Consider the following 72,089-nt stretch of genomic DNA (forward strand, 5'->3'; position numbering starts at 1 on the left):
TATTTTATAAATGTCTTAAACTCTTAAGCCAGCGTGCCTATCAAACCCAGCAATATAATGGTTCAAAATTTATCGCATATATGCCCAACAATCACGTATATTCATTACAAATTGTTAAAAAAATGTTTTGATGACGTATACGGGTTTGAAACTTATATGTAAGTAACTGAATTATAGGTAACATATTAGGGAAATATGTTGGGATATCAGAGTAAACTATTCAAATTACTGTAACTTGTGATTCCTCTAACAAAATGTTGTCAAATTTGCAGAAACTATGCTTGGATATCATACATGTTGATAAGTATTTGAAAAACTAATGTACATATATTTGTTGAAATCACAAATAGCCGTAGAACCACGATATGTTCATATTTACTCATATATGAAAATTGTATAGAAATAACGCAATATGCTTATATGGCGAAAACTTCAATTTCCCTCGATGAAAGATTTTCAAATTTTTAGAGTAGATACTAGGATAGTATATCTTTCGAATGACGGGTGCCAAATTGGTGGACATTTTTATTTGATAATAACGGTTTTTGGCACACCGTGGTGTTGTTATAGAAATCATATGCATTTCAGCCACTAACATTTACATAGGGAATTTTTCCTTTTTTTGTTCATAGACTGTTCTTTCAAATTGTGTTGATGTAGTATTCACTGACAATTTAGTTTGATCTTGTTGTTCAGGAACATAACCTTCTTAAATTTATAGGCTGTTCTTTTAAGATTTGTTGCTGAAATAATTATTGACTCACTAGGTACCTATATTTTAATCAGAAATTTTGCCATCTTTTTTCAAAAGATGTTTTTTTCTAACTCTACTGCAGAAATATTCTTTGATTATTTGTGTTCAACCACTCTTGGATTGATAGGTAGTGTGTATCAATGACCCTGTATAGGTTAACCCTCTAATACCCAAATTTTTGATTTTGATCTAAATATCATTTTTCGTCATCTAAAATCGAATTAAACATGTTTTGGCAGATGATTCTTTTTAATTCTCGATTTCGTGAATTTCAGTTTTTGATTTTTCTAATTTTTATATTTGAACATCCCCACACTTTCATATTTTTCCTGGAAGCCAATTTGGGAAACGGATTTTTTGAGATGAAAACATTTTGAGATTTTATGATTATTGTTGAAATATTATTATTTTAATTTTTTTCACAGAAAATTTTAATTTCCGTGTAATTTTAAGGAAAATAATTTTAGAGTGTATTCGATTCCCTTAAACTATTAAACAAGGATAGAATGATTTGGGAAAAATTTAAAATATGTTAATTGTAGCGATTCAATACAAAATAAACAACGACTTCTAAAAGATGACTAAAACATCAATTTTTCAATGATTTTCAAAAAATGTAAATACGCTTTATAATACACCAAAAACCATTTTGAGATATACAAAACAGTCCAAAATATCAGCCAAAAATATAAAAAATTTGATTTTCCACGAAACAAAAATTACAAAAATGATCAAACTATACCCCGTCTAAAGGCGGGATTGGGTATTAGAGGGTTAATAATTTCGTTTTGTTTGCTCATATAACTCCCAGAGGTTTGTCCTTCGCTGATTCATAGACCGTTTGGTTCAATCAAATCACTCTAATAATTGAAGTTTCAAATGACAATATTTCCATCTATGATTCATCCTTCTTCTACCCTTTCAAGGAATATTGTATTCCACATTTAACTTTAACATTGCCTTCTATCATTTATGGGCATCTATTTTAAATTGCAATGCGGTAATAAATTGGTGCATATGAGCTATTGCATGTTTTAGTAGACACTTTCCTATCTTTCAATGATGTTTTTATGAAGATGTTGATTTTTTTCCAATTCAGTGGTGCTATTATTTTTATCGAAATTTTAATTATCGTTTTTATGTCGAATTCTGATCACTTTTTCATGTCTTCCAATTTGTCTTTTGTCTATTTAACACCCAGACAACCAGAACTCGCATAAAAATGCATAGATTTCATCATATTAATACTAATATACCTCACAATCGCATAACTGTCAACCCTATGTGCAACCAAAGTGCGAAATTCATCGCAATACACGGTATTTTGATGTTTTCAAGCGATAAACGAAACATTATCGCATAATTACACCAGCAAATTCGCAAAATAACATTCAAAATCTCATTTTGCGATTTCATCTTGTTATGACATCTCTACTTGCATTAGTATGTCTATTAACTCGTACAAATGCATTAGCGAATTTGTTTACGTATACATTCAAACTCATACTAGAGAGAACCTGTTATGCGTACATGATGCGATGTGAAATGTGATAACAAGGAAAAATTTGCTCTCTGCTTGTGATTGTCGTGTGAATTCGTTGCGGAAGGGAAAAATCATTCGGTAGTGAACTATTTTTCAACATAAAATCATCATCAGTGGTCTTAGTGATTCAATTTTTGACTCGGTTCTGGTAGAAAAAAAATGCCGAACTTTACGTTTAGCTTCGAGTTGCTTGCCGAATAGACCCATATTTGAACAACACAGGTAAGTTGGTTTGGTTTAGGAAAACATTGAGATGAGTTAGAGTATCATCACAATTTATCAGCTTATTTCTTAAGAAAGATGTGGTGTTAAGTGTAAGGTATCAGTTGTTAATCCAAAAGTGATAAGTTTGACACTGGGAGCGGCATGAGTTGCCCTTTTTTGTTTTAATAATAAACAAGTCGCATAATACGATTCATAACATCGCAATATAGTACACGTCGTTAATCGCAGATGATATCGCTTCAACTCACACAGCGCTATTCTTGTTCCGTCAATGCACGCATATCACCTCCACTTTTGCACGCATAGAACATATTCGCCGCATTTTATGCGATGAAACTTTTACGGTTAGTTGCACGCACAACACGATCGTAAACTTCATTAAACGTGTAAATTGGTTGTCTGGGCATTTTCTCCTATTTGACCTTTTGTCCATTCGACCTTTTGTCCCTTCGACCTTTTGTCCATTTGACCTTATGTCTTTCGACCTTTTGTCATAGATTCCCTAAAAGAGTAATCGGAGATAGTTGTGCAAGAGTTCCTGGATGATTTCTTGAAGAATTTCCTGACTCCTGTGTCTCTCTAAAATTATTTTAAAGTATACCATTACAAATCGCTGGTCGAATTCCTCAAGAAATTTTTCAAGTATTTCGAATCATCTTAAGGTAATTCTGGAAAAAAAAATCATGGGTGAATCCCTGGAAAAGATGATGAACAGATTTCTGAAATTTTTGACAGAGCCCCTGAATAAATTTTTGAAAAGATCCAGAAAGTAATTTCAGTAGAAATCACTTCTGGAATTCCAGAGAGAATTCCTGGAGGTATCCCTGAAGAAATTTTTGGAGAAATCCCTAGAGGAGTTCTTGTAAATATGCCTGGAGTAAACCCTGGAGGAATCCCAGAATGAATTTGTGGAGAAATCCTGAGAGCAAATATGGGACGAATCCTGGGAGAAATTTCTGAAGAAATCGCGTGAAGAATCGTGGGAGGTATTCCTAGAAAATTTTGGAGGAAATTTTAGACAAATTCCTGGATAAATTTCTGGAGGAAATCTTGGATCCCTGAAGGAATTCCTAGGAAATTTCTTGTAGCAATTCCTAGAGGAATCTCTGGAGGAAATCTTGCAGGCGGATTCCCTGCAGGAATTCCAGGAGGAATTTTTGAAAGTATATCTGGAGGAATTTCTGGAGAAACTGCTAGAGAAATTCCTGGCGAAATCCATGAAAGAATTTCTTAAGGAACAATTGAAGGAATACCTGGAGGCATCCTTAGAGAAATTCCTGGACGAATGCCTGAAGTATTCCCTGGATAAATTTCTAGAGAAATCCCGGGATAAATCCGTAGAGAAATTCCTCAAGGCATTCTTGCAAGAATGCCTGAAGGAAACCCTGAAGGAATTACATGAGAAATTCTTGAGACTTACTACCGAAATTCCTGGATAATTTCCTGGAGCAAACCCCAAAGGAATCCCTAGATTAATTCCTGGAGGGTTCCTTAGAGGAATTCTGGGAGGCATCCCTGGAGAAATATCAACAGAAACCTCTTGAAAGGGGAATTCTTGAAAATATCCCTGGGCGAATTCCTGAAGCAATTTCTGGAGGAATGCCTGGAATAACTCCTCGACAAATTCCTGGCGGTATTCCTGGAGGAATTTCGGGAGAAATTCCTAAAGAAATTCTTGTGGTACTTCCGAGTAACTATCTCTGGAAGAATCCCTGAATGAAATTCTTGAGAAATCGCTGGAGGAATTTCTGAAGAAATCCCTTGAGGAATTTCTGAAGGTAGGGTATTGGTTCCCTTATTAAGCATGTGGCTCCCATTTTCATCCCACGAAAAACAAAGGATTGAAGCGCTGTTTGTTTTGTTTCTTATTTTTGTATTTTTTTGTTAGAAGTGAGCACCCAACAAAAAGAATCAATCGGTCAATCGGTGCCGTAATCGCTTGTATTCGAATAGGATGAAAATGGGAGCATGAGATTACTGATGGCACACATACCCTATTCCAGGAAGAATTATTGGACGAGTATCTGGATAAAATACTGGAGAAATCATCGGAGGAATTCCTGGAGGAATTTCTTGAAGGATTTTTAGAGGAGTCCTCAAAAGAAATCCTGGTAAATTTCTGGAGGAACTCCTGGTGGAGTTACTGGAGGAACCCGTGAAATAATTCCTGGAGGAATCTCTAGACTAGAGGAATGCTTGGAGGAATCCCTGGATAAATTCATGGAGAAAACCCTGCAAGAATCCCTGGAAAAATTTATTGAAGAAATTATTGAAGAAATTTCTGAAGGTATCCCTGATAGAATTTCCAGGAGAAATTGCTGTAACATTTTTCGAAGGAATTCCGAATTCCTGGATCAATATCTGGAGAAATTCTTGGAGTAATTCCTGTATGTATTCTTAGTGGAATTTCTGTAGTAGTCCCTGGGGAAAAGCCTGGATGAAATCCTATACAAATGCCTGGAGGAATACTTGGAATAATTCCTAGATAAATTCCGGGAGCAATTCCTGGGGGAATTTCTGAAGGATTTCCTGGTGGATTCCCGAAAAAATGCTTGAAGGAATTCCTAGAGGAATCTCAGGAAGAATTCATGCAGGAATTCCTGGACGAATTTCTGCAGGAATTTCTGGGGTAATAACTGCAAGAGTTCCTGGGGTGTTTTCTAGTGAAATTCTTAAAGGTTTTCGTAGAGGAGTCCCTGAAAGAAATCCTGAAGGAATGTCTGGAGGAATCCCTATAGATATCCCTGGAAAAACACCTGGAGGAATGTCTGAAATTCTTGGAGGAACTCCTAGAGCAATCCCTAGAGGATTCCTTACAGGAACTCCTGTAGGAATGTCAGGAGGAACCTCTGGAGAAATCCAGGAGACAGGCTTGTAAGAGTTCCAGGAGGAATCTCTAGTGAAATTCCTTGAGAAATCTACAGATGAACTCCTGGAGGAACCCCTGCGTAAATTCCATGAGAAATCCTTGGAAGAATCCTTGGAGAAATCGCTGGAGCAGTTTCTGGAGTTTTTTTTTTTTCTTGAAGAATCACTAAAGAACTTTCGTGAAGAATCCCTGGAGGAATACCTGGAGAAATTTCCGGAGGAATTCCTGGTGGAATCTCTAGAGGAATTCTTCGAGATACACCCGATTCTTCTTTTGCACGGGTCTGATTTTTGCTATAACTCTGTCATTTTCTAACAGATTCTTATGAAAGTTTGTACACTGGTAGTACTAACCGTGCCTACATGTGTACAAAATTTCATGAAAATCGGTTAAAAATTGACTGAGTTATAGCGAAAACTAGACCCATGCAAAAAAGAATCGGGTGTATCTCTAGTGGAATTTTTAGCGGAACCCGTGGACAAATCTTTTGATGAATCCCAGGAAGAAAGAAATTCCAGAAGGAGGTTCTGAAAAAAATACCAGAAGAAAGTATTGAAGAAATCGCTGAAATTCTTGAGGAATTCCTGAAGGAATCCTTAAAAGAGTACGTAGTGGAACTCTTGGTAGCAGTTCCTGAAGAAACCCCAGGAGGAATCACGGAAGTAATGCCAAGAGGAATTCCTAAGGGAATCCCTAAACTGTTCCTGGAGGAGTTTTTGTAAGCGTTCCAGTATGAATTCCTGAAGGAATCCCAAGAAGAGTGCTTGAAGGCATTTTTAAAATAACCCCGGAAGTTGTTCCTGGAAGAATCACAGAAGGAACTCCCGGGTGAATCCCTGGAGGAATTATTGGAGGAATTTCTGAAGAAACATCATGAGGAATCCCGGTAACCATCCCATGAGTAATTCCTTATGGAAATCACAGGAGAGTTACCTTGGCGAATTCCTGGAAACTATTCTGCAGGAACCACTGGATAAAAAAAACTGAAGAAATCCATGTCTGTCTTGATATAGTAATTTCTAAACGAAAAAAATTGTTTAAGCAATTCCTGGAGATTTGTGGGATTATAATGGCAGTTCGGATGTTGCTCGCGTAATGAATGTGATTGTGTTGTGTGTTTCGTTGCTTAAGGGCTGTTTGCAGTTCAGAAGGAATTTCTCAGCCTATCTTGATGCATGGGAAATTCCTTGCCTGAAACGCTCAAGAAACCGTTTTTTCTTTGATCGCAGTACGCAGTTACGAAGGAATGACAGTTCAAATGGCAGTCACCGTTGAAAGTTTCTGCCAGGAATTGCTCAAGAAGTTTCTTGAGCAATTCCTTTCGAACACGAAACTGGGCTTTATTCTGTAATCATTTGGTGGGCTGGAGATTTCAATTTGGAGGGCATCCGAAGTTGGTTGTTAAGTATTGACTTTTGTGTTATAATGTGATCATGTGGAATTGTGATAAAATCAATCCTTTTTCCAAAGATTTTAAAGAACAAGATGCCCCACTTCTCGGAATCCCATATAAGCATCTGGCGAACGGAATTATTTGACTGGAACGCCAACGGTGGTGAGAAATCGAAACTTTTTATTGAAAATAATCGCAGTAGCTCTGGTTTTGTTCTGCCGCACAAATGTCACATCTGCGTAAAAGTTTATGGGTGAAAATTGTTATGACTGATTTGATTGAGTTAAAAAGCAGGATATCGACGAGAACCAAATATCGAAATATTCTATGTAAGTAAGCAATAAACTATATCTTTTACCATTTATTTTTTTACATAGCATAGCATAGCATAGCATAGCATAGCATAGCATGAATACTTGCACAAATCTTGGATGGAGTTGCAAAGTTGAATATTTCCATTGACATTGCTGATGTCGCTACTATCTACAATGTCATGGATTCACTCAGCTCCACACACCTGGCCAAGTCCTTGCAAGCATTTATAAATCCCTTCATCAACTTAGAAAGAGCAAAGAACTGAAGCATCTTCCAATAGATGAAAGGACGTTGAAAATAGCGAATTTTCAACTTATATGCAGTTATAAAGTAAATATACTGAAGTAGAATTAAATAATACTGGAAAGATCTCACCAATTGTTGTGGGGTTTTTGTGGTTCAATGCCGATCATCTAATTGTCTTGATTAATGTTCTTCTCTGTATAGAACAACACAATACTCAGCAAAGAACAACACAATACTGAACACTAAACACCCGCGGATCTATTGTTTTGATTTTCACTCGAGACAATAGCGAACACGATCGATTATGCTGCCATACTCACCCCTTACAGGAGTGATGCATGCACAGCAAAGAACAACACAATACTCTTTACCATTTATTTGTTTTACATTTATATATATTTAGATTCCAGATTACTTCCACTTCCTAATGAAACATAGTAGTGTCCGTATACGGAACTACTTCTTATGTGATGCAAGGCACGTTAATACAGAAAACGATTCCCTCGCGTGAGATTGTGATCCAATTCGGGAGCTATCATCAGAACTCCTGGAGAAGAAGTAATTTCTGATCCGGATCCGATAGTTTTTTCCCGGTGGATTGTTAGAGAAGACTGGACATCCTGATGCTTTGTCCAAACCTAGCATAAAATTGTGCAATATTTATGTAGAAGAATTCATACCAACACAATAATAAATGTATTATTTTCTAAAGATTTCATTATTATCTATCGATCACGCTGTGAAAGCCAGTCATAGCGGAGATTTTCCGCAATGGATGGCTTCTACAGCTGGATCTTAAGCAACTACGGGGACGGAGTAAAAATTCCATTTCATTGGCTAATCGTTGAACTGGGTTGATGTTTAGGACCAGTCTTGGCCGTGGTTCGATCTGATGCACTGATGAGCCCTCCAAACCTTTCCTTAGATGGTGTGGCTTGTAGTAACCTTCTCAAAAATGTTCAAGTTTATGAGATCATATATGTATGTGGGTTCCACTGCTCTGAAGTTGCCTAACAGTAACGAAATAAAGCTGGTTTTCGACTGAAAACTTTGACTGGATAGCCGAATGATTTTCTGCAACGCCAGGAAAACTGCCGAAAATGACGTTTTACGCTATTTTATGTTTACCCCAGAATTTGATATCAAAGTCGCCCCTGTTTCTGTCTGGGCAAATCAGTTCGACCATTAGAATAACCAGCCACAGAAATCCAATGTCGCGACTGTTCGTGTGACTAACATCTAGTTTGCCTCGTCCTTACAGCGTCAGTAGCGGTACTATAAGTGTCAAATAAATTTTGTTTACCAAAACAAATGGTCCTCTGCAAGAAGGGCACTTAAAAATAATCAATTATTACAAATAAGGTTACCACAATAATTAAATAGGAAAACTAAGCACAGCGCCATTGGCGTTCTAGTGTATTTCTATTGTTCGACCGCGAGTCGTAGTGTGGCGCACCAATCCGTAAAAAGTGTTCGCCTGCTTATCGCCAGAGTTGGTTATATTGTACTCTATAATATTTGCTTTTTCGGTCGTTGCTGCACCGCTGGGGAAATGACCGTACAACTTTATCTCGGCAGAATTTGGTGAGATTTTTCTAATTTAAAACATTGTATATTTATCATACAAAATACGTGTCAGAAACAAAAATGCAAATTTTTGATTCAGGAAGTGTTAATGCATTTCAGATACCCAATTGATATCCGGATGCATCAATGCGGGGCTTACTGTTAAAGAAAACGACCTCAAGATGTACATGGAAGTCCTGTCATACTTGAAATGGGTCGTTGGATGTGCAGTAGAGCTATAACCTTCCATCTCCAGGACTAAAACTGTTTGCGTCTATGGATAAAAGCTAATGTCTGAAAATAGACGCAGACATTTTTTCTTCTATAAAAGCATTGCCGGCCAGTGGGTGATGGATTGTACATACATACACAATTTTTAAGCAATTCCTGGATTAATTTTTGGGTAACTTCAAGTAAAATTTTCTGAAAGAAAATGGACACCCCTGTTTTCGCCGAAATCGTTGACTTTTATGTTAAACTTTTAATGCATAAGTGAAAAGGAACAATTCATGGCTCTATTTTTCAAAAGTATCATTTATATTGCTCCAAAATAACCAAAATATCATTGAAATTGAAATAAGTTTTTCATATGGTGAAGTTCTTATTATTTCGAGGCAGCAGCAAATAAGGTAGTTTGAGTGTGTCCACCATAAAAACAAGTGGATTATTACCTTATCTACATGTATACGGAGATTTATCAATGGATAAAGTAACTTATTTTTGATCAGAATCTATATATATAAAAATGCAGTGGCATACGTGGGACCGCGCATAACTTGCGAACGGAAGGTCCGATTTGTGTCGTCTAAGTTTTGTTCTGTTAGTTTTCACCCAAGGAAGGTTTATGAAGCAAAAAAAACATGGAGAAATAGCGATTTTTGAAAATCGGGTTTTCATACATTTTGAATGGGGACTTGGGCTTGGCTAGGGACTTGAAACTTCGAAAAACGCAGTAGGCAAGACAAAGTTTGCCGGGGACAGCTAGTTTACTTCAAAAAAGCGATTTTAATGCTGTAGTCGATTCGGGGCGAAATGAACACTGGCAATTATGAATGGATGTACGTGTAGTGCATACTGTTAGGCGTATTAGAGAGTTTGAAAAAAAAACAATCCGATTATTTTAGCCAAAAGTTTATTTAATTAACTTTGATGTTATGTAAACTCGTCTAAGATGGAGTATTATATCTGTGGTATTGATCTCCGTAGGCAAATTATTTAACTGGTCGATGTAATTAATGTTATAGCTTAAAATATACAGGGGTGCCCATTATGCCCCGATGGGTGTCCATCTCGCCCCGTACCTTTCCTGCCAACCCTTAAACACACGGTTTACAACTCATTATTTCTTCACAATAAATACATTCTACCTACAGTAAATGTTTGGAATACGTAGGAAACATGCTAAATTTGTAAACCAACTAATAACATGTTAAGTTTTTCTCTGTTATACAGGCCTAATGTACTCATTTGCTTAGGGTGTCCATTAGGCCCCTAATCCCCCTACTTCGAATAATTCCAGATGGATTTGTTGGAGCCAATCTCTAGCGCAATTCTGGAAAAAATGGAGAAATCCCTGAAGAAATCTCTGTAGGAATACCTGCAGAAATACCTTAAAGGATCTGTGAAGAAATTCCCGAAGGAAACCGCAAAAACAGCACAGGAACAATCACTGGAGGAACCCCTTAAGGTATCCCAGGATAAATCCCCAAAGAAATGTCTGGTGGAATCCCTAGATGCATTCTTGAAGGAATCTCTGGAGGAATATATCATGGAATCACTGCAGCAAACTTTGGCAAAAAAAACCTGGAGGAATTGTTCATACTAATATAGTTTACGGAACTAGGAACAAATCTAAAACAGTTATTTCGATTCCTCAAAACTACAATTGCCGAAAACAATCAAGGAACTACCAGCACACAAATGCCGATTTGCATATTCACATATCGGGCGACCATGTCGCTTTAAAGTCATCTCTATTCAGGCCCCCCGGGCCCCCTCCAGAAAAAAAACCTAGCTACGCGAATGGGTAGAATGTTATTGGAAAAATACTTATTTTACTGTTAATTGGTGGCATGATTATTGAAATTTCAAACCGATTTTAAAAAACTAGTGATTATTTCTTCTGATGTATAGAGTAGAATTCATCATCACACTCTCCAACACTACTGGCTTGAATTTAAATCAAAATGTTTAATTACCACACGTCAGTGACCACTTGAAATCCATCCGAGTTCTCGAAACCTTTTGGTTCGGTAGCTCCAATTGATGTAACTGATGCGTGCAGAGGCTTCCAGTGAAAGACCGTAATTAGCCTAATGGAGCACTCATTTAATCTGTATCAATTCAGTTTGCCGCAGCACGGTAACCGAGTGCTCACGTGGTGATTGCACACAGCATTCAATATTCATGATTTAATTTTCACCCTAGATGCTGGGTTTTGGTGTGAGAATAAGGGAAATTTATTCTTCTTCGTCAAAGAATCAATCATTCACTTTGAATACAATGGATTTCGGATTCCTTCAAAACCAGAATCAAATCAGCTTAGCTATGCCCCTTCACCGTGTTGCAACTTTTTGCCAGGCCTAAAAAACAGCTCCGAGCTGTCGGTTAGTGTTGATATTTTTGATTTCTTATCAAAAACAGTCGATCTCATGAGAAGAGCAAACGTCCCTCAACGCGCCTTGCCCAGAGATGAAGAAAGCATCATATTTCAGCACCAGCCCAGCAATGAAACCGAGACCTACTATAGCTGGGGAAAACAGAAGGATATTTGATCCACCGATACCTATCCAAAAGAAACGAAGTGAAAGTGAGAGGTTCATCCGCCGCTCCCCCAGTCATCCAGTCAGTCAGTCAGTCAGTCAGTCAGTCAAAAGTCAAAGAGCGGTACACGTTCCAGCGACTTATCTTCGGCGGAAAATCTTCTCATTTAGCTAATGAGCCAATGGTTCCTCACACTTTTTCGTTGCTGTTCTCCCGACCCTCTGGGTTGATCCGTTTCTGGATAGAAGGTTCTATAGAATTCCGTCAGAGTCAAAGTCACGATGACGACGGAGCTGAGCTGTGGATGACATCACACGAAGAATTCTGAGAGCTCGGTATGATGGAATCCAAGATAAGAAAACGTGTGAGGTTGATGCTATGAAGGTGCTACCGGTGTGTTTTGTGGAACTGGCGAATCATTGACGATGGATGGGACCAACCAGCTAATCTGGATGGTTTTGCAATTTTCTTTGTTGCTTTACTGAAAGCCCTAAAATAGATGAGAAGATTTTTTTGCTCGAAATCTAGCACCACTAACAGAAGTCACAACAACATATGTAGATTATAACTTCCTGGAATAAAATAATTTCTAAATGTATCAAACAACGTAGACTAAGAAAACTACTACAGCCCAAACAATTGAACCAGTTGCCTAGAATCTAAATGATGAACATCTCAAGTAACAATTCAGAATCATTAAGGACAGACTTGTTAGAATCCCAATATGGCCGCCACAGTGGCCGACTTTGGCACCTACTCACGATTTTGAGGGCACAAATCTCTTCGTAAACAAAACCAGCGCACCTGAGCTTCTTATTTTAAGCTTATTACAAGTGAGCAAGAACAGAATAATAAAATGCATTGTTGTTTGAAACTTGCTTCTTGAGATTTGTGCGTCTGAAGTTTTGATGCATTGTTGAACCGGGATTTCAAGACGTTTGTCCTTAATGCATGCCAGTTTAACAAATAGTCTACAGAAGCACCGAGAGTTGAACAAGAGCATGTGTTGATCAAAGTGGCGAACAAGCATTGCAAACGGTTAAATTAAAACTTTTGTTCATCATATTTTAGTTAATTTAATAATTTATGTACTATCCAGCTCACCATGGTAGCAAGGACTGTTTTGATTTTGTATGGGATTTTGACGTTTCTTGGCCTTGTTGTTTACAAAATTTCTGGAAGAGTGAAAAAAAGGAGAGAACTTCGTGCAGAGCCCTATGAGGAACAAAGAGCAATAACAGGCCATCCCCAATAATGTGGGCCGAAACTGAGAAAAGCGTTTGCAATGCAGACTGATTTTGTAAACATATGTTTGAACATGATCAAATTTCATTTTCACGGGTAAGGGTACATTCAAACATTACGTAACGCAAAGAGAGAGGCAGGGGGTCTAGCGCTTCGTTACGCTTCATACAAAATATCAAAATTTCTCATACAAAAGTTGTTACGTTGGGGAGGAAAGGGGTCTAAAATTGTCAAATAATTTTGCTATACGTAATATTTGAATGAACCCTAAACTGTTCGTTTGCTTTGTTCTAGGTTTTCCTGAATATATGGTCGATTTGAATCTGAACAGAGTCATGAACTTAAATTTTCTTTTTGTATGCAGGATTATAATTTCAGCAGTAATTTGTGAAAATCAAACGCATTGTAATGCACTTGTCCTTAAATAAGGGTGACTTTGACCTTTCTGTTCGTAAGTTACAGTGCTGATTCACTCATTGGGAGCTCGTTAGATGAGCTGATGATTGGGTGTTTACTGGTTGGGGCAAAATTAAACTAAAATAAAACTGTCAAAGTCAAAATCGATGTCGAAACGAATTCGACATCTGCGCGGCGAGGAATCTGAAATTCTTTCAGGATTTCCTTCTGGGATTTCTCCAGAAGTTCTTTCTGAAGTTACTTCAAGACTTCTGGGGTTCATTTAGGAGTTCTTTTTGTGATTCCTCCGGAAACCTTCATTTGAAATTACAACAACAACTCCTTGGAATTTGTAACTGAGCAAAGTCCGTGTTACTCCCAGCAAGGATGAAACCCCCGTCTTCAAGCCTCAGGGTCGGCAAGACGCTCGTGACACTCCGCGAAAGAAAACACTTATAGATTCGGTAAAGAAAACTCCCTATATTCTCGGTCTGGTGTACACTTTTATTCACTTCCTGGCGTCCTACTTTCTTTCCTCCTAGCTTCTCCCTTCCTAGCTTTCTGGCGTCCGCCCTCAATACCGGACGACGCCTCCCACGTTCTTAAGGACTAGTCCTACCTTATACACGCTACTTTTCTTCACTGCTTCTGGGGCCCCGCGCACTGCACGCCTACGCTGCCGCTCCTTTCGCCTGTCCACTAGCTCCTTCTCTCCTTCCTGGGCCAGGGGGCGGGCAATTCTTCTCCTTCCTTCTCTCTCGTTGGCTGCAGCCTCTCGCAGACCTTCCTCCTGTCCCGTGCGCCCCTCGAGTGTGTTGACGGACTCGAGGCTTCAGTGATCCGTAGAGTCACTGGAAAAAGCCTGGGTTCGTCGGCGCGCTTGGTGGTTGTATCGGGTACAGGGGTGATGCGGACGCACTACAAAAAGGTGAGTAGGGTCTACGCTGCGGTGTGGCTCCAAAAGATACCGCAAAGTTCGGTTTTGAAATAAAAACCGCGAGGTCCTGTGGGCACAATGGGAGAATCGCAATGGCGGGTTAGGCACTGTACGGATGGCTAGGTTCGGGGTTATTGTTACGGGATTTACCTGGATGTCCAGATTACTCCAATTTCTCCACTTTCCTTTTCTCCTTCTTTCCACTTTTACGTGCTTTCCAAAACTTATTTTCACTTCTCCAACTATACTATTCTCCAACTAACTTTTGCTTCTACTAACTTTTCAAAACTTCGACTGTTGGCTTTGAAGATCACCAGGCTTATGAGTCTCCGTTCTGCAGGTCGTCGACCCCGAACCTTTGGCCATTGACCCGTCGTAAGTGTCGAAGTTCCTCCTCATCATGGCCACCCAGTTCGCCTTCCATGGCCGCCCATTTCGCCACCCCCATGGCCGCCCATTCGTGCAGTCCTGTGCAGCCTGGTGGTGGCTAGCGGAACTACTGTCGTCCTTACATGGGGCAGTGTAGTGATGGCTGCGTTCGTGGGGTTTTTGGGACGTTACACTTAACCTAACTACAAACGTTTTCTTTTATATATACAAAATACGACGAATACTATACGCGACATATCTCATCAATACTGGACGTTACACTGACACTTGTTACAAATTCTAGGAACCTTCTTGTTTTTTTTGGCAAAAAAATGAATAGTTAATAGAGCTGTGATCATCAGGTCTGACCTCTTTTCCCTCCCCTACGACCACGTGACTTAGTGAAAGCCTCTTACCAGAATAAGAATTAAAATAAATTGTCAGTAATTTGATGATAATTCGAACTATGTTCAGATAAAATGTAAACTTCAAACAGTTTCACTTCCTCTACAACCAAAGGGCTCCATGGTAGAAAAAAATGTTTTTCGTGATTAACGCAAAACTACGTAAACAGTGGTCTATACAGCCAAAGACTAGAAATAAAAATAAGTTAGGTCCGGGATACGCCGTTTATGCGATTACGTTTTCGTGACGATGTTTTTAAATCAAATTTGTTCTAAGCGTTATGTCTGTTTTTTTTTATCTGTATTATGTGAGTTTGTCGGGAGTGGGATTCGATCTTAAGTCCTCGGCGTGATAGTCAAGTGTTCTAACCATCACACCAGGTCCACTCCACTTCGTCTGTTTTTCTGTGCTTTTACAGTTGACTATAGATAGGTATAGTTGAGATAGAGAGAGATCGAAAGATGAACCATTTCGAAATGCAATTTAGTACAATGAAGCCCCTTTCTTGGCAAAAAAAATCCATGAAGCAGTCAAGCCTTCCATAAAAATGAACTAATCGACATATGGAGAGAAAATCAAGAACAAAATCGAACGAGATCGCATCGAAATAGAAAGATATCGACAGACAGAGAGAAAACATATATGCAGATTAAAGGAACCGACCGAACTATCGAGATAGGAGATATCGACATGAAGAACATCGACATGCGGATAGTCCAGGGGGAATGACACTTCCTTTGCCATCCGAAAAAATCCGCATTTATCCGTTGCTAACCGTCGTTAACCGTGTTTAACTGCTGCTCAGTTAGCGACGGTGAGGAACGGAAAAATGCGGATTCCCCGGTTAGGAAAGGATATGTCATTCCCCTTGGGATAGTCGACTTTATAGTATAACAATTATAACATTGAATTGAAAAATGGCCCCATAAACTCTTAAATATGTATTCAATGGATGATTTCAAAAATACTACATCGTTTATCACAGAAGGATTTCAACACAGTTACTAAAAATGTACCATGCATTAATTGGGTTTTTAAATTATGAAAAATGTTCTGATTTTTTGATTTTATACGAAAGAGCACCTTTTTCTGAGCCACTATGATTTTTTTCAGATTTTTAGAACCTTATTTTGGTGCCAAAATTCAATTTCAAAGAGATTTTTTGAAATCACCTTTTGACAGCTCTGCAACTATTTGACAGCTCCGCCCAGTACAAACTGCGACGAGGGGTGATTCGACAAATCGCTCCCATACAAACTTCAAATTGATTTTTAAATAGGTTCCCGGGCTCCAAAATTCATGAAAATTTGGATTTCGGCTCAGTTTGACATGCAGATTCAGAATATCGAATTATCTCAACACCACTAAAGAAGCCAATTCATTCAACAGATAAAAAATCACGAATTTCGCATTAAGAATAATTGACTGTGACCAACGGACATTTCAAAACATTTATACCGGTTCACACGATCAAAATTTAATGCGCAAGAACGAAAAAAATATTAAGGAGACCTCAAAAGGATGAAATTTGCCACTTTTTGAATGTGCGATTTGCACTAAGTTGCTCTTCCGTTCCGTGATGGTAGCTTTCGGTACTTACATAGTGCCGTGTCCCAAGCCGGACCGCCATACCTTAGTATGGACGAGGCGACACTAGCCAGAAGCTTGCTCGCATACGCCGGAGAGCTATTGGATATCATTCAAAATAGTGCCACTATAGGCCACTGCACTGTTTTGATTTTGTATGGGATTTAGACGTTGTTTACAAAACTTCTATAAGTATGAAAGAGAAGGAGAGAATTTCGTGCAGTGCCCTACACGGAAAAACGAAAGTACTCAAAGGTGAGTTCATTCCACCCAACTTCGAGGTTGCGTGTGGGAAGCCAATTTTGAGTTGCTGGAGTCGATGTTTAGGTAGGTAATTTGCATTTAGGCGTATACGGCCAAATTTAGGTACTTTGGCTCGATCTGACGGGTGGTGTTCGCCGCTGCAAAAGCCGCGCTGAAGACCGATCTAAGGGCAAGTAAAAAGGCCTGCTTTGAGAGCCTTTTGTCAGAGTGCCAATACGAATCCGTGGAATGATGCCTACAGGATCGTGATGGCCAAGACGAGATGTGTATAATGGCTTCAACAGAGCAATATCCAGAGATGTTGGAGGAAATCATCGAGGGGCTTTTTTCGCGCGTGCATTCGCCGCCTAGCCCGTAGGCAGGCGCGTCACAGGTCCGCAATCGCGTCGGTCCACCAGTAAGCCGGTGACCTCCCATTTCTAGGGTGGACTCGCCTAGGCGTGGTCGCATCACACGCACGTGAGAGCACCGCTACCAGCTCGTCGCCGTCTAAACCGATTAAGTTTCGCTCACGGCGGAGCGCCTCCCTAAATACCCCTTCGTCGAAGTATGATGTCTTCCACCTGCGAGGGCTTGACCTTGGCTTAGCCGCCTCTTCTTCTATCCGCTGCCGGCTGTTGTTGTAGTCGATACTGTAGCGATCCGCCAGGTGGTCGCTGTGAGTGTAGCCATCATCTACTCTCCAGTTCGAACTATTTCTTAAGCCAGGACTACAAAAGGTCACGTCAATAATTGACTCCGCTCCGTTTCGACTATAGGTACTCTTGGTACCGACATTAGCCAAGTCGCATTCTAAGATGGCCAGTGTTTCTAGCAGGATCTGACCCCGCTGGTTCGTGAAACGGCTTCCCATTCCACAGCCCAGGCATTAAAGTCACCCGCTATTACCACCGGCCTTCGCCCTGTTAGCACGGTCGTTAAGCGGTCCAGCATTTGCGTGAACCACTCGATCGGCCACCGCGGAGGCGCATAACAGCTACATAAGAAGACCCCGTTTACTTTGGCGACCACGAAGCCCTCATAGGTACCCAGACAACCAGAACTCGCATAAAAATGCATAGATTTCATCATATTAATACTAATATACCTCACAATCGCATAACTGTCAACCCTATGTGCAACCAAAGTGCGAAATTCATCGCAATACACGGTATTTTGATGTTTTCAAGCGATAAACGAAACATTATCGCATAATTACACCAGCAAATTCGCAAAATAACATTCAAAATCTCATTTTGCGATTTCATCTTGTTATGACATCTCTACTTGCATTAGTATGTCTATTAACTCGTACAAATGCATTAGCGAATTTGTTTACGTATACATTCAAACTCATACTAGAGAGAACCTGTTATGCGTACATGATGCGATGTGAAATGTGATAACAAGGAAAAATTTGCTCTCTGCTTGTGATTGTCGTGTGAATTCGTTGCGGAAGGGAAAAATCATTCGGTAGTGAACTATTTTTCAACATAAAATCATCATCAGTGGTCTTAGTGATTCAATTTTTGACTCGGTTCTGGTAGAAAAAAAATGCCGAACTTTACGTTTAGCTTCGAGTTGCTTGCCGAATAGACCCATATTTGAACAACACAGGTAAGTTGGTTTGGTTTAGGAAAACATTGAGATGAGTTAGAGTATCATCACAATTTATCAGCTTATTTCTTAAGAAAGATGTGGTGTTAAGTGTAAGGTATCAGTTGTTAATCCAAAAGTGATAAGTTTGACACTGGGAGCGGCATGAGTTGCCCTTTTTTGTTTTAATATTAAACAAGTCGCATAATACGATTCATAACATCGCAATATAGTACACGTCGTTAATCGCAGATGATATCGCTTCAACTCACACAGCGCTATTCTTGTTCCGTCAATGCACGCATATCACCTCCACTTTTGCACGCATAGAACATATTCGCCGCATTTTATGCGATGAAACTTTTACGGTTAGTTGCACGCACAACACGATCGTAAACTTCATTAAACGTGTAAATTGGTTGTCTGGGTAGTAGACACCAACTCCTGAACGGGGTATTTACCCGTCGTCCATATCCCCGCCATTTTTCTGGTCCCATCCGCGACCCAGTTGCCGTTGCCGGCGGGTACTTGGTATGGGTCCGCGTCCGCCATGATGGCGATATCCGTCTCCCACTCAGAAACCGCCTAACAAAGCAGTTGCTGAGCCGCATCACAGTGGTTCATGTTCAACTGCGTTACCTGCGCTGTGGTTTGTTGTTCACTGCGGCTTTCTTGAAGACCGGACACCTTGGACCACCCATCGGATGTCTGTTGCTCGAGGATTTACCGGTACAGATCATGCAGATGGGCGAAATCATGCAGCTTTGGGCCTTATGACCTTTAGCGCTGCATCGCCTGTACAGTTTGCGCCTGTCGGGGCCTTTGCAGTCCCACGACTTGTGTCCTGGTTCCAAATACCTGAAGCAAACCTCTGGTGGCTCGTGAAATGTCAGGTGACATACACACCAACCCACCTTTATGCTCCCTACTTTAACGGACTTTTTGACGTCCGCCACAGGTAGCTGAACCAAAGCTATCTGTGTCCCTGCTGGCTCTTTACGTAGCTTAACGGCTGCGGCGGCCACCTGCACATCGCACTGTTGCCGCAGTGCCGTGACGAGCTCTTCCACTTCGGTGATCTCGTCAATGTCCTTGACCTTCAGAGTCGCCTCATGTGTCAGAGCCCTCACCTGCACACCCTCACCAAGGACCTCTTCTGCCAGCCTCTTTTAGGCGGTGCCCTTGTGTTCCTTCTGGCGCTTCAGCTCCAGGATCATCTCGCCCGTACGAGTACGTCTAATACTGCGTACGTCGGCTCCCAGACCCTCAAGCTTGGCGTCGCTTCGCATCGTCTTCAAGACGTCCGAGTACTTGGACTGTTCCGTCTTGATGACGATCGCGTCGCCTTTCTCGCGCCTGGCACCTGCCCTCCTACGCCTTGGCTTGGCGTCCTGCGCTACTACCTGCGGATCTACCTTCTTCTTCTTCTTCCGCTCTACCTTCGTCCAAGGGGGGTCCTTCCCTTGGATCGGCATGCTCTGTGGCTGTTGAGGGCCCACCAGCGGTCGCAACCCCTTGTTCCCATCGTTCCGGGACGGGCCCGCCTTTTCAGGCCCACCCTTCCCAGCTTTCCAGGAACCCTGGCTGGGGTCCGACCTTCCGGCATAATTACCGACTTTCGGGGTAATGATTCGCCTGGCCTTGCGGGCACCGCCAGACAGCTCCTCGCCTGACGGCTGCCTCGCCCGCTTCTGCGATTGCTTGCCCCGTTTGTCGCGAGCAGTCGCTTCCGCCTGTTTCGGACTTCCTGCGAAGGAGAAGGCCTCCGTTTGGGTAAACTTCGGCACTTTCTCATTTGCAGGCTCCGCTGCTGCAGCAGTCAGCAACGCGAGTGCCGCGTGATCCTGCTTGGCATCGTCGATCGACACCCTAAGTCGAAGCAAGGCCGTTTTCAGGTCCTTGCTTATGTTCGACTTAGTGGACGCAAAGTCGATGATTTTGCCAAGCTGCTGCTCAGCCACCTCTATTGCAGACCGTCCTTTGGATTCTCGGTTGACGGCCCTCAACAACCACGCTCCGTCCATAACCTCCACCAGCTGGCTTGCTGGGAAGTGGACTGGAGCACCCACGCTTGAGGTGCGTACGCAACTCCCAGCGCCTATCTCCTCACTTCTTCTTGTCGGAGACCTCATTAACCCGCTTCTTGCGAAGGGGTTGATCCCACCACTACTTCCACCTGAGTTTTGATTATTTTTGTTCGATTTCATGTTTAAATCCCACGAGTAGCACGGGAAAGAATGTCCACCACGCCAGAGCCCTGCATTAACGCGGTAAGGGACAGCTTACTGTGGGGGGTGCCCAGGTACCCCACAGGCTCCGTTAAAGATCGAGCATCTTTTTCACCCCCTCGGTCACTCATTCCTCAGCAAGGGTCGCTTGACACCTTGATTTGGGGTTAGTAGTCCTATTCTTAGCCGGCGACTACGCGGCTGACTCGCAAGCGGGGGGGTGCGTCAGGCCCCAGGACTTTCGCCCCTGCTGCCCAAAAGCTAACATTGTGTAATGTATGAAATATGTACAGCAGACTTAAATGGGCTGATTACGTTATACGACTGTCGAAAGAAAGAAGATCCGGAATCGTACCGGGAATCGAACACAGGCTGTTCGGGCCCGTAGAAGTTGATCATCAATATTAACTTCTTTTCTCGATCAGTCTAGATAGCTGTGTAGTGTCGGTAGCGATTGTCTCAATTGGCTAAGAATAACACTACGGACCGCCTGTTCCGGTGGTAAGAATCCACCAACAGGTGACCCCTAATTCATGGTGTCATGCGGCTTCATGCTTACCGTGCCTAGGAATGAATGGCCAGGGCGCCCTCCACAGTATGTTGCCCTTACTGCGCTAACCGGAGCAATGGTGCAGTGGACCTTGTGTTTCTCCGAGACAATCAGCTGCCCTTCTTTAGTCTCACTAGAGGCTAAATAAGGGCGGGATTATGAAGATGTTGTTAATTAGTTTAAATTTTCACCCATATGGTTTCGCATTATGCGATTTACACAGTGTATTCTGTGTATCCTCGCCTTTGGCGTTTTCCAATCGATACCGATTTGCTTTTGTTGTTGCTGTTCTTTGTTGTGCTGTTGTTGCGAAGAGTTTAATCTTGCCTAGTTTGGGTAGAAGCTACGGTTAGGATAGCTCAGATCAATCTTCAGCATAAAATAACAGCAACAATCAATCTTTACAGACTTATGCAAAATGGTTCAGCCCAAATGGCCTTGGTCCAAGAACCTTACTTCCGTAAGGGGAATTTCTATCTGGGAAATCTTGTGAACCCGGTGTTTGCTACTTTCAGTAAACATGAAATGGCAAACTCGCGTGTCATGCCTCGAGCCTGTGTGCTTGTCAACAACGCAATAGTTGCTACAATCATCTCTGAACTAAACACCAGAGATGTATGTGCTATCACAATTGATGTATATGTTGGAAACCTCAACAGGGAATACGTCTATTGTTCGGTTTATTTACCGCATGATGAACCATCCCCTACGGATGCTTTCAAACAAGTCATCGCATACTGCACTTCAAAAGGCCTTTCGCTAATTGTTGGCAGTGATGCTAATGCTCACCATATCATCTGGGGCAGCTCAGACATTAACATGAGAGGCTCCAGTTTGATTAAGTACTTAATTGGTACAGATCTTGCATTACTTAACATAGGCAACCGCCCAACCTTCATGGTATCTGGTAAAGAGGAAGTGTTAGACATATCGCTTTGCTCTAGTAGAATCAGTCACGACCTGACCAATTGGCATGTGTCAGATGAAGAATCTTTATCTGACCATCGCTACATCTTTTCTGAACATTTAAATGTTACTTCGCAAACATTGAGTTTCAGGAATCCCCGGTCAACAAACTGGGATCTTTTTTACTGATTTTCATCATGGAAGCTTTTGAAGAAGCATGTCCTCTACGGTCTGTGAAGATCACAAGAGGAACCCCTTGGTGGAACTCTGATCTGGCGAAACTCAGGAAACAATGTAGAAAGAGTTGGAACAGACGATATTCGGCTGGTTCCCCGATCAGAAAGGCATAACAAAAATGTAACAAAATTATATCAACGGTTGATATATATATCAACGTTTGTTATATTTAGATATATTTGACAGATTTGATCTGAAAACCTGATATAATCATATCAGAATTATAACAAGATCAGTTATAATCAAAATAAATTCATGTTGATCATCTTTATATCAACATTATAACAAACTCAGTTATAGTTTTGGAAATGAAGTGTATGTCAAATGAATATGTTACAGGTGGTGTTTGGTGCGCAATTTCGCCGCTCTGTGGTGTACAGCCATACTCTTCACTCCCATACTAATTCTTCGTCTTGACGTAACGTCCCCACTGGGTCAAATCCAGCTTCTCAGCTTAAGTTATTAACTGAGAGCTGCCGCTGCCAATGACCATTTTGCATGTGTGCATCGTGCAGCAGGCACGAAGATACTCTATGCCCAAGGAAGGCAAGAAAATTTCCTTTATGCAAAGTTCCTGGACCCACCGGAAATCGAACTCTTCACACCCAGCGTGGTCTTGCTGGATACCCTACCCACGCCCTTACAGCTGTGGCTATATGGGCCAGCCACTACTCCTCACGGAGAACCAATGTTTACACTTTTGCATGGCATTCATTGAACGATTAACATTTACACAAATTTCAAAATTACTCGTACGCTCCCATTTGACGACAAACATGCCTATAGGGGTTATCTGCAGATGAGAGACTCTCTTTAAGTCTCCTCTATTTTGATTACAACGTACTTGTATTTATGAATTTGGATTTTTCTCATGTCAGAAGGTAGATAAAGCAACCCTTTTTTGATCTACACATAACAAATTGTAAAAATGTGACATCGTGATAATTTAATGAGAATCAGAACAAAGAGAGCCTCTCTTTTGCAGATTGGACCTTTAGGCATGTTTGTCGTCAATTTTTGTCAAATACCAACATGTTTTGGTATTCCAAGGTGATTTGTAAACCAAACGTGGTTCCCATGCCGAAATTATTGCAAAATATTCGCGTAAGTGGTTGCACGAGCTGATTTTCGATCTATGTAAGTCTTAGTCACTCGTTGAGCGCCACGGATTTGGTCTATTAGGGTTACACATATATTAGTGCTAAAAAAATTAAGCGTGCTCCACTGATATTGGCTACCTTTATTCAGGACACGAGTGCTACTAGTAGTACTAGAGTATCTAGACACATCTCAAACAATTATATGCAGCTACAGCAGCGTTTAATATTAATTCCAATCTATATGATAAGTGAGGCATCAAAAGGGATTTGAAAAGGATGATTTTCATCGAAACTGTCAACATTCCTGTAATAAGTTTTAAGTGTCACAATCCTCCACTGATCATGTTTGAATGATTTCGTTTAACATCCACTTACAATTTGAGAGCGGTATTCAAATAGGATTAAAGCAATGATACAAAATCTCTACTGAAATCAAACTGATGTAATAATTTTTGCAATCGTTTACCATTAGAAACTTTGATAGAGTAGTGTGCGGTGGTTCGGCAGCAGCAAAGCCATATTCGCATAAATGGGTGAGCTGGTTTCATGCTATTATTTTATCGTGAATGTTCGTTGTAAAATAACATGACTTAAATATATGCCATACAATTAACGTTCATAATAATTCAGTAGAAATACAGCTGCTGATCATCTGCAAACATGTAGATTAGCGTGGTTCAAAAAATCGTTTTTGCTCCACACCGCTTATTCGATTTGTAACCAGAATCTATGTCTCCTCCCAAAATTTGAGCTAATTTGGTTGAAAATTGAGACTGCACAAGCCCTTCAAAGTTTATATGGGAATTACTACGGGAAAACGACGTTTTTCATTCAATCGACCGTAACATTTTCCCAACTGTCTAAGATGATTAATTGAACCCTGATACTCATAGGCAACTTTATTAGCTACAACTTTGCCGAAGACCGCTTTGAAATCGGACGGCTAATTAATTAGTTATCGATTTTCATCGAACTGGAGAAACTTTAACAGTGATCCTCCAGCTTCCCAGCAGGCAACATTGCTGCTGTATATGGGTCCAAAGATAGAACACAGAAATCATGGCTACTATGTTTCACTGCTAATTGCAGTGATGCCCATCAAATAGTTCAATCAGGGCGTCGCAACTGGTGATTTTTACGTGACTCCAATTTCATCATATTTCAACGACCCTGTTCCCCCAGTAAGCGGTGTGGAGCAAAAACGATTTTTGAGCTAATATAGATATTACATACTTTCAAAGATGATGGAAGGCCGTTGGCACATAAGGCTAACAGCAATGGTTCTGAAACCGATCCTTGTAGCACTCCCGATGGAATACCGATCGGGCTAGAATGATTTGCTTTAACTTCCTCTATTTGAAAGCGGTTATTCAAATAGGATTTACTCAGTGACACAGAATCTCAACGGAAATCAAATAGATGTGATAATCTCTGCAGCAGTTCAAAATGAGAAACCCTGTTAAAAGCTTTTGAAAAACCAATCAATAGCAGAATATTATCGATATCGATGGACATCGTCATGCATATTGAGCAAATGCCAAGGCAAATACCGAAGTTCGAAGTTGGAATACTTAGTATTTAGTGAAGTACCTAGTAGCTTGGAATACTTGAGGAAATTGCTTGTTGTGAGTATTTTTGCTGAAAATAAAAACATTATATGAGATCACGAGGCAAAGGAAAACTCACAAAGTTGCTTTAGTATGTCAATTCTTGTACCATATAATGTTTAAATTGGGCTTTAAACACTTATTTTTTTATTTCACAAGCCACCTAAATCTGACAATCTCCAGGAATGCATACTAACGCCACGAAGTGATGTAATTTCCAATCACAAGACTACTGCATAACTTTGCTAGGCAGGAACTTCCTTTATGGTGAGAAACATTAGATAATTATCTCGCTAGCGCCAAGAAAAGGTGAAATTGTATACAGTTATGTTCCGACTTTATCACCCCCTCCACGCGTCAGACCTTCATTTTTTATTAATGCCCTGTTACATTTTAGGGAAAATCTCCTCCCTCTTCTTCAGGATGAAGTTTGTATGCGTGCTTTCCAACGTTCAAAATATTGAAAACGCATATAGATTTTTACAGTGTTTGAAAACATTTATGGAAAGGGGGTGATAAAATCGGAACATTACTGTACCACTCTTTTCAATGTCTGAGAGCCATTGACTATCTTTACCACTTTAAAGAAGATACGACATTTATTTCTGGTCTGAATCACGAGACAAAACATGCTAAAATGCAGAGCACATTCTTGAGTTACAATTGTAACTAAATTATATCCACTTTTGTTATTATATCCTAAGATGACGTAATTGCGATCAATTGTATCAAGAATAGTTTTATGTGACGTCATAGTTTCCCTCGCCTGTGCGTTGGACAAACGAGTCTATTTATAGACCAGCCACCAAAACGAAGAACCACTTGATCTTAAACCTCCCCACACTTCAAGTGCTGCAATGGCCTCATGGATAAAGGCGCCGGATTGTAGTTGAAGGCTGGCGTCCTTGGTTCGATTCCCGTCTGGGTGTGGGTTTTTTACATACTAAGTGGGGCAAGTTTTTTATACAAAAAACTTTTCGCTAAAAATAAATAACACTCTTAATAAAAATTAACCAAAAAATGAGTTAAAATTTACCCAACTCAATTTTTACCCAATATATTTATATCTAATTTATAACAACATGTGTTATAATTTTTCGATCATTCCAAGATTTATTATATCTCACGTTGTTATAAAGGGGCTGTCCATAAACCACGTGGTCATTTTTTTGGGACTTTTCAACCACCCCCCCCCCCCCGCGTGGTCATTAGTCCATACAAAAAATTTTATTTGTCCATACAAAATGGTCATTGGCCGAACCAAACCCCCCCCCCCCCCCCAAAAAATTGTATCAAGACCTGTTATAATTATGTTATGGCTAGAGCAATTTTTGTTATAATTTTTGTTATTTTAACACCTAACCGGCGAATTTTATAACTCATTCTGTTATGAAAATTTTTTGAAATAAATAACTCAATCGGTTATAATTTTGTTATGCCTTTCTGATCGGGTCGGAGGCTTTCAGGTCGGCTCGCAAGGCCTACAGGAAAGCTCTCCGGTCTGCTGAACGATCCGGCTAGAAAAGTCGGTTAAATAAAATCCTTGCAAAATCTATGGATGTCCGAGTGAACGAACTTCGTTTAACAAATGGCGATCTGACTTATTCAGCACACACTTCCCTGGATGTGTGGATATTACATCTTCGGATGGTGGAGCGGACCTGGTGTGATGGTTAGAATACTTGACTATCACGCCGAGGACCTGGGATCGAATCCCACTCCTGACACACTCGCAAAATGTGTGAGTTCTTCCTTCGGCAGGGAAGTAAAGCGTGGGTCCCGAGATGAACTAGCCTAGGGCTAAAAATCTCGTTAATACAGATAAAAAAAAGAAAAAAAAACATCTTCGGATGAACCTGATGTCTTTTCTTGTAGTTACGATTCCCTGGCTTCGGCTCGGAGTATTGTAACTATAGAATCGATTGAGTGGGCACTTAATAGCTTTGCTCCTTTCAAATCTCCTGGGGCAGATGGGATTTATCCTATTTTGCTTCAGAAGCGATTTGACCATTTCAAACATGTTTTGAAAAAAATACTTGTTTGCAGTTTTGCTACAGGGTATATTCCCAAATCCTGGCGGGATATTACTGTGAAGTTTATTCCGAAAGTAGGTCGTGCGTCCTATGAAGAAGCAAAGAGTTTCAGACCTATCAGTTCGACCTCTTTTCTTCTGAAACGCTTAGAACGCATTGTGGATCATCACATCCGTGATGTTCATCTGGCCAACGTGCCTCTTCATGTGAACCAACATACCTACCAATCTGGTAAGTCCACTGTGACTCTTTTACACAAGGTTGTTTACGATATCGAGAAAGCATTCGCTCAAAAGCAATCTTGTTTGGGTGTTTTCTTAGATATCGAAGGTGCCTTTGACAATGTGCCTTTCGATGCCATATTGGAAGCCGCACGGAGTCATGGCATATCTCCAATGATTTCCAATTGGATTCATCAAATCCTCAAAAAACGATATCTCTTCTCGACATTGCGTCTAGCAGGGATTAGAAAATTGAGTGTTTGTGGATGCCCCCAAGGGGGAGTCGTGTCCCCGCTTTTGTGGAATCTCGTAGCAGATACGCTATTGAGGCAACTCAATAATAGTGGTTTTCCTACTTATGGTTTTGCCGACGACAACCTAGCATTGTTAGTTGGTATGTGTATCACCACCCTTTTCGACCTGATGCAAAGCGCCCTTCAGGTAGTTGAGGGTTGGTGTCGCCAATATGGCCTTTCGGTTAATCCGGGTAAAACATCTGTTATTCTTTTTACGGAAAGGCGAAACCGTAATGGTGTTCCACCTTTGCGTCTCTTTGATTCTGAAATCGATGTGACTGAACAGGTAAAGTACGTTGGAGTCATTCTTGATTCCAAACTTTCCTAGACACCTCACATTGAGTTCAGAATCATCTCAAACAAGAAGCACTTTCTTGCACTTACTGTCTACGAGTACTCGGTCTACTAGAGGAAACTCCTGTGAACCGCACATCAACGCACACCTCGTTGTTTCCACTTTTGGTGAATTGGGACAAAATTATCCTTGCTCCAAGTGATCTTACAATTGCTTGTAATTTTCCATATAAGACCTTTTCCACGAAATTCCCTTCCCGGGAAGAGTGGACATCTGGATATCTGGAAAGAAGTTTTTCAGACGGCATCGTATGTTACACTGATGGCTCCCTTCTCGAAGGTCGAGCAGGTGCTGGTGTTTATTCTCGTGAGCTAAGGCTGTATGTGTCTTACTCACTTGGTAGACACTGCACCGTTTTTCAGGCCGAAATCTTTGCTCTTATGTGCGGAGTGCAATCAGCACTTCAGCAGCACGTAATGGGCAAAGTAATATACTTCTGTTCGTATAGCCAGGCTGCTATTAAAGCATTTGCTTCGGCCAACTCCAGGTCGAAGATAGTTATCGCTTGTCGAACTCAAATCGAGGAGCTGAATTCAGCAAACGCTGTTCACCTTGTATGGGTACCTGGCCATTCTTCCATCGCTGGAAATGAATTGGCTGATGAGTTAGCTCGTACTGGAGCATCACATGACTTCATTGGCCCTTAGCCACACTCTTAAAAAATTAGGAATTTACACGTGACGTAAACCATCAACGTACGTAAACATTTCATGACTGAATGGCAAATTTGACTCAATTTTACATCAATCATGTAAGTTCGAGTTGGTTGCACAAGATGTCAACAAACCTATCTGACCAGATAGGTGGAAACAGTATTACATTTATCGTTTATTTCTCAAGACGGTGATATAGCCAAGAGGTAAAGTACGTGCCTCTCAATCAGCGGACTAGAGTTCGAATCCAGTTCATTATTTTACTTACATATGTTTGATTTCTCGCTTCTGCTCTAGCGATGGCTAGCTCGACTTTATTTGTGATAGAAGACGTAAATTTGTGTCAAACGGGCCGCTCCTTTTATGTGCATCCAAGTGAACTTAAAATTACATGATTTTTTCTAAGAGTGCAGCTATTTCGTTATCGAAGTGTTGGGTAAAGCTTCAGATTCACACCTGGGCTGCTACTCAACACAGACAATACTGGAATAGTTTGGAGTCATGTCGTCAAACCAAATTGTATTGTACTGAGCCATCTCCAAGGGTGGCGAAGTATCTTACAAATCTGTCAAAGCAGAATTGCAGCATTCTGGTCAAAGCATTGACTGGCCACTGCCGACTCAGCTACCACATGGCGAATATTCAGCAAACTGATTCATTTGCATGTGATAGCTGTGAATCCAATTATGGAACTTCGTATCATTTGATGTGTAACTGTCCAGTTTTTGCGCAACTGCGTTTCCGAGTATTCGGTAAACACTTATTAAATGAAACTGACTTCAGAGACCTGAATATTCAGAATATTCTGTTGTTCTTAACCCGCTGTGGTAAAGAGCTATAGGCTCTCTTTCGCTTTATGCGTTATTACAGTGCCCTTTTCAGGGCGCTGTTTGAACCCATTGTGGTACGCTTATGCGTTAGTATCCTCTTCCAGGGTACTTTTCCTATTTCCCTACCTGTCATTATCCCCATCCCTATCCTTATTTCCTTCCTTTTCCCTCAGGTAGATGATGAAATAGGCTATTATTTTGGCGATGGCACAAATGTCCCAAATGGAGGATAACGTGCCTCTGGAGCCGGCCTTCTGATACCTTCTGATACCTATTCTTAGCCGGCGACTACGCGGCTGACTCGCAAGCGGGGGGGGGGGGGGGGGTGCGTCAGGCCCCAGGACTTTCGCCCCTGCTGCCCAAAAGCTAACATTGTGTAATGTATGAAATATGTACAGCAGACATAAATGGGCTGATTACGTTATACGACTGTCGAAAGAAAGAAGATCCAGAATCGTACCGGGAATCGAACACACTCAGAGCGATCTTTTTGATTTGCGTTTAACGGTTGAACTGAGTGGGCTCCATAAAGGGTCATTAGATCCGAATCACATAGCAAATCATAAAATCGGATTTTCCCATATTGATTTCTCATTTCTCAACGAAAGCTCAACGGTATAACGGCCCTCGTTCCGAGTTTAACCCAAATCCATTAGGCAACGGATTACACGTGTTTTCTCTCTTCTGCTAGAGATCTCAAATTTCAGCTTCTCACACCTCGGGGCCATATCAAAACTCGGTTCACGTTTCAGCGCCTCCATTCAACCATCCTCAACTAGGTAGTAATAGGTATCTAGATATAATACCCTGCGTCTGGTTGGCATGTGCCCATCTATTTCCGGCTCATTTGTCACATGCATCTGCCTCCAACGTTGACGACGACGACGCCGATGATGCCACTCGGAAGATCCCATCGCTTTTGTACTGTGCCGGCTTTGCACTAATATGTGGCTGAGCGATGTTTTTTCAGTCTTCGCCAGATAAAATATTTTGAAAGTCGAGACTTCATCATCATCTTGATGGCAGGCTCGGTGTTTTCCATAAACATTGCCCCTGCTGCTCTCCGGAGGAGGAGGAGGACGACGATCTACCTACCTTGGCTGTGTGTACGAGTTCGAGTTGCCGTATGCATGATGTATGGGGATGAAGATGAAGTTTATTCCGGTCGGTTTAGAGACTGAATGTTTTAAAAATGAGTGATGTTGATCCACTGCCTCGATGTGTTTTAACTTCTTCTCGTTTTCGTGGAAATGGGATAACTTTCCGAAATGCACCAGTTTGGAGTAAAATATCGGTGCTTCTTTGGCCTTCATTTGTTTTGATTCAAAGCACATTCGTCTTCTCTAGGCTAGGGATGAATATTGGAATGGACGATATGCAGTGAATGTAAACGAAAAGTTTTTTTTTTACTGGAACCAGTTGAAGCACAATTGACATGAAATAAATTTGGCGGTGTGATTTTTCACATCGCAGTGAGAAATCGTTGAACTTAGATCAAAGTTAATGAACGGTTCAAAGCTAGTCGCACTATCACCAGGTGTCGAAAATAACAAATTTATTGACCAGGATTTGGCATCTAACATCGAATCTCACTATCAAAAGCATAGGCGTGAATAAGCATATATGTTTACAAAAAAAGCGTTATCTAAAGAAGGGAAATTCTCTTCATTAATTTTGTTGGCTTCATCGTCCCATCTTAGTGCCACCTCTACGCAAAGAAAGATTTCTTCCCAGTCAGCTAACTAGGAGGTTGGCATAGCGCTAGCTACTTCTGTTGTCTCTGTGGAGCGCCACGCCAAGGGCGATTCTAACAGCAAAAGCAAATAGATGCATGTTTATGGGGTTTATAGTGAGGCGGTGATGCCCTCAGAAGATGAAACGATGCGTTGAGGCACTCCTCCACCGACTAGTTGCTACAGATGAAGGTTGGAGGAGGATGGAAAGTGCTAAGCCTTACCGGCTCTCGTAGGCAGACTTCATTAATTTACACGCCACTTCTTAACGTGTTTTATTTTCTTCCCGCTTATCGCCCTTGGCCTACCCACAACAAGAAAACGAAGAACTCTACGATATAGGCGGGTGTTTTCTCCGGGATTAGGCATATCGGTCGTTGTTTCGGCATTATTGCCGGAATCTTTTCGAAATGGGATTATATGTGGATTTTGATACATTTCAAGTGGGGATTAACCTGGGTTGGGCTGAGCAGAAGAAACAGGGCTATGTGAACAGGTCAATGTTTGACTGATTAAGTTTGCTATTTAGTGTCATGAAAGATCATTCTGCCTGGGACTGCATCCATCCATCGCATCCACGGCCGCGTAAGAATTTACCAAACCTAATTGAACTTGTTTATAACAACGTAATTATTCGACTGGAAAATTTCATGGTTTTACTGGCTCTCGCAGTCTTGAGATAGTTTTGTTCTGCCCGACATTTTGACACTTGTATTTGTTGTTGACACTTGGGGCCGAGGCGGTAAACGCACGGGTATTCAGCATGACCATGCTGAGGGTGACGGGTTCGATTCCCGGTCGGTCCAGGATCTTTTCGTAAAGGAAATTTCCTTGACTTCCTTGGGCATAGAGTATCTTCGTGCCTGCCACACGATATACACATGCAAAATGGTCATTGGCAGAGGAAGCTCTCAGTTAATAACTGTGGAAGTGCTCATAGAACACTAAGCTGAGAAGCAGGCTTTGTCCCAGGAGGACGTTACGCCAAGAAGAGGAAGAGAGAGGATTTGTTTTTGCCTTTCTCGTACACTAAGTGTACTGGAAAGGCTATATGTTCACTCCAAAAATGACTTTTTGATAGAAGGCCCGAAGGGTCGAGTCACATATACTAATCGACTCAGCTCGACGAATTGAGGTGATGTCTGTGTGTGTATGTGTGTATGTGTGTATGTGTGTGCGTGTGTGTGTGTGTATGTGTGTGTACAAAAAACTCCCATCACTTTTTGGCAGTAAATCTCAACCGATTTTAATGACCGACGGTTCATTCGACGTGGTATATAGTCCCATTGTTTCCTATTGAAAATGATTCGGATCGGTTCAGCCGTTCCGGAGTTATGGCCATTTAGGTGTTCCGGATCGGTATCTCTGGAAGGGGCCAGGCATGAAAATGCAACAAACCCATGCATGCGACATATCAAACCACGGCATTTCCGATCATCTGATAAATGGAAAGCAGGAAAATAGTCTCAGACCATATCTGAACCGGTAGTGTTCCGGAACCGGTTCCGGATGTCTCGCCGTAAGTTGCCAAATATAAAAGAGAATCAAACCCATGCATGTGACACATCAAACCGTGTCATTTTCGATGACCTGATGAACGGTAAGCAGGAAAATAGCCTCAGATCATATCTGAACCGGTAGTGTTCCGGAACCGGTTCCGGATGTCCCGCCGGAAGTGGTCAAATATAAAAGTGAACCAAACCCATGCATGCGACACATCAAACAGCGGCATTTTCGATAACGTGATGAACGGTTAGCAGGAAAACAGTATCAGATCATATATGAACTGGTAGTGTTCCGGAACCGGTTCTGGGTGTTCCGCCAGAAGTGACCAAATATAAAATTGATCATAACTCATTCATGCGACACAACAAACAGCGGCATTTTCGATAACCTGATGAACGGTAAACAGGAAAACAGTATCAGACCATATCTGTACCGGTAGTGTTCCGGAACCGGTTCCGGGGGGCCCCGATGGGTGCATGCAAACTTTTTAAGGAGTGATAGAGGATCATCAATAGTGAAAAAAATGTGTACGCATATGGTCAAATCTCAACCGTTACATAATCATTGAACTTTACATGTTTTTGACTTTGCTTGCCTCAAACTGGCTATAACTTGAAAATGGTCAAACTTATCGCAGCTTTTTAACCTTCATTCGAAAGTTTATTGAATTTTGTACACATCTAGAAAAAATCATGTAATTTTAGGTACCCTGAACCTGACATATACGAGCGTCTTCAAAGACACAAATTTAGAGGTTAAAACATGTAAATTTGCGTCTCCTAGTACTTATATTTTCTTAGCGGCTAGCAATCGCTGGAACCGATCTGATAAATAAAACATATAAATGTATAATATTACAATCCTGGATTCAATGGGCATTCCAGTGTGAGATGTTGAGAAGAGAAGTGGCAGCATCAGTCAGTGCGAAGAGCTTCGGAAGGGATGGTTCGATTACTGTTCGCGTCGTCGTCGTCCATTTTTCTGGCCTCTGTTTCGCGCGCATTTTAGAGTGCGGTAGACGCGTTTTGGCTCGAGTCGGTTCCGGATTTTTCGCTTCCCATCGCGCTGCAGTGTGAAGGAGAAAGAATAAAATCGACGCGGTTGAATTCAGTGTGCGGTTGCGGTGGACGCGACGTGGTTCGAGTCGGTTCCGAATTTTTCGCTTCCCGTCGGCGCTAGCTCCCAATACACTTTTAGTTGATTATAAATATTGCTGACTGCACCCCAAATTGGACTGACACGATAGTGTGCACACACCTTCAAAGTGTGATTGCAGCGCATGGCCACGTCGGATCGAGTTGAGGTCTTTGATGCACTTATTTCTTGTAAATGGAGGAATAAGTGCACCGAAGACGTCGAGACGATCCGAGGCAAATGTGCACTTTTATCACACTTTTTAGGCGTACCAAAAAAAGTGTGATACAGGTCGGACTCGATTATCCGGAGTATTGATTTTTATTTCACTCCGGATAATCGAATTCTCCGGATAATCGAATCATGATAAAAATATTAAATTGGAATTTGAAAACGTATGGAAAAGTATATGTTTTTGTTAATTTATGTGCATGAAGCAGTGCCGTAGTCAGAAATTTGAATTAGGGGACGTCCATAAATTACGTAACACAAAATTGTTATTTTTTTCCTTTCCAGTATGACTACTGTTTTAATGAGACCCCTGAAGTTTTTTGTATTGGTCATCACTCTTTAATGAATTCCCCCTCTCCTCGTAAAGCGTGACGTAAGTTATAGGCGTTCCTTTGAAATATTGCATACAGTGGGACCTTGATTGTATTTTAGGCTGACAAAATCGGCAAAGTTTTTTTTTGTGAATTTTGAACTCCATAAAAAGGTTCTGATTCTATCAAAGGAAACAATACAGTTGAAGAGCGGTTGTAAAAGTTTGTTTACTTATTCATTTATTTAAGGCTCATGCGCCAACAGGCATAACGGAGCCGAATTCAGTTAAAACTATTTACAATTTCATGTTTTTGTCTAATAATCTATGTTAATTTTGGGAAAACGAAAAACTCGCGGTTTGGTCAAGGTTAGGGGGAACAAAAATATTTGGGGAAGGGATAGGGTGATGGGGTTTTTCGTTGACACGTGACAGCTTGGTGTGGCGTATTGCTGCTGGTTAAACGTAGAGTGGACAAACAACCTGCAACGATACATACAGACGATTTTCGAAGGGACACGAGGTGGATAAGTAGAGCAACAAGACTGGGATATCAAATAAAGACACGAGGTGGACAAGTGAAACAACAAGACGGGGATATCACACGAAGACTTGTGGTTGTGATTTATGTTTATTTTGGGCATATAGTACTGAGAGCGGTAATGTCAATTCCGCAAAAACACGCTTAATACAAAAACGATAACAATATTTGTAGAATTCTCTAAATGAATTTCTTGATTTGCCCCTGGAAAAATCACTGGAGGAATCCGTAGAGAGGTTGCTTTAAGGACATGGTATTTGGAGTACATAGCTCAAAATTTCTAGAGCACCGGTTTTTAGAACCGTTGAACGGATTTGGATGAAAATGCATCACGCTAATTGTTCAGTGGTTGTCAACAGCGTGATGCATTTTAATCCAAATCCGTTCAACGGTTCTAAAAAACGGTGCTCTAGAAATTTTGCGCAATGTACTCCAAATACCTTGTCCTTAATTCATAAAAGATTTCTGTAAAAATTTCTTGAAAAATCCCCAGAGGAATCCATGGACAACATCCTGAAGGTATACCCGAGCAGGGTTAGGGGTTCATTAGATATCATACCAAGACAATGTATAGAGTCATCGACAGTGTTAAGGACAGACTTGATAGAATCCCCCCGTCTGAAGTTCTGATACACTGTTGAAGCGGGATTTCAAGACGTTTGTCCTTAAGAGATGTACCTCAACTAACCCCATTTTGGCCACCCAACCCGTGGCCCAACATACGATAAAATTAACCCGATATTCAATATTTTTTCAGTCTGGCGGAATTTTGCAGGGTTTTTGTGTTTCGTGCCCAACTAGTCATTTGAATGACAATTGTCACATGCGACCCTCCAAAACTCCCGAAAATGCCCCTGCAGCCCCTTCCCTCCTGAAAATCCCTTGAAAGTTCTCTGAAACTCCGCATGACCCTCTTTAAATCTCCTATTCGAGTGACTTGAATATTAAACTTCGTTGCAATCATGTACTTCATTTAGGTAATAAACGGAATCCATTTAGGTAAACATTCTATTTAGGCAGTCCCGACTCATTACCTAAATGGAGGTTTTGGAATATTGGTTGCTCGGGTATCTGGGAGTTCCTGGAGAAATCCCTAAAAATATCTTGAGGAATATCTGGAAGAAACTCTGTAGAAATCCAAGCACGAGTTTCTGCAGAAATTCAAGGAAAATGAGCTCCTGGAATAATCCTTGGGGAAATTCCAGCAGTACTTTTGGGACTTCCTCCCTAAGGGCAACTTCACCAGTGATCCAAATCGACTGTTTGATCCAAATTTTGGAACAGCGCAAAAAAATCGGCTCGCACCAGTGTTCTAAATTCTGTTTTATACCAGATTGTTGATCTATTTTTTAAGAACTCGCTAATTTTTTGTTTCATTTTTGTCTTGATTTGGACCAGGATTTGCGCAGTTCTAAACTTTCTTTCACTGTTGCCGCGCACATCTGTCAATCACTTTGCGTCATCGGCGTCACGCGATTACCCGAGTTGTTTTTGTTCCGTCCGCGAGTTTAAAAGTAAAATCGAGAGTAAAATGTCGCAAGCCTCATCATCTCAGCCGGAATGTACCAAACGTGGAAAAAATTGGGCAGCCGAGGAGGACGAACAGCTGTGCCGATCATGGTTACACGTCTCGAAAGATTCGGTAAAAGGGACCGACCAACAAAAGGGTGATTTTTGGAAGGCCATCAAAGCTCACGCCGAAACATTTCTTCCCTCGTTTGCCAACCGGCCGTGCGATGGACTGCGGCAGCGGTTTGGATCGATCAGCCATCAAGTATCCAAATATGTCAGTTGTTTGGCTTTTGTTGGACGGCTTAACGCAAGCGGAACATCTTCAGATGACCGGTCCCAAAAGGCCCGGGAAATGTTTCTTAAAGAAACAAATCAAAAATCATTCAAAATATTATCGTGCTACGACATCCTCAAAGACGAGCCCAAATTTAGGGATCTGGAGGAAGTGAGAAAAGTAATGAAACGAAAACACCCTACAAATGCAGGTTAGTATATTTAATTTAGGACAGTAGACCTTATCTAATTTTAAAATATATACACGTTAATAAAAATTTTACAAAGCGTTCACAATTCGCCTCTTGCTTCTGACATTATATAATTTTTTATGTTTTGTAGGAGAATCTGACGGGGAAGTGGTAACCGGCGACAAAGATGCACCACCTCCACAGCACCAAGGGATTACAAGTACTCCGTCACGGCCGATAGGGCAAAAGCGTGCAAAAGCCATGCAGGTGCAAGCGGCAGACCCATGGATTGTCATTCAGAACGAAATGAAGAGGAAAAATGATCTGCTTGAGAAATATACGAATGCAGTGCAGAGATCGATCGATCTTAAAATCATTCTAGCATCCTCAGAAGGCCTCGACTCCATCTCGAAACAATTGCTTCTAAATGAGAAGCAAAAATTACTTGTATCACATCATGCTGACATGACGGAGGAGATAATTGAGGAAATCATAGAGGAGGAAACTATTCCGTCTTCTCCGAATCAGCTGGAAGCTCGAAGTTTCGAATATTTGAATATTGAATAAGACTGCTTTGACCATGTATACCTACTGATTTTAATTTGTTGTTCGATTGTTTACGGTTTACGGTTGTTTTTAATTTTGTTTTTATTATTTTATTCCGAGTTTTATTCATTAAACTTGCAATCGTATCCCACTTTCGGTGAACCCACCAATTTCGGAAGGGAAGTAAATGGATGAACAAACTAGCCTACGACTAAAAATCTTGTTAATAGAGATACTTTAGTTTTTATTTATATTAAAGGAATCGTGGGATCAAATTATCGGAGTGTGTTTATGGATTCATATCATCCATAACATCCATAACCGTGTGTAAATTCATGCTGAGTTTCTACTGTCCCCGGGAAAACGTTAACATTATGTGCCGCGTGTGCCGCACACGTTGCAAATGTGTCCAATTGTACGAAACAATTGTTTCTTTTTGCTCATGGCTCATGAGACAGTTAACCAAAAGTTCAGTATAATATACCGTAAAACGGGATAGGCGTGGTAAAGCTTAGGTCCTGGCTTAGGTTAAGGTAAAGGTACCAGCAGAATGATGGTATTCGTACCATGGTACAATTGAAATGAGTTCCATACTTATAATTTTCTTCATTCAAGAAAGCCATCCAATAATTTTCTTGACAACTTGTACCATGGTACGAATACCACCAGTGTGTCTAAAGTGTAATTACTTAAGTGGTGAAGAGTGGTACTTACTACTAGTACTAGCTTCTACTCTGGCGCCACGTGCCACATGTCGCGAAGTAGCAACGGCTTTGTGATGCCACAGCGGCACTGCGAACAACGGCAGCATGATGTCTGTCGCGAAGGCTCTGGTCAAGCTCAAAATTCTGAAACTGACCACAAACCTTCTTTCCATTAGCGTAATCGGTCAGAAGAGTTGATGGTGGTGGAAGAGATGCGAAGTTCGCGAGAACGATGGGAACGTGATCGCATCTGGCACACAGGTGGGTGGTCTGTACAAGTTGAACCGGAACTACCAGCATTACTGGCCCAAGCGCATCCATCGCCAGAACTTGTGGAAGTTGGTGCCGATGGCGGACGGATTCGAATTGTGAGATGACGCATGACATCATCCTTTTCCTTCCAGTGTTTCGCGAGCCGAAGGGCTACTGGACTCGGTTCTTTCGGATCTGGTAGGACCCATCGAAGTTCCGTCTTTCGGTTGCAGCCGTTTCGTGATGAGCCAGAAAGTGTTCCTCTATTTCCTCGAACAACTGAGCGAAGCGTTTGGGGCGCATGAAACGTTGGCCGAACGTCAGACAGGCGGGCAGCACAAGATTTTGAGGACGAACAACGGGACCGAATCATCAATTTTTCGAAGAAAAAGTACATTGTGTCTAGGGGCTCAAGACAAGATCCGGCGCGCCCCCGCCCCGAGTTTGGATCGATGGCGATGAAGTTGAGGTGGTCGATGATTTCGTGTATTAGGGCACACTTGTGCCTACTTTGGATTCTGCAGGACTCATCGATCGATTAAAGTTCGCCACCGCACGAAATTGACCATTTACAAGACGCTTAGACGGGCATTTATCTACGGGCATGAAAGGTGGACTATGTGTGAAGAGGACCAACGCGCCCTTGGTATCTTCGAACGGAAAGTACTTCCTGTCATCTACGGCGGAGTGCGAATGGAAGACGAGTGCGAATGGATCACGAGTTGCATCACCTATTAACCGTTCAGGACGCGCTACGTTGTAAAAAGTACAACACCGTCAGAAAACCTAAAGGTTAACGAAACCGACCATCGTGCATACCGCGAAAATCGGGCGGTTACCGTGGGCCGGGCATGTCACCAGAATATCAGGTTGATGAAAATGGTAATTTCTGTAAATCAAAAATGCAACCTTTATTATCATAAAAATACAATACCTTTCCTTACAACGCTGGTGTTTTCATTCTTTGCTGTTACCCTTCGTTGCCCATAGGTGTTGAACAAGATCATTCCGCATGGCAAAATATAGCCTACTGTCCTTTATGCTGGTGCGATCTTCGCATAGTTCTTCAATCGTACGGCATGTGGCTCTGCTGAAACCTGCCGTTTGGGATGATGGTAGCTCGTGTTGAATATTTTCAATTTGATCCTGCATTGCAGGGTCGCAGTGTCGATAGTGTAACCGCATGTGGTGCAAAATAATGCAAGTAGTTATCACATCCTTCATGCTGGCTTCATCGTAAAGCCGACAGGGATTAACCAAATCTGCCAGCATGCTTGGAGGATTCCGAAGCATCTTTCTACGTCCTTTCGCAAGGATTCTTGGGATTTGGCGTACAGTTTATCCTTCGCTGTCTGAGGATGGGTGATAGTTTTCATGAAGATGGACCAGTCGGGATAAATGCCATCGGCCAAGAGATACCCCCGTTCGTACACATTTCCGTTCATTTTATACTGCCCGTCTAGCATGCTGTCCTGAAACAAAATAAATAATAATAATAATAATAACAGGACAGCAAATGTTTTTGGAGAAGTCTGTGATAATAGTTAGAGTATGTTAACCAACAGTGATTTTTTTTTGTTCTTTTTGTTGCGCTACCTATATTACTAAGTACTGTATTCAAGGGCGTAGCCAGAGGGGGGCAGGGGGGGGGGGGGAGGCGTGGCCCCCTCCTGACCGAGCAACTATATTTTAACTTAACCGAAAAACTTTGATGATCAGAGCTGTTTTTGACTAGTAAAAATAAAATTCTCCTGCATCCTCGTATTTTTTTAATGTATGCAGGAATTCCTTCAGAAATTCTTGGAGGAATATCTTCGAAAATTCCTGAGGGTATTCCTTTGGAAATTCCTGAAGCAATTCCATCCAAAATTCCTGGAGGAATCCCTTCGCAAATTCCTGGAAAAATTCCATCGGAAATTCCTGCAGGAATTCCTTCGGTAATTCCTGAAGAAATTCCTTCGCAAATTCCTGAAGGATTCCTTCGGAAATTCCTGGAGCAATTCCTTCGGAAATTCCTTGGGCATTTCCTTGGAAAAATTTTGGATGAATACCTTCGGAGATTCCTGGAGGAATTCTTTCAGAAATCCATAGAGAAAAATCCCAAAGAATCGCGGAATCTTTGAACGAGTTCCCAAAGGATTTTTGAAGAAGTTTTTTTAAGGAATTTTCGCAGTAGTTCCTCAATCAATTTTCGAAGGAATTTCTTGAGGAATTTCGGAAAAAAAACTTCTCAAGGAATTTCGGATGAAATTGCTCATGGAATTTCCCTAGGAATTTCCAATGAAATTCCTTGATGAATTTTCTACAAAATTCCTCAAGAAATTTCGGACAGAATCAGGATGCATTTGTAGAGTGATGATCGTGCTTTACCATGGCATTTAAAATTAAAAAAAAAATGATTGTCGTTGTTACTGCAAAGTGGTTTTCAGTGTGAGGATTAAACTCCTGTATGATGAAAAATTGGGTCATGGAAAATGTTTAAAAGTCATTACCTGCTATGTACTGCCAAATTCGGATCCGGCGGGGACACCTCCTAAAATGGACCACCAGATTGTTACGCGCTGGCCTGTCAAAGCACCCGCGCTGGTTCCACTAAACACCCGAGATAGTACTCACCGCCGCCGCACTTCTGGACTCCGAAGATCGATCCTCCTGGTCCACGCTGGTAACAGATCGGCGCCGGGGCTGTGGTGGCCGCTCCGAAAGGACTTGACAGTTGTCTAGTACCAGCTGTTGTGCCTCCTCCGAACAGCAGTGCTCCGAGGCAGAGCTAAATGAAGATCCACTGGAAACGGCAACAGTCGATTCGAATGCACAGCGGTTTCGTCTCGCTTACGGCAAAGGTAATGTGGTGATGCCAAAAGCACAACTCCCGGCTTCGGACTTCGGAGAGGAGCAGGACGCACTTCCGAAACTGTTTCCGGATGACGCTTTCTGAGCCGCCGAACTCGACGGAAATAATAGTGTGGGAAATGGTGCAGTGGTAACCGTTGCAGACGATCGGAACCGAATGAGAAACCGGAGGATTGTTGCGTGGTCAGAGACGGGAGTGCTGTGGAAGAAAATGTTGTAGGAAACAAAGAAAAATGTACGGACACTACTAGCGACGTGGAAGTTTGTAAAACTTACCTATAGCCACAACGCCTTGGTCCGGTTGAAAATCCTTGATGATCCGGCAATGATGCGGGTGGTTATTTTATCGGTTCGGAGGATTCCGGTCACTTTTCGCATATATTTTAAACACTTCAACTTTGAACAGCGACAAAAGGCAGTGACTTTTGTTTACCTTGAAAATAGATCACACCAAATTAGAACATCGGTGCGAGCGCGCGACGTTTGGTCTATTTTTGCTTGTTCTATTCAATTTGGACTGGTCCAAATACGGTATAAAACTAGACCAAAAATGGACCACTGCTGAAGTTGCCCTAAAGGACTTCTTATGCTCCACTAACAGTAAATTCTGGAGGAAGCTTCAGAAAAATCCTGCCAGAAATCTTTTCAAGAAACGCAAGAATAATTCTTAGGAAATTTATAGAGGAAACCCTGGTGGTATTCTAGGTAAAGGAAGGTAAGGAAAAATCTGCAGCAGTAATTCCTGAAGAGATCCCAGGCGGACTGAAGGATTCCATACGGAGTTCTTGGAGGAATACCAAGAGGAATTCATCTTATTTGGATGCTTCAAACCGCTGGAAGTCTGCACCGGGAATTCATCATTAAAAAATCTCTGGAAATTCTAGAGGAATCCCAGCAGTAATAACCGAAGGAATCTATGCAGATATTGTTTGGGAAATTCCTGGATTGGCGTCTGTTGTCAAAGTATACCGTAAATAATATTTTGAAAACAGTCGCAAATTTAGCATTTTTTTTGTTCAAAAGAATTTTCAAATTGTTTGGCTCTTTTCAAAAGTAATGGGAGATTTGGTTGTTACGTAATTTGTATATGATTTCAAAATATATCAACTTATGTTAACATTGATTGTAAAATGGTATGCTGAATGTAAAACATTTTTCTTGTAAAAAAACTAACACAATCGGATCAGAAAACCGACAATATCTGGAGAAATCGCAATCGAGGCCTCCCAAAATCGGGTCAGCACAGTATTGTAATATTAAACGATTTTGAATTCCTGCAATAAAATATTTAAAAAATCTCAATAAAAAATACTCCGGATAATCGAGTCTAAAATTCCGGATAATCGAATCCCGGATAATCGAGTCTCCGGATAATCGAGTCCGACCTGTAGTCCAATTTGTGATGTAGTCTGCAATATTTTCTTTAATTTTTTGCAGTTACATAAAAAAATGTTAGTTCGGGTTCGCCGGTCGAGAAAAAAATCCGGGCGCCGACAAGTGAGTCGCGTTCAGTGTATTTCTGTGTGGAATAGACTAAAGGTTCCAATGTATTCGTTATAGGGGGGGATCGGGCCACTTGGGCGGTGGCTTCTATATTCGTCTGTTTTCCACTATAACTCAGTCGAATTTGAACCAATTGACACAACTTTTGGAATGTGGTGAGATAGTTATAGTATCTACCCGTGTACAACATTTCAAGTTAATTGGTTCAAAATTGACTGAGTTATAGTGGAAAACAGACGAATATAGAAGCCACCGCCCAAGTGGCGCGATACCCTATTTTACTTTTCGTATCCCACAAGCTTCAAAATGTGGGGCTCGATGCGGAAAATAAAATGCGCATTTGTAGAGTTCTATTAGCAGTTGTCTACAATGTGGTACCGTAATCCGGGGTCAAATTGATCACTTTAAAACAACTTTTGCGGATAACATTAGTGGCAATCAAAATATTGCCAAATAGATTTCTGTAAAATCAGTAACCAGTGGATCTCCATGAAACCATGTAACATAATTTTGTTCAACAAATTTTAACTTTAAGGTAAATTACTTCAAAAATCAAAAAATTGAAGATGCCACTTTGGGGCGAAATTGATCAGTGTACAATTAAGCATCGGTTAAAACGAAAAATTCCCTTACCCACTTAATTTTGCTCTTCTAAACCCGGATAACGCGTCAAAACTCTTACAACTAGTGGATTTGACACTTAAAATTTCAAATTAAATTATGAAATTTCCCCCTTAACGCCTAAAGGTAGGCAATTTCCTTTGAAATAAGTGTTATCTGTTACAAAAAATGACTTTTTCGTCAAAAAAAGAACTTATTTTTAAGCTATTCATATTCAGAATAGCTTCATAACTTTCCAACCAAGGCTCCATAAAAATGTTAAAACAAAAAAATCACGGAAAGTCCTAGTGGTAATCGATTGTTTAGAAGCAATGATTTCAGCTAAGTGAGAAATACATTGCAAACTCTTTAAAAAAATAAAGTAAAACTAACTTATTTCTAAAAACTTAATAGATTAAACTCAACCCTAGACATCTACGAACTAGATGAAGTAAGAAGTTTGAGATCATTGCGTCGCTTAGAAGTTCCTGATATGCAATTACAATGTAGTACCCAAATGATCAATTTCATCCCGCTGATCAATTTGACCCCGGTTTACGGTACCCTTCGGGAGCACAATGCATTTGTATTGTTCCGCAAAACTTTTTTTTTTGTTACATTGGCGCCCAACGTGGGGCGTTGCGCATTTATAAGGTTCCAATGTACTTTCCGTTACATTGGCGCCCAACTAAAAAACCCACGTTCATGTTATGGTTTATTGTTTCTTTGTTGATCCTTCTGGTTTAGGTTAGGTAAACTTAGAGTAGATCAGATATGACTGTCCGCAACATTAAAGATAGATAAAGGCTAAGTGCTTGATTGATGGAAGTTCTTTGGCCGTTGGTTAACCGTAGTGTGGCCAACAAAAAAAAGGCGCAGTATCATAACGTCCGAGGCCATAATGTCCCAGGACATTATGGCGCATTTTTTCGGGGCATAACGTCCAAACATGTAAGTGTGTCACGAAGTCCAAGGAAAGAAGGCACATAGGATGTTATGACGCACCCAAACTTTTGGATGTTATTTCGAAAAAAAAACGCGACTTAACGACCGGGACAGTATGGCCTCGGACGTTGTGATCCGGCCCCAAAAAAAAACACCCGTAGAAGGCCGGCAGGATACCCGGGTACCCACGCAATGGAAATGATCATATCTCAGCGATTTTTCCACCGATTTTAAAAGTTTTTGCCTCATTCAACTCAGAAACTCATTATCTATAGACATCGTATTTGGTTAGACCGGTCCGATCACCATAGGTACCGGAAAATCCGGATTTCCGGATCCGTGTTTTTATACAATAGAATATACGGGATTTTCGGTAGGTTAGTAGCAATTTCGGTACCAAGCATCGTATAATTGCTTTGGCATATTGTATCTGACCGGCCTGGAATCATAAAACGTGTTGACTTTGAAACTGTGATTTCGGAACACGCTTCCCGTGAGGCCATGGTTGACCATAAACACTTTAAGGTATCCTAGCCTTAACAATGTGGGTTTCAATATGGTATAAGGACATGCTCCCAAAAACATGATTTTCCGAAAACCACGGTGATTAGATCGGTCTAACCAAATATTTTCCCGATAGATAATGAGTTTCTGAATTGAATGAGCTAAAAATTTCCAAAATCGATGAAAAATTGACGGAGATATGATCATTTCAATTTCGTGGGTACCCGGGTACCCTGCCGGCCTTCCACGTAATAAAAAAAATGCAGGAGCCCCTCCCCCTGCCCCTCCTCACTTTAAAATTTGGTCAACCCCAGTAATAGATGTATATTCACGAGTTCTAAGATCTAACAGAGTTCCAACATCCTAGTCTCAATAACCATTAAAATATCGAGATTTGAAATTGAAAAAGGTACCCGGGTACCCTGCCGGCCACATAAGTGTTAATGGCGTTAGATCATACCCTTTGCCAGGATTCGCTGGCGTTATTAGTTTTAAGTTAGCCTGGTGGCAATTAGTTTAAGGTTAGCCTGGTGGCAATTTAACTCGCGGAGTTATCTGGTAAGCGCGTTTGGCTTACGTATTTTAGTTAGTCTGGTGACACCAAATAAAATGATCATCGCTGCCATCAACCGACCACTTGAAAGGATGGTAAATAGGAGTTTTTTAGAATTTTTCAAGAATCGCGATTTCGATTCTTGAAAAATTCTTCCGCTGTTGCTGGTGTTGTGTTACGTTTGTAATATAGTTAATACGTTGTAAAGTAGTTTTAAGAATTTTCCATGGATTGCATTCTCCAATTCATGGAAAATTCTTCGATTGTTGCATGGAGTGTGTTACGTTTGTAAATTGTTGTGAACATTTTGTCTGTTTATTTTGTATGTTTTACTAAGGTTTGTACATTTGTCCCTGAAATTTAATGTGCATTTGTAGCGCTCCAAAAATTTCAGGAGCGATCCAGTACAAAAACGCACAAGCCGTCCCCCAACACGGACATCAAATTATATACGGTCTTGTGTTGTTGCCCGAATCTGGATGCCCCTTTAGGATTAGAAATTCCTAGACCAAAACAAGCTATGAATGCCGCAACAGATGCTGCGAACTAAAAGGCGAACTGCCAGAAAAAATACGATTACAGGATCAGGGTGTCTACTACCTGGAAAAACCTGGAAAACCTGGAATAATCAGGGAATTTTACTCGACCTGGAAAAATCCTGGAATTCTCAGGGAATTCTGGTGACAATCAGGGAATTTCTATGTTTATCATTTCTATCCAAATTTTCAGTTAAAAATGCCTCAAAGCGAATAAAAATTTCGGCTGCGCCGCTACTAAATACCCGCTCGTTAATTATTATTTATCAGATATTCATTACCCTTGACGTTGATACTAACTTGTGCTTTTTCCACAGCAATCTCCAATTTTCTGCTTTACTTTTCGGAAAATTGAGTCGACGTGCTTTTATAGTTAAGATTTTGAATTCTCAAATCTTTCAATCAATTACAGCTTTAAATATTGGCTTAGTGACCTAAATTGTATAATCTATTTTTCTTTAATTCCATGTAAATGAGCTTACTGTAAAGCAGAATTTATTGAGGTTTGCCTGACAAATTCGCAATTGCCTGTAACATCTAAAATACCCGAAGGAACTTAAAGATATATTTTAATCGTAGTTCCTGCAACTCCTGCAGAATATGATTGATCAATTGGAACTCCTGGCGGATTCGATGTTAGCATTTCTAGCGAAATTAACTAGATGACTTCTGGAAGAAATTTTGAATATTTTTCTGACGATTTCTTCAACTCATACATTATTCTGAACAATGTTTAAAAGAATTGTCAACTCTCTTTTTCCCATAGTTGCTTCTGAGCTCCACATATTTTAAAGAACTCGAGAGAGACTATTTTCGATGGACATAATGCAATAGTTTTAGAACATGGTTACCAACTTATTAGTATATTCTGAATTGTCAATTACTTCTTTCAAGATTGAAGCTATAGACAACCAAAACTATTGATTTAAAACATGTTTCTCTATTATTCACCCTCATTCTTGTTTTCGATCGAATCCACTTTCGAACGTAAATCTTTCGCATTCCCGTTTACGCCAGCAAAATCAAATGGGCTGTGGATTCGAACGAACCAAATACGTTCGAAAGTAGATACGCCCGTAAACAAGAATGAGGGTGAATATGTATAAATAAACATATCTAATATTTTTGCTAGCAATTTCTATAAAAGGAGAAATCGCTGAGAGAAGAATTTAGCGAAAATCTTGAAACCAACGAAGGTCTCGTGCGCATTAACTGAAGCTATGCGTGATGGTTTCTTGGAGGATTGTTCAAAAGCGTTAGCTGCAATTTGTTTAATTTCTGACAATATTTAAGAAAGTTTGGTTAGGAACTACTCGAAAGATTATCTGCTGGAACTGCCAAGCTTAACTTTTATAAAAATAAAGAGTTGTTTTTCTGGTTAAATTCCTTCAGAACTTGATAAACAAAATTTTCATCAAATTATGCAGAAAATTCTCCTAAAGTATCGCCAGGATTGTTTTAAGAATTCCATCAGAAAATCATCTTGTGCTTCCGCCCTAAATGCTGGTGGGATGTTGTCCATAAATGTCATTATAGTTGGAACTAGAAATTTCCCAAAAAGTGCGTTTCCACGAATTTCTAGAAATCTGAAATCATGTTTAGTTTAGTCGATTTGTTAAAGTTTCTTGAACCTGGAATTACTTTCAAAAACCTGGAAAAATCCTGGAAATATCAGGGAAATTCATTTTCAAAATTGAGTAGACACCCTGAGGATTGACTGATGGACCGAGAACAAAAATGAAACCTCGTCATCCTGGTGATCCTGGTGATGTAGTACAGTAGAAAAACAACTCAAAACACAAATATTTCGCCATAATTGGATTCGATATATGTAGTTCGGCAAAGTTTGCACTTATTTTGAATTAAATTGATCTTAATCAAAGTAATTAGTGAACAGATTTACACCAATAGTAGGGGGTGCGCCAGAAGTCGAGGAACATAGAAATTCGTAAGTGAAATGTGGTGAAAAGACTAATTAGTTTGTGTTACTGAAATACTTATCAGAGTATCTTCCTCATAGCTGCACGAAATAGGTACCTGGTAACACCTACAAAAAGGAAAAAACGACCGAAACCTACCACAAAACCAGTGATTCCTATTACAGTTTCTTACCGATTTTGGCAACACGAGATGAATTTTATGTTGCCAAATTGGGGTGTTGCCATAATCGGTAAAAAAAATGTGGATTATTTTCAACTTTTATGCGTCAATTTGGCTTATATTATAAATATGGACTATTCACAAGCTATAAAACGATCCCTGTAGGCGACGTTCAAAAATTACGTCATGATTTGTAAAATTGTCGATTTTGGAAAATTTGATGAATTTTGATTTTTTGAAGAAAAGTAAGGCTAATATAACACTACATTTACAAATACAAACGATTTGTCGATAAAACTTTTTGGTCAAAATTTTTTGTTGCCAAAATCGGTAAAAAAATGTTGCCAAAATCGGGTGTTGCCAAAATCGGTAAGAAATTGTTGCCAAAAACGGGTGTTGCCAAAATCGGGAAGGAAATGTTGCCAAAAACGGGTGTTGCCAAAATAGGGAGTAGACAAAAACGGGTGTTGCCAAAATCGGTAAGAAACTGTAGTAAGTAGACGCAAAAGAGAAAGTAGACAGATCAAATCATAATCGCTCACCCACGGCGGGTGAGCTTCGGAGGGGCTTCGTTTATCGTCCCAACATCATCCACGCCTCAGGAGTCACCGGCTGCCTTGTCCGGCTTCGACAGCCGGCAAATGGCGACCCTTTTTTTTTTTTTTTTTTTTTTGAGGCTATGATGGCCCGCGCAGTGCGTCGAGCTATTGAGCCGTTGCAGGAAGAGCTCCAAACGGTGCAACAAGAGCTCCGCACTGTGCAGGGGCGATTAGATACGATTCAGGAAGTAAGTAACCGCTAACCGTGGTTAATTTTCAAATAGTAATTCCTAATGTTCTCTTACAGCTACCGCAGGTGGATGCAGACCGCTTCGCTCTGTACCTAAATGACCGGGTGGGGCGCACGGACACGCTCCCAGAGCTACTAAGGCAGGCCATACGATGCATTCATCCCCGTGGGCATGTGAGCGTGCAGCCAGTGTCCCGATCACACGTTCTCACAGGGTCGCAACGCGATTTCATTAATCGATTAGCGGCCCTGTGGGAGCTAAAATCGGGCAGCACCATGATCCGGGATTGGCGCACGCTAACGGTGCGCATAAGTCAGGCTTGCGCGGCACTCCGGCAGTCTCGAACAGTGGAGACTTCGTTTTTCTTGGCCTTGCCAGGGCCAAGCGGGAGCCAACTTCCAGGGCCAAGCGGGAGCCGAGCTCCCACCGCTATTAATAGCGACGACAGCGACAGTAAAGGATGAAAATCCGCCCCCCCCCCCCCTTTGGTATTGACATTGACCAAATTAAAAGTAATAAAAATTATCAAAAAAAAAAACTATTTTCTAAAATTTTCATTCCGAAAAACTGTATCGGGGGGATGGGTAAACGGGGTTGCATTGGGCTTGATCTAAGACGATTGGGACTGCTTTTAGATGTCCGCTATCCTGCCTCTAGCGCTGGCAGTGTCGTGACGACGTTACCGTGGATGAAATACTCCAGGCTCATCTACGGTCTCACATACGGCTCAGAGGTACTGGTACGGGTGTTTCGCAAAATTCAACGGTTGTGTATCGTCGCAATCGGTAAACGGGGATGCATTGGCATTAATTGTAAGTAACCTAGTTAGTTAAATAAGAAACATGTTTAATAGTTATAACGAAAAGTACATTGGAACCTTATAAATGCGCAAGGCCCCACGTTGGGCGCCAATGTAACGAAAACATTGGAACCTTATAAATTTGCATTTTATTTTCCGTATCGGGTCCCACGTCTGGGAACTTAGATACGAAAACAAAATGGAACATTACAAATGTACAAAACACAAACATGCAACAGATAACATTAATTGTGCCCAGTTATCTAAATAGATAACGAAGTCCAATCCCAGGATGACGAGGTTTCATAATTGTTCTTGGTCCATCAGTCATCCTAGAATTGTATTTTCTCTGGCAGTTCGCCTTTTAGTTCGCAGCATCTTGTAAATTTCCGCACTACAGATTCGGCCGATTGCCGCTAAATTGCCTCCAGCCTGTTTTGGATGACACGTGCTTGCTGCCCGGTTGCTGCGATGCGAAAGAGGACGATCGTCGGCGGCGCGGTCTCTCCTGACCGACCGGCTCGAGTCTTCGTGTCGCTGACGACCAGCGACGTGCGCGTCGCGACGTCGCGATGTCTGATGGAGCGCGAATACTGTTGTCGCGGTTGGGTCGCGGTGTTCGATGATGCGCGATTGCTGACGATTCGCATCTCTGCGCATAGGGTGCTAAACTGGTATGCCACACATCTGTTGCTGCATTCATAGCTTGCTTTGGTCTAGGAATGTCTAATCCTAAGGGGGCATCCCGATTTGGGCAACAACACAAGACCGTCTACAATTTGATGTCCGTGTTAGGGGACGGCTTGCGTGTTTTGTGCTGGTTCGCTCCTGAAATGTTTGGAGCGCTACAAATGCACATTAAAATTTAGGAGCAAATGAACAAATCGACAATGATTTTTCTTAAGGGCCTAACTGACTTGATCGATTTCTCTTCATCGACTTCCTCTTTCACTAACAACTGGATCAAAACAAACAAAATCGTTATTCTTTTTGTTTCTAGAGCAAGATGTAGTCGTCGTCTTCGCATTTCAACCAAAAAATCTTTGGAAAACTCAATACATTTTCCGTAATAACACAAAGAGAGGATCGATGAAGAGAAATTGAAAATGTCAGTTAGGCCCTAATGAAGAGTCAGTGTCGAAATCACAGTACAAAACAGAAAATTAACTGACAAAATGTTCACAACTAGTGATGTCGCAAATTAATCGATTATCCCAACTAATCGATTAATCGTTCAACTAATCGATTAAATTTTAATCGAGTAGCGCCTTACTCGATTATTCCGATAATCGATTATTTGTTTCGATTATTTCATCGATTTTTAAAAAAAAACCAGATTAATCCACCTAGTGGTGATAGTGCCTTTCTCGTCGAATATGTACTTATGAACTTTTCGTCGACGTTAGCCAAAATGTTCCTGAATCCTGAGAACAGTTCATATAGTAAAGCAACAATTTTAACAAAGCCATCATCGGTTTTCGAAAATTATTGATGATACATATTCCGATGTTATGTTCAACAGCAAAACAGAGCAGAAAAATATCAGACCTCTCAGTTGACTGCTAGACCACCTTAACCCTAGTCGTATATTGGGGTCATTATGACCCCATTACATCCAATACGGCAGCAAGGTGAGCGTCATCTAATGCATGAAGAAGGTTAACTTTATTCACAATCACAGATCACTTTGTGATCTTCGCCAATGTTTATTTCAGCACACTTTAGGCTATATTTTATTATCATTGGTAACATGATTCATGTAAAATTTGACCTTCCTACGAGAAAAATGCAGAAAATGTAAATTTTCCATTCAAATTTCAATCGCAATGAGAAGAGTGAGGGCTCAAAAAGCCGCTCCCAAATTGGGAGCAGTAATTTTAGAAGCATAAGGAGATTGAAGATTGAAAAACTGAATGTGTTGATGCGAGAAAATTATATTTTTTCCATAAAACATTGATCCATCCTTCTATACATTTACACTGCAGGAATCTGAAATGGTGCGATTTGAAGAGATCGCTTTGATCACGATTTTGTTCTCTTGCATATATGAAGACTTTGACCATTTCTTCACTTATAATCATATCCAACGTATACATGCTATCAAAAAAGCCACAATTTGATTTATCGCTTTGTCATTTATTTTGTTCACCTTTATAATTCCGCTATTTGATGTGCAGCTTGCATGAGTTTTGTTAAATTTTACGTTTGACCACTTCCGGCGAGACGCCTAAAACCGATTGTTGTTTCAACTGTTCATCGGGTTACCTGAAAAGCCGAAAATTAATGTGATCTGAGGCTATTTTCTTGCTAACCGTTCGGCAATTTTTTTGCAAAAGCCGCGATTTTATATATCGCTTGAATGATGTTGGTTTACTTCTATTAAATCACTTCCGATGGAACACCCGCAACCGAAATATTATTACAAGTTCTAGATGTGGCCTGAGACTATTTTCTTGTTGACCGTTCATCAGATTATCAAAAACGCCGCTATGGTTTAGTTCCATTCTATATTTTACCACTTCCGAAGCGTTACTCGTCTTGTCACCAGATCTGAAACACTACCGGTTCTCCCAAATATGGTCTGAGATTATTTGTTGATTAACCGTTTATCTTGTTACTGAATAAGTCATTGATATGTCGCATGTATTGGTTCTCTTTTAAATTTGACCATTTCTGTTGGGATACCCGTAATCGGTTCCGTAACACACTGATATGGATTGCGTCTATTTGTTCATCATGTTACATAAAAAGCCGTGATTTGAGGTATCGCATGCATGGGTTTGGTGTCACTGCCGGCCCGGAACCGGCTGGGGAACACTACTGATAGTCGCTTAAATAGTCTGAACCTATTTGCTTGCTAAAGTTTATTAGGTTATCAAAAAAGCCATGGGTTTTGTTCAATTTCATATTTAGCCGCTTTCGGAGGGAAACCCGGAACTTGTTTCGGTACTACTGACAGTCCATAATGTGGTCTTTGTCTCTCTCTCTCTTTCGCTCTCTTCTTGGCGTAACGTCCTCCTTGGGACAAAGCCTGCTTCTCAGCATAGTGTTCTATGAGCACTTCCACAGTTATTAACTGAGAGCTTCCTCTGCCAATGACCATTTTGCATGCGTATATCGTGTGGCAGGCACGAAGATACTCTATGCCCAAGGAAGTCAAGGAAATTTCCTTTACGAAAAGGTCCTGGACCAACCGGGAATCGAACCCGTCACCCTCAGCATGGTCATGCTGAATACCCGTGCGTTTACCGCCTCGGCTATATGGGCCCTGGTAGTCTTAGTCTACTTCCTCAATAACCGGTCATCAAGTTGTCGAAAAAGCCGTGATTTGATGTGCCGTATGCAAAAATTTTGTCAACTTTTATATACGGCCACTTCCGGCGGAACACCAGGAACCGGTTCAGATATGGTCTGAGACTATTTTCTTGCTAACTGCTCATCAGGTTATCGAAAATTCCGCAGTTTGATGTGTCGCATGCATGGATTTGGTTCACTTTTATATTTGGCCACTTCCGGCGGGACACCCGGAACCGGTTCCGGAACACTACCGGTTCAGATATGGTCTGAGACTGTTTTTTGCCAACTGTTCATCAGGTTATCTAAAATGCCGTAGTTTTATGTGCCGCATGTATGGGTTTGTTACATTTTTATGTATGGCCCCTTCCGAGGGTACTGGACCGATCCGAACCATTTTCAATAGGAAACAATGGGACCAGAATCCGCGTCGAATGAACCGTCGGTCATTAAAATCGGTTGAGGTTTACTGCCAAAAAGTGATGTGAGTTTTTTTGTACACACACATACACACACACACACACATACACACACACACATACACAGACATCACCTCAATTCGTCGAGCTGAGTTGATTGGTATATGTGACTTGACCCTCCGGGCCTTCTATCAAGAAGTCGTTTTTGGAGTGAACATATAACCTTTCCAGTACACTTAGTGTACGAGAAAGGCAAAACGTGATACAGAGAAACAGTCATCATACTCTGCTCGCTTCCCATCGATCATCTTTTCAACACTAGTTTGTGTTATGGGTTAGAAAAAGAACAGGGGTTTGGGACCCTAGAAGTGCCATAGTGAAGGATTTTTTGAAAAATATTGGAACGGGGCTTCACAGTTTATGACCAACGCACTAAGGGGCGTTTGACCAATCTAGCTGGCCATAAGTCATTTTTCAAAGTCGCTCGTATTGTGAAAATGTGTACTGAATATGACACATGGATAGTTGTGGAATAATGCCCTATACTCGAATATCCATCCAACAAACCTATACAAAGTCTGCTTTAGGTCAAAGCTAGGGTTGAGGAATTTTACAATTTTTGAGTAAAGTTTGTCTCTGGTTGTTTGAATATGTTTTCAGTTTTTGCCTTTCTCGTACACTAAGTGTACTGGAAAGGCTATATGTTCACTCCAAAAATGACTTTTTGATAGAAGGCCCGGAGGTTCGAGTCACATATACCAATCGACTCAGCTCGACGAATTGAGGTGATGTCTGTGTGTGTGTATGTGTGTATGTGTGTATGTGTGTGTGTGCGTGTGTGTGTATGTGTGTATGTGTGTGTACAAAAAACTCACATCACTTTTTGGCAGTAAACCTCAACCGATTTTAATGACCGATGGTTCATTCGACGCGGCATACAGTCCCATTGTTTCCTATTGAAAATGGTTCAGATCGGTCCAGCCGTTCCGAGGTTATGGCCATTTAGGTGTTCCGGACCGGTACCCCTGGAAGGGGCCAGACATGAAAATGCAACAAACCCATGCATGCGACATATCAAACCACGGCATTTTCGATCATCTGATGAACGATAAGCAGGAAAATAGTCTCAGAACATATCAGAACCGGTAGTGTTCCGGAACCGGTTCTGGGTGTCCCGCCGGGAGTGGCCAAATATGAAATTGAACATAACTCATTGATGCGACACATCAATCAGCGGCATTTTCGGTAACCTGATGAACGGTTAGCAGGAAAATAGTATCAGACCATATATGAACCGGTAGTGTCCCGGAACCGGTTCTGGGTGTCCCGCCGGAAGTGACCAAATATAAAATTGAACATAACTCATTCATGCGACACATCAAACAGCGGCATTTTCGATAACCTGATGAACGGTAAGCAGGAAAATTGTTTCAGACCATATCTGAACCGGTAGTGTTCCGGAACCGGTTCTGGGTGTCACGCCGGAAGTGGCCAAATATGGAATTGAACATAACTCAATCAGCGGCATTTTCGGTAACCTGATGAACGGTTAGCAGGAAAATAGTATCAGACCATATATGAACCGGTAGTGCCCCGGAACTGGTTCTGGGTGTCCCGCCGGAAGTGGCCAAATATAAAAAATAACCAAACCCATGCATGCGACACATCAAACCACGGCGTTTTCGATAAACTGATGAACGGTAAACAGGAAAATAGTCTCAGACCATTTCAGAACCGGTAGTGTTCCGGAACCGGGTCCGGATGTCCCGCTGAAAGTTGCCAAATATAAAAGAGAACCAAATCCATGTATGCGACACATCAAACAGCGGCATTTTCGTTAACCTGGTGAACGGTTAGCAGGAGAACAGTATCAAACCATATCTGAACCGGTAGTGTTTCGGAACCGGTTCTTGGGGGTCCCGATGGGTGAATGCAAAATTTTAAAGGAGTGATAGAGGGGTCTCTAGTTAGCCTAGTGGTTAAGGCTATGAAAAATTTTCTTGACCCCCTGGATATACTGTAGCATTGTACTTGCCACACAATGTACAAATTCATGCAATGGCAGGCAAAGAAAGCCCTTCAATTAATAACAGTGGAAGTGCTCTGAGAACACTAAGGTGAAGAGAGGCAGGCCAAGTTCCAATGTGAACGTCGAGCTAAAAAGCAGAAGAAGAAGAAGTATATGAGTATCATAAATGGAGAAAAAAATGTGTACGCATATGGTCAAATATTAACCGTTACGTAGTAATTGAACTTCACATGTTTTTCACTTTGCTTGCATCAAACTGGATATTACTTGAAAATGGTCAAGCTTATCGCAGCTTTTTAACCCTCATTCGAAGGTTTATTAAATTTTCTATCAAAAAAAATCTTTCAATCTAATGGGTTAGTAAAATAACTAAGTTTTCTAAAGCAAATAAGCTCGAAAGTATCGTTTTGCCTTTCTCGTACACCAAAGTGTACTGAAAGACTATATGTTCACTAAAGAAACAATTTTCGATAGAAGGCTCGGAGGGTCAAGTCACATATACCAATCAACTCAGCTCGATGAATTGAGATGATGTCTGTATGTGTGTATTAGAGTGGTTCAACGTTGTATGGAGAAAATTTAAATTTGATCGCATCAATCCGGAACAAAGCTTTTTCAATCTGTATTAGCGTCCAAAACAACTGTGCAACTGTTTCACGAGTGTCGGATTACTTCGCGGTCTTCGGCAAAGTTTTTCAGCATGTCCTAGGCTATACTTTAACGTCATTAGTTAGATCGTTTTAGACAAAAAAAATAGTTTTAGGACTTGAAACCATACAATATGGGTATATTTGAAATGGGGAAGAAATCTGGACTCCAAAAATGACAAACTGAGTATCCAAGATGGTGGTCTAAAATCCAAGATGGCAGCTCAAAACTCAAAATGTTTAATGGAGTTTTAGGCTCTCAAACCGTTCAATATGGGCATATTTGGTATGGGGAAGTCAACCGGAGTTCAAAAATACTACCAGAATATCCAAGAAGGCGTCTTAACATTCATTCGGCTGTTTAATGGAGTTTTGGGCTCTAAAACCATTCAATATGGGTGTATCTGGTATGGGGAATAAGTCTGTAGTCCAAAAATAGCGACCAGAATTTCCAAGCTGCCGGTCTGTAATCCTAAACGGTGGCTCAAAATTCAAAATTGCGGCTTCAAAATTCAAAACTAGATAGACGATATGATCACTGATGCCATGACATGGATTTCTGTTTAACCGTATGAAAGTGCGATATTCATCAACATGTCACTTGAGTTGTGTTGAAATGTGTTCTCGAAGGCACGAGAAAGGCGCCATCACCGCTAGGTGGATTAATTAGGGTTTTTAATCGCAAAGTCAGTTTCAATAGACAAAATATGCCACAATTGTTGCAACGAGGTGATAAAACCATTCATGTTTTCAAAATTTGTATGGTTTCTTACTTTGGGGCTCCCTCATGTGAAAACAAGCAAAAAACATCTGCAGTTTTTTATTGCTGGCGATTGCTGGGTCGAGACTTCCTATAACACAAGCACTTACATCCTTTTTGAGCCTAATAGATAATCCAGCTGCGTAAAAGTGCGTACTTTTGAGTAATCAATGTTTTTCTGAATGAAAGCTATTGAAGAAATTGTAATTTCAGGGTCATTGCATACTTTAAGGCGTATTACAGTCTTTGGGGATAGCCGTGTGATTTTTCAAATTTAGTTCTATTTCATCAGAACCCATTCAGTTAAGCGTTTGAAGGGCCTATTTTGATTCTATTTTGTTTGATTTACCAAAAATAAATGTCAATTGAAAAATTGTTTAAAATGGGATTGTAGAACAGGTTGAAACTGTTAACAAAGGAAAACACATCTACGAATTTAACTTTTGGGGCTTAAAAACTTAACTTCTTTTCCATCGAAATAATTTTGAGATGATTTTTTACTTATAATTTTTGATCCTCGTATGCATTTTGCTGAACTGATCGTTGATATGATAGTTATTACGTAAAGTATGCAATGCTTCACGAGTTATCAAAGTAACTAGCTGACCCGACGTGGCTAGCCACGTTGTCATTGGTTTGATTCCTACGAAAAATGTTCGAGAATGTTCATGAATCTTCGATTTCATCTCCTGATTCTCACAGAAATGTTCCTAATTTTTTAGAATTAGAAACAGAAAGCTTCTAAATATTCCATTATTCATCGAAAATTCACGAACATTTTTAGTATTTCCTGTATCAGAGAATGTTCAAGAATATTCCAAAAACATGCGTATCTGTATCTTCTTCTCGTTGCTCTTCTACAACTTCTTCGCCCAGGAAATTTCGGTTAAAAGTTTACAAACATTTAATTTATTATGGAAAGTTTTGAAATACGCCTGACCTTCTTTCGAAATATGTCCTAGAATATATTCTTATCCTTGTTTTAGTTCCGGAATATTTTTTTGACGTAGGACTACGTCTCTCTTTTCTATACCGGGTGTCATTCTAAATTTTCAGAAATCGGCCGCGTTACGTTTGAAGTGGAGATTTTGAGCGTTAATAACTCAGCAATTTCTCGTTGAATTTTCAAAATTTTGGCTCCAATCGATTGGAAATCTTTACACCAATTATGTCCAATAATAATATTTGCTGTTTTTCAATAACAAACTATTGAAAAATTGGGAAAAGTGAACCCATGTTTATTCCAGCCAATCACGATCGAGCACATTTTGGATGCTCCCGTCGAATATAAAAGCTACTGCTTCTTCGCATCTTCCCTCATTTGCCTTTGTCGTCTCGAGGTGAACGCATCGAACGAGAGCTGCCCACTTTCTTCGTTTGTGTTTTCGCTCATTATTCTTTGACGGCCGTGTCGGTTCGGTGTCGGTGGTTGTTGGCAAGGGTGCTGTTGCACATTCACCTTCTAACCGTCTAACGCGGCAGACCAAGGAAGTGTTTCAACATCGGATTGATCGACGGTGGTGGCAGAGGCAGCAGCAAAATCCGGAATCGCACCCACGGCAGCAAGCGGCGGGCCAATTTTCGACGGCTTCCAGCGAACAGCACGGAGAAATCCAACACGCATTGCGTGGCATGATGAATTGATTTCAGTTTCTTCCTAAAACCGTCCATAGTTCAAACGGTTCTTTGCAGGACCATCGAAAATGCTTTCTAGTGAGTTAATTCGATAAATTTCCTCCATCGACCGAAAAAGTGTGATCAAAACAAATAGTGAAAGATTGAATTCTTGGTGGTGGTTCAGCAACAGTGAAGGCGATCACTAATCTCATCCACGGCAGCAAGCGGCGGGCCAATTTTCGACGGCGTTCAGCATTCAGCACGAGGAAATCTAACACGCATTGCGTGGCATGATAAATTCATGTCAATTTTCTGTCTAAAATCGTCCAATATTCAAACGGTTCTTTTCAGGACCATAGAAAATTATTCCTCAAGAGTTGTGAATCAGATAATTATTTCATTCCATCGCTCGGTAGAAGTGTGGTGCAACCGAAAAGTGAAAAATTGTATGCTTGGTGGCCTCGCAACAATAATGATGCCGGCCACTAATGATTCCACCAGGAATTTAGCAACGTTTTATCATATCCAGACCATTTTTCGTGAAACATTGTTTAATTTAACCATTTTTCGAATTAAAATAATCTAAATCTTCTAATATTTTGGTTACTTTATTCGTTAAATGAAACTTTTCTCATTTCTCGGTTGATTAATCGTTTGATGCGTCTGGAGCATGAGGGGCGGGTCATGCAAACGAAATTAATTGAAAAGCCAGCCGAATGGGAGGAGCTTCATCTGCAAATCTAGGGGCATAAAACCTGTTCCCTTCGATTTCTTTCGTCATTATCGTTGGATCAGTCAGGCAGGGTAGATGTCACATTCACAGCTGAGCAGTGGCACATCAACCCAGCCGCAGCTCTCGGCTATCGTGCGGATAGCACCAGGAATCTCATCCATGGCAGAAAGCGGCGTACCAGTTTTCGGTGGCATCCTGTATTTAGCAAGGAGAAAACCAACACGCAATGCGTGACATGATGTTTTCATGCACTTTCGTTCCTAAAATCGTCAATTAATCAAACGGTCCTTTTCAGGACCACCGAAAATAATTCCTCAAGAGTTGTAAATCAGATAATTTCATTTCATTAATCGAGAAAAGTGTGGTTCAATCGAAAAATGAAAAATTGAATTCCGGCCACTAATCGTTCCACCCAGAATTTAGCAACGCATTGTCCTATCAGAACCAATTTTTCGTGAAACATTGGGGAGCGTCCAGAAATTACGTCACGTTTAAAGGGGGGGGGGGGAGGGTCAGCAAAGTGTGACAACCCACACAAAAATTTCAGAGGTCCCATACAAAAAGTGTGACATAGGGATGAGGAGGGGTTGAAAATGACTAATTTTTGTGTGCCGTAATTTAAGGACGATCCCTTGTTTAATTCTTGCATTTTTCGAATTAAAATGATCGAAATCTTTTTATATTTTGGTTACTTTATTTGTTAAATGAAAATTTCTCTCATTTCTTGGTTGAAAATCGTTTGAAGCGTCCGAAGCATGCGGGGCGGGTCATGCAATCGAAATAAACTGGAAAGCCAGCCGAATGGGAGGAGCTTCATCTGCTAATCTAGGGGCATAAAAGCTGTTCCCTCTGATTTCTTTCGTCATTTTCATTGGATCAGTCAGGGAGGGTGGAGGTGGATATGACGTCCACGGCTGCGCAGCAGCACGTCAACTGCGACGAGTGATAGCACCAGAAATCTCATCCACTGATCACGGCTGCGGTGGGCCCGGCAATGGAAGCTACCTCCGCAGCTGGGTAGCTGCGCACCAACCCAGCGACGACTCTCGACTATCTATCTGATAGAACCAGGAATCTCATTCACGGCAGCAGGCGGAGGCAGTTTTCGATGGCTTCCCGCATTCAGTGCGGATAATTTTCAATTGTCTTTCTAAAATCAACCGTTATTTGAACGGACCTTTTCAGGACCAGAGATAATTATTCCTTAAGAGTTATGAATCGGATAATTTTCGGATATATTTCAACGATCGGTAAAAGTGTAGTGCATTCGAAAAGTGAATGGTTGAATGCTTGGTGGCTCAGTAACAGCAAAATCGGTCACTAATCTTTCTACCCGAAATTTGGCAACGCGTTATCTTATTCGTACAATTGTACCTGAGACATTGTTTCTTTCTAATATTTATCGAACTAAAATGATCTTAACTATTCAATACTTCAATTAGTTTATCCGTTCGATTAGAAATTGTCTCAAAGAACGGTTGCAGTCGTTTGAAGCGTCTGACACAATGTGGGCGGGTCATGCAAACGGAACAAACTGGGAAACCCGCCGAATAGGAGGAGCTTCATCTGCTAATCTAGGGGCATAAAAGCTGTTTCCTTAGTTATCATTCGTCATTTTCCATGGATCAGTCAAGGACAGTGGAGATGCCACCTCCCAGCTAGGCAGCAGCACACCAACTCAGCGGTGACTCTCGGCTACCGTGGTGGCAGCACCAGGAATCTCACCCACGACAGCAAACGGCCGCATTCAGTATGGGTAAAATCGCATAGCGAGATGAATTCATGCAATGTCTTGCCAAAATCTTCCGTTTTATAAATGGTCTTTTCCAGGATCAGCGAAAATGGTTCCTCAAGAGTTATGATTCGGATAATTAATAGTGACAGACTGAAAGCTTGGTAGTTCAGTAATAGTGAAGTCGGCCACTAATATGTTCTTCCTGGATGAAAACAACGTATTGTCAAAAGAGTTTCACGTTAAACTTTCGTTGAAAAGATCTATCTAACGCCGTTCTATTATCTAATAATTTTATCCGCTCGATGGAAATTCTCTCGTAGAACAGTAATTTAACCATTTCTCTTCAAAACGAAATATCTCTTGAACTAGTCAACATCTTTCCAAGTAACCGAACCAGCTGAATAACAGCTTCTTGAGCTAAAGTTAGCTTAAGAGTGATTTGTTTTACTCTTATACAGCAAAAATGTATGTTGGGTTGTGAATGCGTTCAGCGAAAGCGATCACACAACAACTTTACTCAACACATCAGTCCACCATTTGTATTATCATAACAACAAACATTGTATTATGGAAATATAAAAGTCGGAATCTCGTTCCAGCCTTTGTCCTACGTCAACATTGCGGTTATGTCTCAGACATTACCCACTCCTAGTTTTTTCAATAATGAAGAAAGCATATTGATTCCTTCAAAGAATATTCTAGGATGTTCCAGAAACTTATTTTTCTTCTTGGTGAAGTTTTTTTTTTGTATTCCAAGCCGAGAATTTTCATTATGTTTGGAAAACTCTTGAACATTTGTATAAATAGTTTTTTCATCCCTCCGGGGCATACGCAATGTTGTAGAATATTGTTCTTCTTTTCTGCTTCTTCCTCTTTGCTCTGGAAAGTTAGAGAAATGTCTCCATATTTGAAACAGAAACCTCTCGAATTACATTGACGTTCTTGTAGAAAAGGAGTTTCTTCGAATTCGATTCTTCGACTTCGATTCGACTTCAATCTCAAACACTCAGATCATATCATGCAGGCCCTACCGAAATATACGTGAAATATTTCAGTCAAACTTTACTAAGCGTGACGGGAGGACAGCACCTGGATTCATATGCCGTTTTTGATCTCCTTAATTTAGATTTAGAAAATGGTCATTCCTCAAGGGGATTCTTGAGCATTCTGGAATAACAATTTCCAGAAGTTTCCTCAGAAGCCGTTGTAAATATGCGAAACATTTCATTCAGCAATGAACTCATTAGAAGCGCCAGAAGGTATACTATCATTATTTCAGAAATGAAAAACGCCAGAAAGTATACTTCCAAGTACATACCTTTAACTGTCACAGGGTTCTAATCTCTGAAATGGTAAGAAACTTCTAGAAGCTCAGGAACAGCGAATCTTTCATTTCATTTCAGTCACCGTGAATTAATGTTCGGAGCGCATACAGCCGGGCAGTAAACTCGCGGGTATTTAGCAAAATAATGCTGAGGGTAAGAGAACTTCCGGAAAGTACTCGAAAATTGAAGTAGTTTATTATTTCAGAACATTCCAGAACGTTCTTCTTTTTTTCTGAAACTTTTAGTAATTTCCACATTATTTAGCAAGCTGAGAAGCATGCTTTGTTCCAATTGGGACGTTATACCAAGAAGAAGAAGAAGATGTTTCATAATATTGCATCTTCTTTTTGGAGCGTCAAGAAATTTCTAGAAGGTCTCGAATACTTAAGAAATTAAATACTTCGGAAAATTCCAGAACCTTCTTCTCTTCTGGAGCTTTCAGTAACTTCCAGAAAGTTCTTAGAATTTTCAGAATATTTATGTTCCAGATCATTCCAAAACAGTTCTTCTTATTATTTCTAAAGTGATACATCTATGGTGAAACATTTCAATAAAACATTTCAAAGCGTGACGGAAGGACAGACAACTCTGGGCTTTTATATACAGGGTGTTAGGTTCATGAGTGCAAACTTTTTAAAGGGTGATAGAGGACCATAAATGATGAAAAAAATTGTTCTACGCATATGGTCAAATCTCAACCGTTACGTAGTTATTGAACACCCCATGTTTTTAACTCTTATTGCCTTAACTGGCTATAACTTTGAAATGGTGAAACTTATCGCAGTTTTTTTGCCCTTATTCGAAAGATTATTGAATTTTCCAACAAATGGCATCTTTGAGTCGATGTGTTTAGTTAAATAACTAAGTTTTCTAGAGCAAAATAGCTAAAAATAGCGTGTTTTAATTTGTTTATGTCAATTATCTTTGAAACTTGCGTAATAAATTAAAATTCTTTCTTTGGCAAAGTTTTGGCCCTTGTTCCACTCTACAATTCGTTCTTTGATGCCAAACTTCTAACTCTTATCGTTTTCTTACAATTTTGATTTAAATGTGCGGCAAAGTGCGCAAAAAAGTGCTTACCATGACGATTGCAAATTTATGATCAAAAATGCGACATTTAAATCGAAATTTCAAGAAAACGATAAGAGATAGAAGTTTGATGTCAAAGAACGAATTGTAGAGTGGAATGGGGGCCAAAACTTTGCCAAAGAAAGAATTTTAAAATATTACGCATTTTTCAAAGATAATTGGCAAAAACAAATTAAAACACACAACTTTTAAGCTAATTGCTGTAGAAAACTTAGTTATTTAACTAAACCAATCGGTTCAAAGATGCCATTTGATAGAAAATTCAATAATCTTTCGAATAAGGGTCTAAAAACTGGGATAAGTTTGAACATTTCAAAGTTATAGCCAGTAAAAGCAATAAGAGTCAATAACATGGGGAGTTCAATAACTACGTAACGGTTGAGATTTAACCATATGCGTAGAACAATTTTTTTTACCATTTATGGTCCTCTATCACCCTTTAAAAAGTTTGCACTCAGGAACCTAACACCCTGTATATGATTGTAATATAAGGTGACATTGATCATACCTATCAACTTTTACCAACGACCATTGCATAAAAGTGAAAGTTATTAAAACAAGTATTGGTTTACTCAGTACATATTGAACTAATGCAAGAATCTATCAATATTTTTTTGTGTTTTAAATGAGAAATGTCTTTAATAAACAATGTTCGTTTATGTAAAAAATACCCTGACAAGTAAAATGCAGCTTCCTTAAATTCGAATTTGTTGTCAAAATTCTTACATGTGATGTACTTTTGGAGTTTTTTGATAAATATATTTCTCTAAACCGTGATTTACGCCTAAAGGTAGGCAATTTCATTAAAAAGCGAAATACTTCCTTTAATATATCAATTATTTATTTGAAAAGGGCATTTGTAACTGTGTGAATCATGCAAATTGCATTCAAATATCGTTTATGTAGTGTTTCAATGCTAATTGCGAATTAGATATGTGAAAATCCCCTGAAAATAATATTGGCCAGCTAGATTGGCCAAACGCCCCTTGTGCAACGTTTGCTTGGGAAACTTGGGGTGTTCAATTGTTATGTTGATTAGAACGTGCATATATTTAGGCGCTTTCGAATGCTCACAGCTTTTTAAAATAACATTTGTAGGGTTTTCTTACAAATCTCAATGTTGTCTGGATCAAGCAGAGCCAAAGTTTTGATTGTGTCTTTTCCAATGCATTGCCACTTGTTCTTGGTAAATCAATCATAATAGAATCTAAATCTAATCAATTCTGTAAATTGGAACAGGATTACACCAATAAACGCCTAAACGTATGTAATTCCATTGCAGAAACATGTCCCGCAAACAATCTGCTCTACATAAACGTTCTGACTATTTTTTCAATAAATGGCCACTTATTTTCGGTAAATCGATCATAGTCGATTCCAAATCTGGCCTTGAATCTCTTAATGAAGCGTGTTTTTATGAATTGGAATCATTTTTGTAAATTGAGACAGAAATCTTCATACACCGATAAACGCCTTAAAGTAAGCAATGCGCATGTGTTTTCAAATAGATAGAAAGATAGAACTGTTGTGTTAAAAATTTGTATAAAAAGCTTCGAAAACAACTTAAATAAAGGAAACTTATTATGCGTAGTATATAATCATATGTTAATGTACCGTAAAAATATATATTTTTCATAAATACCGTAATCCGGGGTATCATTGATCAAAATTTACGATCTTTCTTTAGTAGTGTAGGATCTAGTAATCATAGAAATTAATGTTATGGGAATAAACGTCATTCAGTACTAAACCATCGGCCTCGTCACTACATTTGGCGACGACCGGAAAATCAAAAAAAAGAACTGAAGCGTGAATTCTGGAGCGAGCAGGAGAATTATCAACCCAAATCAGGAATGTCTGCAGAAAAATGGCATTTTCTATGGTAAGCATAGTGGAAAACAAACAATTAAAAATGTCGTGAAATGTGATAAAACTTGCAGCCATTGGTTTGTGAAAAAGGAAGCCCGACGTATTCGGGATAAGCCTTCATGTACGTAGTGAGACCCGGGACGCCGGGATGCGCCTCACAGATAAACTGAACGGAGGCCCGCCAGACGGGATGATCCTCCAGTGAGACCCGGAAGATCCGGGATGGCTCTCACAGTGAGACCCGGAAGACCCGGGATGGCTCTCGCAGTGAGACCCGGAAGATCCGGGATGGTTTTCACAGTGTCGCGTGTTGAGGCCCGGTTTTCGGGATGGCCCTCAATATTTTCGAGAGACCCGTATGATCGGGATGGTTCTCTCGAAAGAGGTTCAGTTTGAATTGAGGCCCGAATTCGGGATGATCCTCAGTACATGGAGAAATCCTGGAGAAATCAGGATGACTCAGGAAAGCTCGAACCATTGGCTGAAAGGATGTCATTTTCACGAATGAATATTTTCTCTGCTAAATTGTTTGATTTCCATAGCAACGGTTACTAAGATTACACATGTATAAGTCAATGGGTATCAATTTCCTACTTTGAATCAGATCAACCAAATCGTCCCTCCGTTCGTGGAAAATGATGAAGGTTCCCCGGCCATTCGCTGGGAAAAGTGGCGGGAACACTTCGAAGCGTATCTGGAATGGAAAAAAAAACTACAAGGGTATAACCCTAGGGGTTGTACGAAAGGGTGACGTAGGACCACGATGACTTGGATTCAGTAGTGTGATGATTCTTGTAGAAGGGATATTATATCCTAGAATTGCATAAGTTCCTTACGACGGAGGTTTGTTGCTGCAAATTACTCTTTCATGTTCCTTACTCCTTCCATAAGCATTTCAAACAATTTTGCCATGGCCGTAAATTTCACAAGACTGCTGCCAAGTCCTCTACCAATTTACCATTCAGTCCTTTTCAGGACTACCGATAGAAATTTCTCTCAAGAGTTAATCATTAATTTCTGCACGGCGGCTTTGTACTAGTAGGTTTTGAAATGTTGGAATTTACGTGTTTTCAATTCGGTAACTGTTCAAATTGGATTTCACTACATATAACAACTATAAACGCGATACTAGCACGGTTCGTCAAGAAGAGCCTGAAGAACGGCGTTCGGCGAGAAGGGCACATTGATTGGTGAATAGGCAGAAGAGTTAGTTAGAATCCGATCGGCAAGAGGAAAGCAATGGACATCAATTTTCCAAAACTGATGCCAAGTCTACTACCAATCAACCATTCAGTCCTTTTCAGAACTACCGATAGAGATTTCGGGGTCTCCAGTTAGCCTAGTGGTTAAGACTATGGATCGCCAATCCGGAGACGGCGGGTTCGATTCCCGTTCCGGTCGGGGAAACTTTCTCGACTCCCTGGGCATGGTGTATCATTGTACTTGCCTCACAATATACAAATTCATGCGATGACAGGCAAAGAAAGCCCTTCAATTAATAACTGCGGAAGTGCTCAAAGAACACTAAGTTGAAGCGAGGCAGGGCAAGTCTCAGTGGGGACGTCGTGCCATAAAGAAGAAGAAGATAGAGATTTCACTTAAGAGTTAACCATTAATTTCCGCATGGTGCCTTCGTAGTAGTTGATTTCGAAATGTCGACACCTAATTCTAGGAGAATTAGGTAATAACTCTTGCAGAAAATTCAGAATTGTAGCCCTCACAAGGGCTGTTTAAATTTGATTTCGCGATATCAAAATGTGATCAACTTGCAGAAGAGATTTGTTCGACGATGGTGCTGGCACCGATGTCGAAATTTTAATTCACGCGGGACCGGGTTAGCTCCGATGAAGTAAATAATTATTCCCAGTTGCTGTCTTCCCATCCGCTGCCGCACTGGGAAAATGCGAATGAGCCACCATCGCCACCTGCTCGGTTGCCGGCGGTGCGTCTACCGCGCCCAGCGGCGCTTTTGCAGTGGTTTGTTTCAAAATGTCGGCACTTGCTAGGAAAATTTAGTATCAACTCCTGTGGAAAATTCGATTTCTAGCCCTTAGAAGGACTGTTTATATTTGATTTCGCAAAATCAAATCTGCTTGAAATCCTGGAGATCAGTTGCTTCGACGATGGTGCTGGCTCCGATGCAAATCACGCGCGGAGCGAAGATGAAAATTTGGCGGTGATTTGATTTCACCGCCGCCGCTACTGCTCGGTTGGCAGCGTCCGTCCATCTGCCGCGCTCGACAGTGTGGAGAAGAATGGGAAAGCGAAACGCAAAAGTGCTCTCGCCGATCCCACCGCACTCGATGACGCACAGAAGAATACTGAGCGAAAACGAGAAGAAGATTTAAATTTATACTCCACGAGCGCGCTCCGCTGATGCGTTCTCGTCGAGGCATCGAAGAAGACTGATAGAAGATGAGAAGAAGCAGTTAGCTTATATACGCCGCAAAAATTTGGATTCCCCTCTCGCACGTGATTGGCTAGACGAGAGAGGGGTAAAAATCAGTGATGCCATGCAGATTTACCTGCAATCAAAGAGATGTAGCACAAGTTAATAGTTATTTAATATTAAACATTATTAAACTATTGTTAATAAGTAGACTGCTCATTATCTATAAATTATCTTTGACAAACTATGTTTCATACGATTTTCTCGAAGGCTTATTGGCCAAATCAGTGTAAATTAATCAAATTATTGCGATGGAAAATTATATTGTAATTTGGCAACACCGGTCAACGATTTTCATTTTCATTCTTCAATCCTAAATGTTGTATGAATTGAAGAAAATTGATGGTTTTAATGCTCTTTATAGATAATTTAATTTAATTCTTTAATATCACTCTACTTTGGCAGATTCAAAATCAAATCTATCATAGATGCAAGAAAGCGCGATTTAATTTCCACACGACGCATTCGTTCAAGTTGGTTTTGAAATGTCGGCACTTTCTAGGAGAATTCGGTTTAAATTTCATTTCACGAAACCATAATGTGGTCAACTTTAGGAAGGAATTTGTTCATCGCAGATGCTAGCTCCGATGTCGAAATTTCAACTCACGCGGGACCGGGTTAGCTCCGATGATGTAAATAATTATTCCCAGTTGCTGTCTTCCCATCCGCTGCCGCACTGGGAAAATGCGAATGAGCCACCATCGCCACCTGCTCGGTTGCCGGCGGTGCGTCTACCGCGCCCAGCGGCGCTTTTGCAGTGGTTTGTTTCAAAATGTCGGCACTTGTTAAAAATTCGGTATTAACTCCTGTGGAAAATTCGATTTCTAGCCCTTAGAAGGACTGTTTAAATTTGATTTCGCAAAATCAAATCTGCTTGATCACTTTCTTCGACGATGGTGCTGGCTCCGTTGTTGCAAGTGCAAATGACGCACGCTCCGATGATGAAAATTTGATTTCACCGCCGCCGCTACTGCTGGGTTGGCAGCGTCCGTCCGTCTGCCACGCTCGACAGTCTGGTGAAGAATGGGCAGAGCAAGCGAAACGCAAAAGCGCTCTCGCCGACCCTCCGCACTCGACGACGCACGGAAGAACACTGAGCGAAAAGGAGAAGAAGATTTTAATTTATACTCCACGGGCGCTCCGCTGATGCGCTCTCGTCGAGGCATCGAAGAAGACTGATGGAAGATGAGAAGAAGCAGAATGCTTTTATACCGCAAGGAAAAATCCAAAATTCTGCTTGCACGTGATTGGTCAGTGAAAAGATGGGTCAACAATTTTCAATTTTTCAATAGTTTATGATTGAAAATAGTAACTTTCAAGTATTGTAGAAAATTGTTGTGCAGTTTTCCCATCGATTCGAGCTATAATCCGAAAAATCCATCGTTTACTTTTTGAGTTATTAACGTTTGAAATCTTTCATAATTTCGTGACGCGGTCGATTTTTGGTTTTTGCAAAGTGTACCCCGGTATAGAAAATAAAGACGTAGTCCTACGTCAAAATGTTGTTGATCATGAGGAAAAGTATAAAACGTTGATGTTGTTCGGTGGCTCGGATGTGCGCAGAGTAGTTTCAAAACTACAGGTAGATGGATCACATCCGATGGACAACCGTTACCGTGCTGCTCTCCAGTTGTTGGACGAATACTTTATTCCCCGTGTATCCAGAACCTTTGAGAGGCAAAGATTTCGGCAAATGATTCCGGAGGCCAACGAAAAACTGGACAAGTACGTGATTCGTTTGAGGAAACAAGCAGCTAACTGTGGATTTGAAAACCAAACAGACAACATGATCATCGACCAGATCGTATCGACCGCTAAAGATGACAAGTTGAAGCGGAAATGGTTAGAAAAGGATTATACACTGGACGAAGTTCAAGCTATGGCCAGAGCTCAAGAATCAGTTCAACTGCAAATGCACGCCTGGGGAGAAAACGACACCAGCAACGTCGTGAAGGACGCAGTCAATCAGGTGCAAGGCGGAAACCCAAGCTCCACATTCCGTAATACAAAGAACCGCCGAATGGATAAGACCGATACGTTACATGCAAACAGATGTTCCCGGTGTGACGGACGGCATTTTTCAAACGACCCAAAATGCCCAGCTGTGTCCCGTAGATGCAAAATTTGTCGAGAGGTCGGACATTTCGCCCGGTGTTGTCGAAGAAGTAAGTCGAAGCAAAGCCACCAAAGTACTCCGGTTCAGAAGCAGAAAAGATTCGTTCGTGAGGTTGCTGAAGGCGATATTGATGAGCAGGTTGATTGCCCGTCAACATCTTCGTCATTTGATCTGTATCACTTGGGAGCGACGAAGCGATTGCTGTCAGCAAAGGTAGGCGGTGTTAGCCTGAAAATGATCATCGACACAGGTGCGGAAGAAGATATCCTCAGTGAAAACGACTGGAAGATGTTGAAAGCTACAGGATTCGAGGCATACGGAATCAAGAAGGGAAGCAATAAAGTGTTCCATGCGTACGGATTCAAGGCTCCGCTGGTGGTTTTGGGAGAAGTAAAAACAGACATCAGCTTCGAAGGAAGGAACGTTGATACCACACTGTACGTAATTCGAGGAGGAAAGTGTTCTTTACTGTCAGCAGACACGGCCGTAAAGCTAGGCGTCGTCAGGTTCCTGAGCATTGTTGAATCTGAACCGTTCCCGCGCATTACCGGTAAGCCTTGATTTACTCTTATAATTTTTATAATAAACCTTCCTGTATTGACGTAGGACTACGTCTCTCTTTTCTATACCGGGTGTCATTCTAAATTTTCAGAAATCGGCCGCGTTACGTTTAAAGTGGAGATTTTGAGCGTTAATAGCTCAGCCATTTCTTGTTGAATTTTCAAAATTTTGGCACCAATCGATTGCAAATCATTACACCAAATATGTCCAATAATAATATTTGCTGTTTTTCAATAACAAACTATTGAAAAATTGGGAAAAGTGAACCCATGTTTATTCCAGCCAATCACGATCGAGCACATTTTGGATGCTCCCGTCGAATATAAAAGCTACTGCTTCTTCGCATCTTCCCTCATTTGTCTTTGTCGTCTCGAGGTGAACGCATCGAACGAGAGCGGCCCACTTTCTTCGTTTGCGTTTTCGCTCATTATTCTTTGACGGCCGTGTTGGCTCGGCGTCGGTGGTTGTCGGCAAGGGTGCTGTTGCACATTCGCCTTCTAACCGTCTAAAGCGGCAGACGAAGGAAAGAATACGTTTCATCGATTGCTCGGCGGTGGTGGCAGAGGCAGCAAAATCCACAGAAAGATCCGCGACGAATTTGCGAGTTGCGTCGCTGTCCTCGGGGCTCGGCCCTTCACCGATTGATTGGCGGCGGCGCATTGATGATCAGGAACATCCAGGGCAACAAGCGGCGGACCAATTTTCGACGGCGTGCAGCATTCAGCACGGAGGAATCCAACACGCATTACGTGGCATGATAAATTGTCTAAAATCGTCCAATATTCAAACGGTTCTTTTCAGGACCATAGAAAATTATTTATCAAGAATTGTGAATCAGATAATTATTTCATTCCATCATCGATCGGTAAAAGTGTGGTGCAACCGAAAAGTGAAAGATTGAATGCTTGGTGGCCCCGCAAGAATGATGATGCCGGCCACTAATGGTTCCATCCGGAATTTATCAACCCTATCCGAACCATTTTTCGTGAAACATCGATAAATTATAACGTTGTTCGAATTAAAATGATCTTAACATTCCAATATTTTGGTTACTTTATTCGTTAAATGGAAATTTTCTCATTTCTCGGTTGATTAACCGTTTCAAGCGTCTGGTGCATGCGGGGCGGGTCGTGCAAATTAAATATACTGAAAAGCCAGCCGAATGGGAGGAGCTTAATCTGCTAATCTAGGGGCATAAAAGCTGCTCCCTCTGATTTCTTTCGTCATTTTCGTTGGATTAGTCAAGCAGGGTGGATGTCACCTCCACACCTGAGCAGTACCCAGTGGCGACTCTCGGCTATCGTGCTGATAGCGTCATGAATCTTACCCACGGCAGAAAGCGGCCTACCAATTTTCGGTGGCATCCTGCAGGATTAGCACGGAGAAAACCAACACGCATTGCGTGGCAAGGCGGTTTCATTCCATTTTCTTCCTGAAATCGTTATTTTATCCAACGGTCCTTATCAGGATCACCAGAAAATGATTTTTCAAGAGTTGTAAATCAGATAATTTTACTCCATCAATCGAGAAAAGTGTGGTTTACCCGAAAAATGAATGATTGAATTCCGGCCACTAATGGTTCCATCCAGAACTCAGCAAAGCATTACCCTATCAGAACTATTTTCCGTAAAACATTGTTTAACTCTAACAATTTTCGAATTAAAATGATCTAAACCTTCCAATATTTTGTTTACTTTAAAGCTTAGCGAAAAAATTTCTCATTTCTGGGTTGATTAATCGTTTGAAGCGTCTGAAGCATGCGGGGCGGGCCATGCAAATGAAATATTCTGGAAAGCCAGCCGAATGGGAGGAGCTGCATCTGCTAATCTAGGGGCATAAAAGCTGTTCCCTCTAATTTCTTT

General features: G+C 41.0%; 1 pseudogene; it reads right to left on the bottom strand.

Annotated features, from left to right (window-relative positions):
• Positions 1–39,287: 39,287 nt before the first annotated feature.
• Positions 39,288–47,647, bottom strand: LOC115258500 (uncharacterized; annotated as a pseudogene).
• Positions 47,648–72,089: the final 24,442 nt, after the last annotated feature.

The sequence above is a fragment of the Aedes albopictus genome, chromosome 2 (genome assembly GCF_035046485.1).
Source record: "Aedes albopictus strain Foshan chromosome 2, AalbF5, whole genome shotgun sequence".
Lineage (NCBI taxonomy): Eukaryota > Metazoa > Arthropoda > Insecta > Diptera > Culicidae > Aedes > Aedes albopictus.